General features: G+C 45.6%; 1 protein-coding gene across 1 annotated transcript; it reads right to left on the bottom strand.

Moving 5' to 3' along the window:
- Positions 1-21,516: 21,516 nt before the first annotated feature.
- On the bottom strand, positions 21,517-32,340 carry LOC137319149 (probable G-protein coupled receptor 139). The gene is made up of 2 exons (XM_067981495.1): positions 32,271-32,340; positions 21,517-22,418 (listed from the first exon to the last, which is right to left on the bottom strand). Exons 1-2 carry the CDS (start codon positions 32,338-32,340, stop codon positions 21,517-21,519), a joined length of 972 nt encoding a protein of 323 aa, XP_067837596.1.
- Between the last annotated feature and the right edge of the window lie 39,749 nt (positions 32,341-72,089).

Here is a 72,089-nt window from a genome sequence, read left to right as displayed (position 1 = left end):
TGTAACTGTACGCCAGATGGGGCTCTATATAACAGTAATCGAGATGGCGCTCGATATAACACTACTCCAGATGGGGCTCGATATAACAGTACACCAGATGGGGCTCTATATAACAGTACTCCAGATGGGGCTCCATATAACAGTACCCCAGATGGGGCTCTACATAACAATACCCGAGATGGGGCTCTATATAACAGTACTCCAAATGGGGCTCGATATAACTGTACCCCAGATGGGACTCTGTATAACAGTACTCCAGATGGAGCTCCAGAGAACAGTACTCCAGATGGGACTCGAAATAACAGTTCTCCAGATGGGACTCGACATAACAGTACTCCAGATGGGACTCTGTATAACAGTACTCCAGATGGGGCTCTGTATATCAGTTCCCCAGATGGTGCTCGATGTATCTGTACCCCAGATGGGGCTCGAAATAACAGTACTTCAGATGGCGCGCTATATAACAGTACTCCAGATGGGACTCGATATAACAGTATTCCAGATGAGACTCCATATAACAGTACTCCAGATGGGACTCTATATAACATTACTCCAGATGGGTCTCTGTTTAACAGTACACCAGATGGGACTCTAAATGACAGTACTCCAGATGGGACTCTGTATAACAGTACTCCAGATGGGACTCGATACAGCAGTACTCCAGATGGAGCTCCAGAGAACAGTACTCCAGATGGGACTCGATAGAACAGTACTCCAGATTGGTCTCTGTGCAACAGTGCTACAGATGGGTCTCTGCATAACAGAACTCCAGATGGGACTCTATATAAAAGTACTCCAGATGGGACTCTGTATAACAGTACTCCAGATGGAACTCCATATAACAGTATTCCAGATGGAGCTCTATATCACAGTACTCCAGGTGAGGCTCTATATAACAGTACTCCAGATGGGACTCTATATAACAGTACTCCAGATGGGGCTCTATATAACAGTACTCCAGATGGGACTAAACACAACAGTACTCCAGATTGGGCTCTATTTAACAGTACCCCAGATGGGGCTCCATATAACTATACCACAGATGGGGCTCGATATGACAGTACTCCAGATGGGGCTCTGTATAACAGTACTCCAGATGGGGCTCTGTATAACAGTACTCCAGCAGGGACTCTAGATAACAGTACTCCAGATGGGCCTCTGAAAACAGTACTCCAGATGGGATTCAACATAACAGTACTCCAGGTGGGGCTCTATATAACAGTACTGCAGATGGGGCTCAATATAACAGTACTCCAGATGGGGCTCAATATAACAATACCCCAGATGGGACTCTATATAACAGTACTCCAGATAGGGCTCTATATAACAGTACCCCAGATTTGACTCTATATAACAGTACTCCAGATGGGACACCATATAACAATACCCCAGATGAGGCTCTCTATAACAGTACTCCAGATGGGACTCTATTTGAACGTACTCCAGATGGGAATCTCTCTAACAGTACACCAGATGGTACTCTATAATCACAGTACTCCAGATGGAGCTCGATATAACAGTACTCCAGATGAGGCTCTATATAACAGTACTCCAGATGGGGCTCGATATAACTGTACCCCAGATGGGACTCTATATAACAGTACTCCAGATGGAGCTCTATATAACAGTACTCCAGATGAGGCTCTATATAACAGTACTCCAGATGGGGCTCGATATAACTGTACCCCAGATGGGACACTATATAAAAGTATTCCAGATGGGAATCTGTATAACAGTACTCCAGATGGGACTCCATATAACAGTACTCCAGATGGAGCTCTATATCACAGTACTCCAGGTGAGGCTCTATATAACAGTACTCCAGATGGGACTCTATATAACTGTACTCCAGATGAGACTCTCTCGAACAGTACTCCAGATGGGACTCAACACAACAGTACTCCAGATTGGGCTCTATTTAACAGTACCCCAGATGGGGCTCGATATAACTATACCACAGATGGGGCTCGATATGACAGTACTCCAGATGGGGCTCTATATAACACTACCACAGATGGGGCTCTATATGACAATACTCCAGATGACACTCTATATAACAGTACTCCAGATGGGAATCTGCACAACAGTACTCCAGATGGGGCTATTGATAACAGTAGTCCAGATCGGACTTTGTATAACAGTAGTCCAGATGGGGCTCTGTATATCAGTTCACCAGATGGGGCTCTATGTAACTGTACCCCAGATGGGGCTCTGTATCACAGTACTCCAGATGGCGCTCCATATAACACTACTCCAGATGGGGCTCGAAATAACAGTACTCCAGATGGGGCTCGATATAACTGTACCCCAGATGGGGCCCAATATACCAGGACTCCAGATGAGACTCAATACAACAGTACCACAGATGGGACTCTATATAACAATACTCCGGATGGGACTACATATAACAGTACTCCAGATGGGGCTCTATATTACAGTACCACAGATGGGGCTCTGTACAACAGTGCTCCAGATGGGGCTCTTTATTACAGTACCCCAGACGGGACTCTATATAACAGTACTCCAGATGGGGCTCTCTATAACAGTACTCCAGATGGGACTCCATATAACAGTACTCCAGATGGGGCTCTATTTAACAGCACCCCAGATGGGACTCCATATAACAGTACTCCAGATGGGACTCCATATAACAGTACTCCAGATGGGGCTCGATATAACAGTACTCCAGATGGGTCTCTATACAACAGTACCCCAGATGGGACTCGATATAACAGTCCTCCAGATGACACTCCATATAACAGTACTCCAGATGGGACTGTGCATAACAGTACTCTAGATGGGGCTATTTTTAACAGTAGTCCAGATCGGACTCTGAAAAAACAGTACTCCAGATGGCGCTCTATATAACAGAACTCCAGATGGGGCTCTGTATATCAGTTCCTCAGATGGGGCTCCATGTAACTGTACGCCAGATGTGGCTCTATATAACAGTAATACAGATGGCGCTCTATATAACAGTACTCCAGATGGGGCTCGAAAAACTGTACCCCAGATGGGACTCTGCATAACAGTACTCCAGATGGAGCTCCAGAGAACAGTACTCCAGATGGGACTCTGTATAACAGTACTCCAGATGGGACTCTGTATAACAGTACTCCAGATGGAGCTCCAGAGAACAGTACTCCAGATGGGACTCTGTATAACAGTACTCCAGATGGCGCTCTATATAACAGTACTCCAGATGGGACTCTGTTCAACAGTACACCAGATGGGACTCTAAATGACAGTACTCCAGATGGGACTCTGTATAACAGTACTCCAGATGGGACTCTATATAACAGTACTCCAGATGGGACTCGATATAACAGTACTCCAGATGGGACTCTATATAAAAGTACTCCAGATGGGACTCTGTATAACAGTACTCCAGATGGAGCTCTATATAACAGTACTCCAGATGAGGCTCTATATAACAGTACTCCAGATGGGGCTCGATATAACTGTACCCCAGATGGGACTCTGTATACAGTACTCCATATGGAGCTCCAGAGAACAGTACTCCAGATGGGACTCTAAATGACAGTACTCCAGATGGGACTCGATACAGCAGTACTCCAGATGGAGCTCCAGAGAACAGTAGTCCAGATGGGACTCTATATAACAGTACTCCAGATGGGACTCTATATAACTGTACTCCAGATGGGACTCTCTCTAACAGTACTCCAGATGGGACTCCATACAACAGTACTCCAGATTGGGCTCTATTTAACAGTACCCCAGATGGGGCTCTATATAACTAAAGCACAGATGGGGCTCTATATAACAGTACTCCAGATGGGGCTCGATATGACAGTACTCCAGATGGGGCTCTGTATAACAGTACTCCAGATGGGGCTCTGTATAACAGTACTCCAGTAGGGACTCTATATAACAGTACTCCAGATGGGCCTCTGAAAACAGTACTCCAGATGGGACTCAACATAACAGTACTCCAGATGGGGCTCTATATAACAGTACAGCAGATGGGGCTCTATGCAACAGTAATCCAGAAGGGTCTCTTTATAACAGTACTCCAGATGGGGCTCAATATAACAATACCCCAGATGGGACTCTATATAACAGTACTCCAGATAGGGCTTTATATAACAGTACCCCAGATGGGACTCTATTTGAACGTACTCCAGATGAGGCTCTATATAACAGTACTCCAGATGGGGCTCGATATAACTGTACCCCAGATGGGACTCTGTATAACAGTACTCCATATGGAGCTCCAGAGAACAGTACTCCAGATGGGACTCTATATAACAGTACTCCAGATGGGTCTCTGTATAACAGTACTCCAGATGGGTCTCTGTATAACAGTACTCCAGATGGGACTCGACATAACAGTTCTCCAGATGGAACTCGATATAACAGTACTCCAGATGGAACTCTGTATAACAGTACTCCAGATGGCGCTCTATATAACATTACTCCAGATAGGGCTCTGTTTATCAGTGCCCCAGATGGGGCACAATATAACAATACTCCAGATGGCGCTCTATATTACCGTACTCCAGATGGGACTCGATATAACAGTACTCCAGATGAGACTCCATATAACAGTACTCCAGATGGGACTCTGCATTACAGTACTTCAGATGGGACTCTATACAACAGTACTCCAGATGGAGATCCAGAGAACAGTACTCCAGATGGGACTCTATGTAACAGTACTCCACATTGGTCTCTGTATAACAGTACTCCAGATGGTGCTCTGTATAACAGTACTCCAGCAGGGACTCTATATAACAGTACTCCAGATGGGCCTCTGAAAACAGTACACCAGATGGGACTCAACATAACAGTACTCCAGATGGGGCTCGAGATAACAGTACTGCAGATGGGGCTCTATTTAACAGTAATCCAGAAGGGGCTCTTCATAACAGTACTCCAGATAGGGCTCTATATAACAGTACCCCAGATGGGACTCTATATAACTGTACTCCAGATGGGACTCCATACAACAATACCCCAGATGAGTCTCTCCATAACAGTACTCCAGATGGAGCTCGATATAACAGTACTCCAGATGAGGCTCTATATAGCAGTACTCCAGATGGGGCTCGATATAACTGTACCCCAGATGGGACTCTGTATAACATTACTCCATATGAAGCTCCAGAGAACAGTACTCCAGATGGGACTCTATATAACAGTACTCCAGATGGGACTCTGTATAACAGTACTCCAGATGGGACTCGACATAAAGGTACTCCAGATGGGACTCTGTATAACAGTACGCCAGATGGGACTCTAAATGACAGTACTCCAGATGGGACTCTATATAACATTACTCCAGATGGGACTCTGTTTAACAGTACACCAGATGGGACTCTAAATGACAGTACTCCAGATGGGACTCTGTATAACAGCACTCCAGATGGGACTCTATACAACAGTACTCCAGATGGAGATCTAGAGAACAGTACTCCAGATGGGACTCGATGTAACAGTACTCCAGATTGGTCTCTGCATAACAGTACTCCAGATGGGACTCGATATAACAGTACTCCAGATGGGACTCTATATAAAATTACTCCAGATGGGACTCTGTATAACAGTACTACAGATGGGACTCCTTATAACAGTACTACAGTTGGGACTCTCTCTAACAGTACTCCAGATGGGACTCTACACAACAGTACTCCAGATTGGGCTCTATTTAACAGTACTCCAGATGGGGCTCTATATAACTATACCACAGATGGGGCTCGATATGACAGTACTCCAGATGGGGCTCTATATAACAGGACTCCAGATGGGGCTCTATATAACAGTACCACAGATGGGGCTCTATATGACAGTACTCCAGATGGGGCTCTGTATAACAGTACTCCAGATGGGGCTCTGTATAACAGTACTCCAGATGGGACTCAATATAACAGTACTCCAGATGGGGCTCTATATAACAGTACTCCAGATGGGGCTCTATTTAACAGTAATCCGGAAGGGGCTCTTTATAACAGTACTCCAGATGGGGCTCAACATTACAATACCCCAGATGGGACTCTGTGCAACAGTACTCTAGATAGGGCTCGATATAACAGTACCCCAGATGGGACTCTATATAACAGTACTCCAGATGGGACTCTCTATAACAATACCCCAGATGGGGCTCTCTATAACAGTACTCCAGATGCTACTCTATATGACAGTACTCCAGATGGGGCTCTGAAAAGTAATACTCCAGATGGGACTATATATACCAGTACACCAGATGTTACTCTATATAACAGTACTCCAGATGGAGCTCCATATAACAGTACTCCAGATGAGGCTCTATATAACAGTACTCCAGATGGGGCTCGATATAACTGTACCCCAGATGGGACTCTGTACAACAGTACTCCAGATGGAGCTCCAGAGAACAGTTCTCCAGATGGGACTCGATATAACAGTACTCCAGATGGGACTCTGTTTTACAGTACTCCAGATGGCGCTCTATATAACAGAACTCCAGATGGGGCTCTGTATATCAGTTCCACAGATGGGGCTCGATGTAACTGTACCCCAGATGGGGCTCTATATAACAGTACTCCAGATGGCGCTCAAAATAACAGTACGCCAGATGGGACTCGATATAACAGTACTCCAGATGGGACTCTGTATTACAGTACTCTAGATGGGACTCTGTATAACAGTACTCCAGATGGGACTCTGTATAACAGTACTCCAGATGGGACTCTGTACAACAGTACTCCAGATGGAGCTCCAGAGAACAGTAATCCAGATGGGACTCTATATAACAGTACTCCAGATTGGTCTCTGTATAACAGTACTCCAGATGGGTCTCTGTACAACAGAACTCCAGATGGGACTCGACGTAACAGTACTCCAGATGGGACTCGATATAACAGTACTCCAGATGGAGCTCTATACAACAGTACTCCAGGTGAGGCTCTATATAACAGTACTCCAGATGGGACTCTATATAACTGTACTCCAGATGGGACTTCTCTAACAGTACTCCAGATTGGGCTCTATTTAACAGTATTGCAGATGGGGCTCTATAAAACTATACCACAGATGGGGCTCCATATGACAGTACTCCAGATGGGGCTCTATATAACAGTACACCAGATGGGGCTCCATATAACAGTACCACAGATGGGGCTCTATATGACAGTACTCCAGATGGGGCTCAATATAACAGTACTCCAGATGGGGCTCTATGTAACAGTAATCCAGAAGGGGCTCTTTGTCACACTACTCCAGTTGGGGCTCAATATAACAATACCCCAGATGGGACTCTATATAACAGTACTCCAGATAGGGCTCTATATAACAGTGCTCCAGATGAGGCTCTATATAACAGTACTCCAGATGGGAATCTATTTAACAGTCCTCCAGATGGGACACTGTCTAACAGTACGCCAGATGGGACACTATTTAAGAGTACTCCAGATGGGGCTCCATATTACAGTGCTCCAGATGGGGCTCCATATCACAGTACTCCAGATTTGGCTCTATGTAACAGTACTCCAGAAGGGGCTCTTAGTAACAGTACTCCAGATGGGGCTCAATATAACAATACCCCAGATGGGGCTCAATATAACAGTACTCCAAATGGGGCTCTATGTAACAGTACTGCAGAAGGGGCTTTTTATAACAGTACTCCAGATGGGACTCGATATAACAGTACTCCAGATGGGACTCTATTTAACAGTCCTCCAGATGGGACACTGTCGAACAGTACTCCAGATGGGACACTATTAACAGTACTCCAGATTGGGCTCTTTATAACAGTACTCTAGATGATTCTCTATATAACTGTACCCCAGATGGTGCTCGATATGATCGTACCCCAGATGGGACTCTATATAACAATATCCCAGATGGGGCTCTCTATAACAGTACTCCAGATGCTACTCTACATGACAGTACTCCAGATGGGGCTCTGTATAGTAGTACTCCAGATGGGACTCCATATAACAGTACTCCAGATGGGACTCTATATAAACGTACTCCAGATGGGAATCTCTGTAACAGTACACCAGATGGTACTCGATATAACAGTACTCCAGATGGAGCTCCATATAACAGTACTCCAGATGAGGCTCCATATAACAGTACTCCAGATGGGACTCTATTTAACAGTCCTCCAGATGGGACACTGTCTTACAGTACTCCAGATGGGACACTATTAACAGTACTCCAGATTGGGCTCTTTATAACAGTACTCTAGATGATTCTCTATATAACTGTACCCCAGATGGAGCTCTATATAACTGTACTCCAGATGGTATCTGTCTAACAGTACTCCAGATGGGAATCTATACAACAGTACTCCGGATTGGGCTCTATATGAGAGTACTCCAGATGGGGCTCTGTATAACAGTACTCCAGAAGGGACTCTATATAACAGTACTCCAGATGGGAATCTGTTTAGCAGTACTCCAGATGGGACTCTATATAACAGTACTCGAGATGGGACTCTCTGTAATAGTGCTCCAGATGGGGCTCTGTATAACAGTACTCCAGATGGGGCTCGATATAACAGTACTCCAGATGGGGCTCTATATAACAGTTCTCCAGATGGGGCTCCATGTAACAGTACTCCAGAAGGGGCTCTTTGTAACAGTACTCCAGATGGGGCTCAATATAACAATACCCCAGATGGGGCTTTGTATAACAGTACTCCAGATGGGGCTCTATTTAACAGTACTCCAGAAGGGGCTCTTTATAACAGTACTCCAGATGGGACTCTATATTACAGTACCCCAGATGGGGCTCTATATAACAGTACTCCAGATGGGACTCTATATAACAATACCCCAGATGGGGCTCTCGATAACAGTACTCCAGATGCGACTCGACATAACAGTACTCCAGATGGGGCTCTGTATAGTAGTACTCCAGATGGGACTCTATATAACAGTACTCCAGATGTGACTCTATCTAACAGTACTCCAGTTGAGGCTCTATATACCAGTACTCCAGATGGGACTCTATTGAACAGTCCTCCAGATGGGACACTGTCTAACATTACTCTGGATGGGACTCTATTTAACAGTACTCCAGATTGGGCTCTTTATAACAGTACCCCAGATGGGGCTCTAGATAACAGTACCCTAGATGGGGCTCTATATGACAGTACTCCAGATGGGGCTCTATATGACAGTACTCCAGATGGAGCTCTGCATAACAGTAGCCGAGATGGGGCTCAAAATAACAGTTCTCCAGATGGGGCTCTATATAACAGTAGCCCAGATGGGACTCTATATAACAGTACTCCAGATGGGACTCTATACAATGATACCCCAGATGGGGCTCTGTATAACAGTTCTCCAGATGGGGCTCTGTATAACATTACTCCAAATGGGACTCTATGCAACAGCACTCCAGATTGGACTCCATGGAACACTACCCCAGATGGGACTCTATAAAACAGTACTCCAGATGGGGCTCTGTATAACAGTACTCCAGATGGGACTCGATATAATAATACACCATATGGGGCTCTGTATAACAGTCTTTCAGATGGGGCTCTTTCTAACAGTGCTCCAGATGGGACTCTATATAACAGCACTCCAGATGAGTCCAAAAATTTATCTCTCTCAGCCTTGAATATACTCAATGACTCAGCATCCACAACCCTCTGGGGTAGAGAATTCCAATGATTCACAATCCTCTGATTGAACAAATTCCTCCTCATCTCAGTCCTAAGTGGCCGACCCCCTATCCTGGGACTATGCCCCTTACTTCTAGACTCTCCAGCCAGGGGAAACGGCCTCTCAGTATCTACCCTGTCAAGCCCCCTCAGAATCTTATATGTTTCAATGAGACCACCTCTCATTTTTCTATACTCCAGAGTGTATAGGTCCATTCTTCTCAATCTCTCCTCATAGGACAACCCTCTCATCTCAGGAATAAATCTAGTGAAACTTCGCTGCACCGCCTCTAAGGCAAGTATATCCTTCCTGAGGTAAGGAGACCAAAACTGTCTCCAGGTGAGGTCTCAGCAAAACCCTGTACAATTGTAGTAAGACTTCTTTACTCTCGTACTCCAATGAAGGCCGACATGCCATTTGCGTTCCCAATTACTGCTGTACCTGCATGCTAACTTTCTGTGTTTCGTGTACGAGGACACCCAAATCCCTCTGAACACCAACATTTAATAGTTTCTCACCATTTAAAAACTATTCTGTTTTTCTATTCTTCCTACCAAAGTGAATAATCTCAAATTTCCCCACATTATACTCAATCTGCCACCTTCTTGCCCACACACTTAACCTGTCTATATCCATTTGCAGAATCTTTGTGTCCTCCTCACAGCTTTGTATCGTCAGCAAACTTGGATACATTACACTCGGTCCCTTCATTCAAGTCATTGATATAGATTGTAAATAGCTGAGGCCCAAGCACTGATCCTTGTGGTACCCCACTCGTTACAGCCTGCAAACCTGAAATTGACCTGTTTATCCCTACTCTGTTTTCTGTCCGTTAACCAATCCTTTATCCATGCTAATATATTACCCCCAACCCCATGAGTCCTGATCTTGAGTAACAACCTTTTATGTGACACCTTATTGAATACCTTTTGAAAATTCAAATTACTGCATCCATTGGTTCCACTTTATCTGCTCAGCTAGTTACATCCTCAAAAAACTCTAATAAATTTGTGAAACATGATTTCCCTTTCATTATTATGATTTTCTAAGTGTCCTGATACCACTTCCTTAATAATGGATTTCAGCATTTTCCCGACGACTGATGTCATTCTATCTGGCCTGTAGTTCCCTGTTTTCTCTCTCCATCCTTTCTTGAATAGCGGGATTACATTTGCTTCCTTCCAATCCACTAGGACCATTCTAGAATCTAGGGAATTCTGGAAGATCACAACCAATGCATCCACTATCTCTGCAACCACCTCTTTTAGATGTGGAGATGCCGGTGATGGACTGGGGTTGACAATTGTAAACAATTTTACAACACCAAGTTATAGTCCAGCAATTTTATTTTAAATTCACAAGCTTTCGGAGGCTTCCTCCTTCCTCAGGTAAATGTTCAGGAGCTCCTCGAAGCCTACGCATTTATACATATAGAACAATACATGGTGTTTACAGAATGCCCCTGCAACTGCCCGTTGCCAAGGCAATCACCGTGTTCAGACAGAGAGGTGTCACCTGCAGAACCCCCGAATACACATTCAACAAAAAAACAAACAGGAAAAAAAACAGAGAGAGGCAGAAACATCCGGAAGGCAGAGAAAGCCAGCAAATGACCCATTATATTAAAAACAGATAACATTTGTTCGCTGGTGGGGTAACGTGTAGCGTGACATGAACCCAAGATCCCGGTTGAGGCCGTCCTCATGGGTGCGGAACTTGGTTATCAATTTCTGCTCGACGATTTTGCGTTGTCGTGTGTCTCGAAGGCCGCCTTGGAGAACGCTTACCCGAAGGTCGGTGGATGAATGTCCATGACTGCTGAAGTGTTCCCCGACTGGGAGGGAACCCTCCTGTTTGGCGATTGTTGCGCGGTGTCCGTTCATCCGTTGTCGCAGCGTCTGCATGGTCTCGCCAATGTACCATGCTCTGGGGCATCCTTTCCTGCAACGTATGAGGTAGACAATGTTGACCTCTTTTAGAACCCTCGGATGTCGGCCATCAGGTCCAGGGGATTTGTCAGCTTTTAGTCCCATTAATTTCTCCAGTACTTTTTCTTTACTGGTGTTAATTACTTTAAGTTCCTCACTCTCATTAGACTCTTGGTTCCCCACTATTTCCAGTATGTTTTTTGTGTCTTCTACTGTGAAGAGAGATATAAAATATTTGTTTAATGTCTCTGCCATTTCCTTATTCCCCATTATAATTTCTCCTGTCTCAGCCTCGAAGGGACCAACGTTTACTTTCACTACTCTCTTCCTTTTTACATACTTGTAGAAGCTCTTACAATCTGTTTTTATATTTCTTGCTAGTTTACTCTCATTCAATTTTCTCCCTCTTTATCAATTTTTTGGTCATGCTTTGCTGGTTTCGAAAATTCCCTAAAACTTCAGGCTTCCTACTCTTCTTGGCAACATTATAAGCCTCTTCTTTTAATCTAAAACTATCCTAAACTTCTTTAGTTAGCCACGGGTGGATCACTTTTCCCGTGGAGTTTTTATTCCTCAATGGAATGTATATTCGTTGAGGATTATGAATTATTTCTTTAAATGTTTGCCATTGCTTATCTACTATCATACTTTTTAATCTAATTCCGCAATCAACCTTATCCAACTCGCCTCTCATATCCATGTAATTGGCTTTATTTAAGTTTAAAACTCTAGTTTCGGACTTAAATACGTCGCTCTCGAACTCAATGTGAAATTCTATCATATTATGATCACTCTTCCCTATCTGCCATAGTTTTGCCCATTCATTTAATCTATTAATGTCCCCTTGCAACTTTCCGCTCCCATCTACGCTATTTACTGTGTCACCTTACTTGGCGTCGTCAGCGAAGTTGGATATATGACTCACTATTCCTTCATCTAAGTCATTTATTAATATAGTGAAAAGCTGAGGCCCCAGTTCAGATCCCTGGGGGACACCACTAGTCACATCCTGCCAATTTGAGTACATACTCAATATACCTACTCTCTGTCTCCTATCTCCTAACCAATGACATTACATTGCCTCTCATGCAATTTCACATGTTCTTTTTGTTAACAGACGCTTATGTGGAACCTAATCGAATGCCTTCTGGAAATTCACATAAATAGCATCCATAGACACTCCCTTATCTACCCCGTTAGTTACATCTTCAAATAATGCAGGAGGTTCGTTAAACCTGACTTAACCTTTACAAATCCATGATGGCCCTTTCTGATAGGTTCCATTTGTCCAATTACTCAGTCACTTTGTCCCTGATAAAAGAGTAAGTTACCTTCAGTAACTTTCCCACAACAGATTACACTGATAGGCCTATGATTTCCCAATATATTTCTCCAACCCTTCGTAAATAATGGCATGTTTATGTTGCACAATCGCTGCTCCATTTATCTGTATAACATGTGATGTCCAGTCATCTTTCCATTTATATCATGGGATGTCCAGTCATCTTTCATTTATAACATGGGATGTCCAGTCATCTTTCCATTTATAACATGGGATGTCCAGTCATCTTTCATTGATAACATGGGATGTCCAGTCATCTTTGCTTTTATAACATGGGATGTCCAGTCATCTTTCATTGATAACATGGGATGTCCAGTCATCTTTCATTTATAACATGTGATGTCCAGTCATCTTTGCTTTTATATCATGTGATGTCCAGTCATCTTTCCATTTATATCATGGGATGTCCAGTCATCTTTCCATTTATAACATGTGATGTCCAGTCATCTTTCATTGATAACATGGGATGTCCAGTCATCTTTCCATTTATAACATGTGATGTCCAGTCATCTTTCATTTATAACATGGGATGTCCGGTCATCTTTCATTTATAACATGGGATGTCCAGTCATCTTTCCATTGATAACATGGGATGTCCAGTCATCTTTGCTTTTATAACATGGGATGTCCAGTCATCTTTCCATTGATAACATGTGATGCCCAGTCATCTTTGCTTTTATAACATGGGATGTCCAGTCATCTTTGCTTTTATAACATGGGATGTCCAGTCATCTTTGCTTTTATAACATGGGATGTCCAGTCATCTTTCCATTGATAACATGTGATGCCCAGTCATCTTTGCTTTTATAACATGGGATGTCCAGTCATATTTGCTTTTATAACATGGGATGTCCAGTCATCTTTCCATTTATATCATGTGATGTCCAGTCATCTTTCCATTTATATCATGTGATGTCCAGTCATCTTTCCATTTATATCATGTGATGTCCAGTCATCTTTCCATTTATAACATGGGATGTCCAGTCATCTTTCCATTGGTAACATGGGATGTCCAGTCATCTTTCCATTCAAAAATTCCTCGTCGAAATTGTCTACGGATTTTCCATTGTTAATTTTGTCCAGACCTGGTGATCTCTCTCCTCTCACCTGTTATTGGTATTTCCAATAAATGTGACACTCTAGTTCCACGGAATGGTGTAGAGAATATCTGTCGAATTGTGAATAGTTTTCATTCGCTCCTTTTTGGCATTAACTAAAATTTCTTATTTCTAAAGTAAGGGTTTAAACCAATTAAGAATTGAGGAAAATACATAATTCACAATAACACGATTAAAATTTTGAGCTGAATTATCTCGTGTGCTTTTAACTTCCACTATTTTTTTTGCCCGTAGGTCCTTGCTCTGTCTTGAAGGTCTGGGCTTTGACTTGATAATTTTACCTCACATCAGTTGAGAGGGGGCGATAATATGTAGCTGCACGGCTTGCGCATGCGTAGTTTGCAATATTTCCCAGCATGCATTCTGCACTTCAATACAATCTTTCGAGATGAATGGTACATCTCCTCATCCAATCAGGATTTGAGAGTTGATTTGCTTGTTCCTAACGATTTTGAAAGATATTATAGAATTTTCTGCCGGTTTGGATGAATTAATTTCAATATATTACAAATCTGCTTTTCTATTATTACCTCACAGAAAAAAAAAACCGGAAGCAGCACGAGTGAATGGGAAAAGCTGTCATCATCTGAGATGCAACAGCGGAATTAACAAGAAATGGTCATGGTTTTTGATGATGTTGGATAAGAAAACGCAGATTGTTCGAGGAGATTTTTCAGTCAATCATCGCTGTTGAGCGATATTGAGCTGAATAGAAACTGCTGAGCAGGTTCTGACGCAGCGATTTTTATACAAATCTTGAAAACTGCATGAACCATAAATTTGAGCACTTTATGTGGTATTTTTTGTTTCTTTATGGAACTTTTTATTTATTACAAACTGTAGGAGGTAGATTTTCCCTCGTGTTGCTTTCAGGTGACGGGCGGGAGGCCCTGTCCAATACGTACATTATGGAACCCCGATTTGCATATTAAAAGTGCCCCCTCCTGATTCAGGCCGGTATTACATAAAGCTGCTCAATTCACATGATGCAAACGTTGTTGTATTGATATTGTACAAAACTGTTCAATTTATCTATATAATTTTTTAAAACGGTTTGTCCTGTAATCTTTCCATTTAAAAGTTCTATGTCAACAGTGTTGATGGGGTGCTGGTATTAATTGTATTCACACCTGTCCTGTGACGTCTTCCATCGGACTTTCCATTATTGCGACAGTCAGTGACTCCCGAAAACTTTAAGATGGGTTTCTGCTCTACGTGTAGTTACAGGGTCCGACCACTAGGTAACGCTGTGGAGCAGCAGCGTCCGCACCGGAGAGGTTTCCATTCCTCCTCTCTGCTCTGAATCGGCGCCATATTGGATTTTCACTGTGCCAGGAAAGAAAAGTAAACTCAGCAATCTTTCCTTTAATTTTTTCACGTACATACGTTTATTATCCTTTTATTTTTCCCATCCAGGTAATAAGTAATGTTTAAAAGGTCTCTTGGTCCAGTTGTTACGCAGCGGCAGTCAATTTGCACAGAACAAGTTCCCACAAATAGCAATGAGATAAATGACCAATGAATCTGTTTTTAATGATGTTGTTTGAACGATAAATATTGGTCTATAAACCAAGAGAACTCCCTCTCTCTTCCTGGAATAGTGCTATGGATCTATTATGTTTGGTTTAAAATCTCATTTGAAAGAGGGCACCTCTAACATTGCAGCCTTAGCATTGCACTGAAATGTCAGCCTTAGGTTGTGTGCTCAAGTCTCTGGAGTGAGGCTTGAACCTACAACCTTAGAGGCAAGAGTGCCACCATTGAGCCAAGACTGACACTCAATATGCTCATGTTTCCTTTGCACGGTTTCCTGGCTCTTCTGTCAAAGCTACAGAGGAAATCGGGAAAACGTGTGAGAAAACGCATTCACTCTCTCTTTAACCGTTTGGATTAATTCAGAGAAAAGTGACAAAGTTACGTGTGAATTTAGCGCAAAGGATAAGAAGTTGTGATTACCCAATTGGTGGAGAGTCGTGGCCGCTGGCCACTGCAAATTGCACATCACCATTCCACTCTTCACAAAGTGACCAACTGTACAGGGCTGGAATTCAGTGACCTGGAGACCAACTGTACAGGGCTAGAATTCAGTGACCTAAGAACATAAGAACATAAGAAATAGGAGCAGGAGTAGGCCAATCGGCCCCTCGAGCCTGCTCCACCATTCAATAAGATCATGGCTGATCTGGTCCTAACCTCAAATCTAAAATCATGTCCAATTTCCAGCCCGCTCCCCGTAATCCCTAATTCCCTTTACTTCTGGGAAACTGTCTATTTCTGTTTTAAATTTATTTAATGATGTAGCTTCCACAGATTCCTAGGGCAGCAAATTCCACAGACCTACCACCCTCTGAGTGAAGAAGTTTCTCCTCATCTGAGTTTTGAAAGAGCAGCCCCTTATTCTAAGATTATGCCCCCTCGTTCTAGTTTCACCCATCCTTGGGAACATCCTTAACGCATCCACCCGATCAAGCCCCTTCTCAATCTTATATGTTTCAATAAGATCGCCTCTCATTCTTCTGAACTCCAATGAGTAGAGTCCCAATCTACTCAACTTCTCCTCATATGTCCGCCCCCTCATCCCTGGGATTAACCGAGTGAACCTTCTTTGTACTGCCTCGAGAGCAAGTATGTATTTTCTTAAGTATGGAGACCAAAACTGTATGTAGTATTCCAGGTGCGGTCTCACCAATACCTTATATAACTGCAGCAATACCTCCTTGTTTTTATATTCTATCCCCCGAGCAATAAAAGCCAACATTCCGTTGGCCTTCTTGATCACCTGCTGCACCTGCATACTAACCTTTGGATTTTCTTGCACTAGGACCCCCAGATCCCTTTGTACTGCAGTTCTTTCCAGTTTCTCGCCATTGAGATAATAACTTGCTCTCCGATTTTTCCTGCCAAAGTGCATAACCTCACATTTTCCAACATTGTATTGCATCTGCCAAATTTCCGCCCACTCACCCAGCCTGTCTATATCCCCTTGTAGGTTTTTATGTCCTCCTCACTCTCTACTTTCCCTCCCATCTTTGTATCATCTGCAAACTTTGATATGTTACACTCGGTCCCCTCCTCCAAATCGTTAATATAGATTGTAAAGAGTTGGGGACCCAGCCCCGACCCCTGTGGAACACCACTGGCTACTGGTTGCCAGTCCGAGAATGTACCATTTATCCCAACTCTCTGCTTCCTGTTAGATAACCAATCCTCCACCCATGCCAGAATATTACCCCCAATCCAGTGATTCTTTATCTTGAGCAATAATCTTTTATGTGGCACCTTGTCGAATGCCTTCTGGAAGTCTAAATACACTACGTCCACTGGTTCCCCTTTACCCACCCTGTACGTTATATCCTCAAAGAACTCAAGCAAATTTGTCAGACATGACTTCCCCTTCGTAAAGCCATGCTGACTTTGTCCTATTAAATTATGTTTATCCAAATGTTCCGCTACTGTCTCCTTAATAATAGACTCAAAAATTTTACCCACCACAGATGTTAAGCTAACTGGTCTATAATTTCCAGCCTTCTGCCTACTACCCTTTTTAAATAACGGTGTTACATTAGCAGTTTTCCAATCTGCCGGGACCTTTGCCGAGTCCAGAGAATTTTGGAAAATTATTACCAAAGCATCCACAATCCCTACTGTCACTTCCCTCAAGACCCTCGGATGTAAGCCATCAGGTCCAGGGGATTTATCCGCCTTGAGTCCCATTAATTTACTGAGTACCAATTCCTTAGTGATTTTAATCGTATTTAGCTCCTCCCCCCCTAGAGCCCCCCGTTTGTCCACTGTTGGGATATTCTTAGTGTCCTCTACTGTAAAGACTGAAACAAAATATTTGTTCAGCATTTTTGCCATCTCCATGTTTCCCACCATTAATTTCCCGGTCTCATCCTCCAAGGGACCTACGTTTGCCTTAGCCACCCTTTTTCTTTTTATATATGGATCTGCAGACGGAGGCCCAATTGTACAAGGCTGGAAATCAGTGACCCGGAGACCAATTGTACAGGGATAGAATTCACTGACCTGGACACCAACTCGAAACGGCTAGAATTCAGTGACCTGGAGGCCATCTGTACACGGCTAGAATTCAGTGACCAGAGGACCAATTGTACAGGGTTGGAATTCAGTGACCTCAGGACCAAATGTACAGGGCTAGAATTCAGTGACCTGAGGCCCAATTGTCCAGGGCTAGAATTCAGTGACCTGAGGCCCAATTGTCCAGGGCTAGAATTCAGTGACCAGAGGACCAATTGTACAGAGCTAGAATTCACTGACCTGGGCACCAACTCTACATGGCTAGAATTAAGTGACCTTGACACCAACTCTACAGGGATAGAATATAGAGTCATAGAGTCATAGAGTTATACAGCACGGATAGAGGCCCTTCGGCCCATCGTGTCCGCGCCGGCCATCAAGCCCTGTCTACTCTAATCCCATATTCCAGCATTTGGTCCATAGCCTTGTATGCTATGGCATTTCAAGTGCTCATCCAAATGCTTCTTGAATGTTGTGAGGGTTCCTGCCTCCACAACCCTCCCAGGCAGTGAGTTCCAGACTCCAACCACCCTCTGGGTGAAAAAGTTCTTTCTCAAATCCCCTCTAAACCTCCCGCCTTTTACCTTGAATCTATGTCCCCTTGTTATAGAACCCTCAACGAAGGGAAAAAGCTCCTTAGTATCCATCCTATCTGTGCCCCTCATAATTTTGTACACCTCAATCATGTCCCCCCTCAGCCTGGACCTGGAGACCAATTGTACAGGGCTAGAATGCAGTGACCTGGAGACCATCTGTACAGGGCTAGAATTCAGTGACCTGGGCACCAACTCTACAGGGCTAGAATATAGTGACCTGGAGACCACCTGTACAGGGCTGGAATTCAGTGTCCTGGGGACGCTAGGAATTGACTTTCTCTGTCAGGTGACATCTGATTTCAGTGGCAACTCTCAGACCGGCCTGACAACGTTCTTGTCAAATGATTTGCGAAATCTGAATGTCTCCAACAGCTGAAACCCCGAAATAGCTTCTGTTCCACGGTCAATTGCAAGGGGAAGTTTGCGTCACTGGTGCAAAAGTTCTACAGATGTCTGATTCAACACCACGTGGCTTTTCAATTAATAGCCGCCTCAAAAAATTGTTCCTTGTATCTGTGAGATTGATGGTGGTAACTTTGCACACTCCACATTAACAGAGGGGCTGTAAATAATTGCAAGCATTCTCTTTATTAACTGAAATCTCGGAGCAGACTGGTGTAATTCTAATGTCGGTAATCACAGCGAGGGATGCGGTGAGATATCTTTGTTTACAAAATGATAACGGCCGGAGGCTGCGCATTCCTAACTGGACAAGAAGGTAAGTTCTAGGTAACCAGGCAAGGCTGTTAAAACTCGCAATAACTCCCAATGATAGGTTCAGGGATAACATTGGAAGAGATCTGGGAGGATGTACCCGGTTGCCCACTTTAGCAGGAAATATTTGACTACAGAGGGTTTCATGTAAACAGTTACCATCCTATCCAATCCCCACCATTAACGATATGATTCTGTTTGACACTGAACAAACCATTGAGGAAAACGACTCACCGAGTGCTGTCTGCAGATTCAGTCTCTGTCTGCAGATCCAGGCTTTGTCTGCAAATCCAGTCTCCGTCTGCAGATCCAGACTCTGTCTGCAAATCCAGTCTCCGTCTGCAGATCCATTCTCCGTCTGCAGATCCCGTCTCCGTCTGCAGATCCCGTCTCCGTCTGCAGATCCAGTCTCCATCTGCAGATCCCGTCTCCGTCTGCAGATCAATTCTCTGTCTGCAGATCCCGTCTCCGTCTGCAGATCCCGTCTCCGTCTGCAGATCCAGTCTCCGTCTGCAGATCCAGTCTCTGCAGATCCAGTCTCTGCAGATCCATTCTCCGTCTGCAGACCCAGTCTCTGTCTGCAGATCCAGCCTCCGATTACAGATCCAGGCTCCGTCTGCAGATCTAGTCTCCGTCTGCAGATCCAGTCTCCGTCTGCAGATCCAGCCTCCGATTACAGATCCAGTCTCCGTCTGCAGATCCAGTCTCCGTCTGCAGATCCCGTCTCCGTCTGCAGATCCAGTCTCCGTCTGCAGTTCCAGTCTCCGTCTGCAGATCCAGTCTCCGTCTGCAGATCCACTCTCCGTCTGCAGATCCAGTCTCCGTCTGCAGATCCAGCCACCGTCTGCAGATCCAGTCTCTGTCTGCAGATTCGGTCGCCGTCTGCAGATCCAGCCTCCGTCTGCAGATCCAGTCTCCGTCTGGTGAGGAATGGAATAAAGTGCAGTCCTGGAAGGTAGAGAGGAGGGGGATTCAATATCACTTGCAGCACTGCAGCCAATGTATGCGGGTCATTTTAACATTGTACGATAGTGTGAAATGGACGATATTGAATTTTCAGCCTATTATAGGCCCTACCCAAATTTGCCGCCTAGTATAGGCTCACCCGAATTTCGCTTCGATTGGCTTCAATGGAAAAGAGAATCCAGCAAGATAATGGGATAGCAGGCGGCCACTTCACACCATTGCCCAAAGTTACATTTATCGCCATATGTTTCCCCATTGGGAGAGTCACCCAACCACAGGGTGACTCAACTCTAGGCCTGGTGTAACCCACCCACAGTGGGGACTCAACTCCAGGCCTGATGTAACCCACCCACAGGGGGGGGGACTCAACTCCAGGCCTGATATAACCCACCCACAGGGGGACTCAACTCCAGGCCTGGTGTAACCCACCCACGGGGGGGACTCAACTCCAGGCCTGGTGTAACCCACCCACAGGGGGACTCAACTCCAGGCCTGATATAACCCACCCACAGGGGGACTCAACTCCAGGCCTGATATAACCCACCCACAGGGGGACTCAACTCCAGGCCTGATGTAACCCACCCACAGGGGGACTCAACTCCAGGCCTGATATAACCCACCCACAGGGGGACTCAACTCCAGGCCTGATATAACCCACCCACAGGGGGACTCAACTCCAGGCCTGGTGTAACCCACCCACGGGGGGGACTCAACTCCAGGCCTGATATAACCCACCTACAGGGGGACTCAACTCCAGACCTGATGTAACCCACCCACAGGGGGGGACTCAATTCCAGGCCTGGTGTAACCCACCCACGGGGGGGACTCAACTCCAGGCCTGGTGTAACCCACCCACGGTGGGGACTCAACTCCAGGCCTGGTGTAACCCACCCACGGGGGGGGGGGGGGACTCAACTCCAAGCCTGATATCCTTCGCAATAATGAAGAATTCTACTTAATATAACACAAGAAATCACAACTCTTGCCACCTTTTTGTTGGTGAACGTTAAGATACCCTAGTGTTCTGGGCCCACTGGAGTTGAATCATGTCTGAATGAGCAGCCACACTGCAGGATTTGAGATATTCCAATACGAATCAGATCTTTAAACGTGTTAAGGGAGTAGTGAGGGAATTACAGGATGGGTCATGAAATATAATTGGCTCTAATGCAGAAACGAATTCAGCTGTTTTCATTATTTAACTATTTTAATCATCAGATTCGCCGGAGATTTCATCATTTTCATGCATTGCTCTCTGAATTTACTCTGGGTCACTGCATAAATACATGTGTTGGTGCAGCAGCTCAGGAGCTGGAGCATATTTCCGCTTTCCTGCAGAATAAACTTTGGATCATTGAAACCTGAGATCTTATAATCGTTCGTAATTCGCACATAGAGGAAATTAACGAAATACGTCATCCACAAGAGGATGAAACTGCCCGAGATGGCGAAGAGTAAAACGATGGACTTTCTCCGGCTCTCCATCTCTGGGTCACTCTGATTCTCTGCATTGCTGTGGGCCCGGAGTCTCCTGCGGGCTCTATTGGCCACCAGAATGTTTCTGACGGTCAGAGCATTGAGCAGTAACATCAGGAGGAACGGGGCACAGGGGTTTAAAATGCGGTCAATCCAGTCAAACGCTGTCCATACAAGTTCAGAATAAAAGCTTAACTTAATGTTGCAGTACCACGGGACACCGTCAATTATATACAAAGGTTCATATACAAAGTACCAGGGGATGTTTTTCAAACAGCTCAGTACACAGACCGTCCCGATAACCACAGCCGCCGTTTTCTCGGTGCAATATTTTGTTTTCAGCTTCTGGCAACAAATGGCCACAAATCGATCAACGGTGAAAGCGACCGTTAACCAGACCGAGCTGTCTCTGGCAGCATAGATTAGAGCGATTTTGAGGCTACAGACTGGAGTGATGGACAGGAAGAGAACTGGAAAATAAATGACACTGATCCGGTTTAATATCACCGCTGTGATGATGACCAGGAGATCCGTCACCGCCATCCCCACCAGGTAACGAGTGATACATCGGGAGAGACCGCACCTTCCTCGGGACAGGATCACAATCGTCACCAAGTTACCTGTGGGGGAAAGAAACAGGTAACAGAATCTGAACAAAAACGCGTTTTACTCGGATGTTACAACCCGTTACCCATGGAGTCAATCTTTCACCTCAGATAAAATTAATCATCCAAAATAAGAGCTGGGGAGAATTTTTACTTTCAGCACCGGACGGAACACGGACGGAGCGGATCTCCCGCCCATTTTTCATTCAAAGGGTGGTGAGTGTCTGGAACGAGCTGCCAGAGGCAGTAGTAGAGGCGGGTACAATTTTGTCTTTTAAAAAGTATTTGGACAGTTACATGGGTAAGATGGGTATAGAGGGATATGGGCCAAGTGCAGGCAATTGGGACTAGCTTAGTGGTATAAACTGGGCGACATGGACATGTTGGGCCGAAGGGCCTGTTTCCATGTTGTAAACTTCTATGATTCTATATGATTTAATATACCGTCCTATTCTCCTTCCCATTGAAGTCCGGCCTGATCACTCTCTGAGAACACCGCGGATTTTGGCTCAGGAACGGAAACCGAATGGGACAGGGGTCATAAAATGAGCTGTTAGTGAGGAACGTGCCCGAACTGGTCGGTCCGTGTCCAGACCGGAAATAATCCTCATTAGAACCAGGACTCCAGGGAAGGATCCGGGCATTTGACGGGTGGAGTGAACTTCCAGAATCAAAGAGAGAGGAGGAGCCGGTGACATTGACTGGATTGAGCAGCGCTGGCCGGAGGGAGGTCTGGGGGATCCGAGTTGGAGGAGCAGAGTCGGAGCAAATCAGCGGGTGAAGATCCAGAGAACTGAAGCGGAAACAAGCAGTGACCGCCAAAGAGCAACAAGGGTTTAGGGCAATAGGCCCAATGCAAGGAGCCGGAGGAAAACAGCTCACTGACCAACTATTGGATCTACAATAATTGTCAACAGCTTATTGGTATACTGCGTGGCTTCAATAAATATATATTCATTAAATACAGTCAGTATTTCTTTCATTATTAAATCCAGTTCACACCATAAGAAATTGCTGAAATCAGTCCGCTCTGTAAGTATTTAGTGAACTCGCGGTATTACCACATCAGTACTGGAATGTAGCCAGCAATCAATTTAATCAATTTCCGAATCAATCAGCTATTTCATTATTAAACCGTCAGTATTATTAATATTGCTGAACATTAATTATTAATGAACTAGTTTCCAAAGTCCACGCATTGTGGCGCCTCTCAGCTTTACCGGGAATACACGGAATCACGCTCCGTTTATCCGCAGCGTCTCTCAGAAACATTTCAAAGTGGCGGTTTTTGAGTCAGCCGTGAATCTGCGAACAAATTCTCACAAACACAAAGGGAATAAACGATCGTTTGGTCTGATTTTCTTGATATTATTTGAGACGGAGAGTTTTCCCGGAACTCCAGGAACGCTCCTTGCTCTTCGAATAGTGCTGGGGGATTTAGACGGGAGAATCTGACCCACGAGGGTACGGCGGACACCAGGCTTCGGGTTAACAACTCATCTCAAGAATAGCAGCTCCGGCAATGCTGCTCTCCCTCAGTACTGCACAGGAGGGTCGGCCAAGACTGGGAACTCAAATCCCGGAGATCCAGGCTGAGGTTCTTCTCTCTCAACACACTGATTACAATGTATTCCACCATCACTCTATCGTTATGCTACAAATAACCTTTATAGCGAGAGTGGCTCTGGTACCCCGAGCTGTCGGCGCCCTTGTTGAGTCAGAAGGGAAGGGAAGAAAACTGGAAAAATATCATAATGATTTGAAAATACCGCGAATAATAGAAAACCAAGGGCAACATTCACAATCTAACCCGTTAGCTCAGGCTCCGCAGGGATATCATGCAACGTTTAAATGGTTTACCTTTACAATGTTCTGTGGTTACAACCAGATGGAATGATTTATGTGAAGAGACAAGGGGAAACGACAAAAGCTGAGCCCAGGATCAAAGTAAGAGACCGATCGCCTGAACTTTTAATGAATAGAAATCAATGGGTTCGGAAAGAAAAGTATAAAAGATGAAGAGATTTTACCCTCGATGGTCCGTATGATTCCCCTGGTCATCAGCCACGAGCAATGACCCTGCGGCCCAGTGGGTGATGAAGGAAACTGCTCCACTCATGGACCCATCGAATGCTCAGCGTGAGGTGTTTATTGTTGGGCATGGATGGGTAGGCGGTGTGTTCCACCCTCTTTACTTCTCACTCCACGTCTAATCAAATATTAATCCAGGAAGACATATTTAGAATCTCACCGCAGTACTAGGTCTAGGTACCAATACGCTGGAGAAAGATAATAATCCTATAATATTAAGTGTTGGGACATAAAGATTTCTTTATTTCTGTAAAACATCCCATTAAACAAGCAATGGGCAGTGAGCGAACAGTATCAATTGAATTGATAGCAGAGAAGAGGTGATTCATAGAATCATAGAAAGGTTACAGCTCGGAAGGAGGCCATTCGGCCCATCGAGTCTGTGCCGGCTCCATGCAAGAGCAATCCAGCGAGTCCCACTCCCCCGTAGCCTTGCAAATGTTTTCCTTTCAAGTACTTATCCAGTTCCCTTTTGAATGCCATGATTGAATCTGCCTCCACCACCCCCTCGGGCAGTGCATTCCAGATCCTAACCACTCGCTGTGTAAAAAGTTTCCTCATGTCACCTTTGGTTCTTTTGCCAATCACCTTAAATCTATGTCCTCTGGTCCTTCACCCTTCCGCCAATGGGAACAGTTTCTCTCTATCTACTCTGTCCAGACCCTTCATGATTTTGAACACCTCGATCAAATCTCCTCACAACCTTCTCTGTTCAAAGGAGAACAACCCCAGCTTCTCCAGTCTATCCAAGTAACTAAAGTCCCTCATCCCTGGAATCATTCCAGTAAATCTCTCTGCACCCTCTCTGAGGCCTTCACATCTTTCCTAAAGTGCAGTGCCCAGAACTGGACACAATACTCCAGTTGTGGCCAAACCAGTGTTTTATAAAAGGTTCATCATGACTTCCTTGCATTTACACTCTGCCTCTATTTATAAAGCCCAGGATCCCGTATGCTTTTTAACCGCTTTCTCAACCTGCCCTGCCACCTTCAACGATTTGTGCACATATACCGCCAGATCTCTCTCTCCGTGCACCCCCTTTAGAATTGTGCCCTCTAGTTTATATTACCTCTCCTCGTTCTTCCCACCGAAATGTGCCACTTCGCATTTTCTGCATTAAATTTCATCTGCCACGTGCCCGCCCATTCCACAAGCCTGTCTATATCCTCTTGAAATCTATCACTATCCTCCTCCAAGTTTTGTGTCACCTGCAAATTTTGAAATTGTGCCCTGTACACCCAAGTCCAAGTCATTAATATATATCAAGAAAAGCAGTGGTCCCAGCACGGATCCCTGGGGAACACCACTGTACACCTCCCTCCAGTTCGAAAAACAACCGTTCACCACTACTCTCTGTTTCTTGTCACTTAGCCAATTTCGTATCCATGTTGCTACTGCCCCCTTTGTTCCATGGGCTTCAATCTTGATGACAAGCCTATTGTGCGGCACTTTATCAAACACATTTTGAAAGTCCATATACACAACATCAACTGCATTGCCCTCATCAACCCTCTCTGTTACCTCATCAAAAAACTCTATCAAGTTAGTTAAACACGATTTGCCTTTAACAAATCCATGCTGGCTTTCCTTAATTAATCCACACTTGTCCAAGTGACTGTTAATTCTGTCCCGGATTATTGTTTCTAAAAGTTTCCCCACCACTGAGGTTAAACTGACTGGCCTGTAGTTGCTGGGTTTATCCTTACACCCTTTTTTGAACAAGGGTGTAAAATTTGCAATTCTCCAGTCCTCTGGCACCACCCCTGTATCTAGGGATGTTTGGAAGATTATGGCCAGTGACTCCGCAATTTCCACCCTTACTTCCTTCAGCAACCTAGGACAGCCAGCCTTTCAAGTACCTCCCCTATCAATTTTTAGCCCATCCAGTGTCTGAACTATATCCTCCTTTACTGTGGCTTTGGCAGTATCTTCTTCCTTGGTAAAGACAGATGCAAAGTATTCATTTAGTATCTCGGCCATGCCCTCTGCCTCCATGAGTAGATCTGCTTTTTGGTCCCTAATCGGCCCCACCCCTCCTCTTACTACCCGTTTACTGTTCACATGCCTGTAGAAGACTTTTGGATTCCCTTTTATGTTAGTTCCCAGTCTATTCTCATACTCTCTCTTTGCCTCTCTTATTTCCTTTTTCACTTCCCCTCTGAACTTTCTATATTCTGGTTCTCAATTGTATTATCAACCTGACATCTGGCAAAAGCCCCTTTGTTCTGCTTCATCTTATTCACTATCTCTTTTGTCATTCAGGGAGCTCTGACTTTACTTGCCCTACCTTTCCCCCTCGTGGGAAAGTACCTAGACTGTACCCGAGCCATCTCCTCCTTAAGGCCGCCCATTGTTCAATTACAGTTTTGCCTGCCAATCTTTGATTCACATTTATCTGGGCCAGATCTATTCTCATCTCACTGAAATTGGCCCTCCTCCAATTGAGTATTTTTACATTAGAGTGGTCCATGTCTTTTTCCATAACTATTCTAAACCTCATGATGCTATGATCGCTGTTCCCTAAATGCTCCCCCACTTGCTCCACTTGGCCCACCTCATTCCCCAGAACCTCCTTCCTCGTTGGACCAGAAACATGTCGTTGGTACCAACGACCTCAGGCTATACACCACCCCTCGCCCCCTCCAGAATGTTCTGCAGCCGCTCAGTGACGTCCTTGACCCTGGCACCAGCGAGGAAACACACCATCCTGGAATCACGTCAGCGGCTGCAGAAACGCCTGTCTGTTATCCTAACAATTGAAAGGCTCTCCTGACCTTTCTCCTCCGCCCTCCCCGTCCCGCCCCGCCCCGTACAGCTGAGCCACCCACGGTGCTCTGGTAGAACTGAACACTGGTTGGAGAGTGAGATGCCCCCAGGGGACTCCTGCTCTATCTGCCTGCTCCTCCTTGTCTGTCTGGCGGTCAGCAATCCACCTCTGCCTGCACTCTCTTAATCTGCAGGGTGACGACCTCCTGAAACGTGAATTTCCACGAAACTCTCAGCCTCGCCGATGCACCGCAGTGACGTCAGCTGTTGATCAAACTCCAGAGCTCCAGCTCGTCCAGCTGACGACACTTCCTGTACATGTGGATGCCCAGGACATGGGAAGCGTCCTGGAGTTCCCACATGGCGCAAGATTCGAAGGGTTTGAGGTTCCCGGCCCCGCCCTGCCTCGATTTATTGTATTATTAACTCAACTTAACAAAAAACACCTGAAAAACAAAAAAAACACTCACCAGCACTTCACCAATCAGCTCCTTCCCTAGTGCTGACGTCACTTTAGGTGTTTTTTTCACCTCTCCCTCTCTCCTCCTTTTATCGCCGATCATGCACTCCGCTCACTCTCCTCTCCCTCTCTCCTCCTTTTATCGCCGATCATGCACTCCGCTCACTCTCCTCTCCCTCTCTCCTCCTTTTATCGCCGATCATGCACTCCGCTCACTCTCCTCTCCCTCTCTCCTCCTTTTATCGCCGATCATGCACTCCGCTCACTCTCCTCTCCCTCTCTCCTCCTTTTATCGCCGATCATGCACTCCGCTCACTCTCCTCTCCCTCTCTCCTCCTTTTATCGCCGATCATGCACTCCGCTCACTCTCCTCTCCCTCTCTCCTCCTTTTATCGCCGATCATGCACTCCGCTCACTCTCCTCTCCCTCTCTCCTCCTTTTATCGCCGATCATGCACTCCGCTCACTCTCCTCTCCCTCTCTCCTCCTTTTATCGCCGATCATACACTCCGCTCACTCTCCTCTCCCTCTCTCCTCCTTTTATCGCCGATCATGCACTCCGCTCACTCTCCTCTCCCTCTCTCCTCCTTTTATCGCCGATCATGCACTCCGCTCACTCTCCTCTCCCTCTCTCCTCCTTTTATCGCCGATCATGCACTCCGCTCACTCTCCTCTCCCTCTCTCCTTTTATCGCCGATCATACACTCCGATCACTCTCCTCTCCCTCTCTCCTCCTTTTATCGCCGATCATGCACTCCGCTCACTCTCCTCTCCCTCTCTCCTCCTTTTATCGCCGATCATGCACTCCGCTCACTCTCCTCTCCCTCTCTCCTCCTTTTATCGCCGATCATGCACTCCGCTCACTCTCCTCTCCCTCTCTCCTCCTTTTATCGCCGATCATGCACTCCGCTCACTCTCCTCTCCCTCTCTCCTCCTTTTATCGCCGATCATACACTCCGCTCACTCTCCTCTCCCTCTCTCCTCCTTTTATCGCCGATCATGCACTCCGCTCACTCTCCTCTCCCCCTCTCCTCCTTTTATCGCCGATCATGCACTCCGCTCACTCTCCTCTCCCTCTCTCCTCCTTTTATCGCCGATCATGCACTCCGCTCACTCTCCTCTCCCTCTCTCCTTTTATCGCCGATCATACACTCCGCTCACTCTCCTCTCCCTCTCTCCTCCTTTTATCGCCGATCATGCACTCCGCTCACTCTCCTCTCCCTCTCTCCTCCTTTTATCGCCGATCATGCACTCCGCTCACTCTCCTCTCCCTCTCTCCTCCTTTTATCGCCGATCATGCACTCCGCTCACTCTCCTCTCCCTCTCTCCTCCTTTTATCGCCGATCATGCACTCCGCTCACTCTCCTCTCCCTCTCTCCTCCTTTTATCGCCGATCATACACTCCGCTCACTCTCCTCTCCCTCTCTCCTCCTTTTATCGCCGATCATGCACTCCGCTCACTCTCCTCTCCCTCTCTCCTCCTTTTATCGCCGATCATGCACTCCGCTCACTCTCCTCTCCCTCTCTCCTCCTTTTATCGCCGATCATGCACTCCGCTCACTCTCCTCTCCCTCTCTCCTTTTATCGCCGATCATACACTCCGCTCACTCTCCTCTCCCTCTCTCCTCCTTTTATCGCCGATCATGCACTCCGCTCACTCTCCTCTCCCTCTCTCCTCCTTTTATCGCCGATCATGCACTCCGCTCACTCTCCTCTCCCTCTCTCCTCCTTTTATCGCCGATCATGCACTCCGCTCACTCTCCTCTCCCTCTCTCCTCCTTTTATCGCTGATCATGCACTCCGCTCACTCTCCTCTCCCTCTCTCCTCCTTTTATCGCCGATCATGCACTCCGCTCACTCTCCTCTCCCTCTCTCCTCCTTTTATCGCCGATCATGCACTGCGCTCACTCTCCTCTCCCTCTCTCCTCCGTTTATCGCCGATCATGCACTCCGCTCACTCTCCTCTCCCTCTCTCCTCCTTTTATCGCCGATCATGCACTCCGCTCACTCTCCTCTCCCTCTCTCCTCCTTTTATCACTGATCCACTCTCCACTCTATCTCTTCCCTCTCTCTGCTCCTTTTATCACCGATCCTGCACTCCGCTCTCTCTCCTCTCCCTCTCTCTTCTTTTTATCGCTGATCCCATCCTCCGCTGTCTCTCTCTCCTCTCTCTCTCCTCCTTTTATCATTGATCCCACGCTGCTCTCTCTCTCCCCTCTCTCTCCTCCTTTCATCGCTGATCCTACGCTCCACTCTCTTTCTCTCCCCTCTCTCTCTCGTCCTTTTATCACTGATCCTATGCTCCACTCTCTTTCTCTCTCTCTCTCTCTCTCTCCTCCTTTTATCACTGATCCTACGCTCCACTCTCTTTCTCTCTCTCTCTCTCTCCTCCTTTCATCGCTGATCCCACGCTCCACTCTCTTTCTCTCTCTCTCTCTCTCCTCCTTTTATCACTGATCCTACGCTCCACTCTCTTTCTCTCTCTCTCTCTCTCTCCTCCTTTCATCGCTGATCCCACGCTCCACTCTCTTTCTCTCCCCTCTCTCTCCTTCTTTTATCACTGATCCTACGCTCCACTCTCTTTCTCTCCCCTCTCTCTCCTCCTTTTATCACTGATCCTACGCTCCACTTTCTTTCTCTCCCCTCTCTCTCCTCCCTTTATCACTGATCCTACGCTCCACCCTCTTTCTCTCCCCTCTCTCTCCTCCTTTTATCACTGATCCTACGCTCCACTCTCTTTCTCTCCCCTCTCTCTCCTCCTTTTATCACTGATCCTACGCTCCACTCTCTTTCTCTCCCCTCTCTCTCCTCCTTTTATCACTGATCCCACGCTCCACTCTCTTTCTCTCCCCTCTCTCTCCTTCTTTTATCACTGATCCCACGCTCCACTCTCTTTCTCTCCCCTCTCTCTCCTTCTTTTATCACTGATCCTACGCTCCACCCTCTTTCTCTCCCCTCTCTCTCCTTCTTTTATCACCGATCCCACGCTGCACCCTCTTTCTCTCCCCTCTCTCTCCTTCTTTTATCACTGATCCCACGCTCCACTCTCTTTCTCTCCCCTCTCTCTCCTTCTTTTATCACTGATCCCACGCTCCACTCTCTTTCTCTCTCCCCTCCCTCTCATCCTTTTATCACTGATCCCACGCTCCACCCTCTTTCTCTCCACTCTCCTTCTTTTATCACTGATCCCACGCTCCACTCTCTTTCTCTCTCCCCTCCCTCTCATCTTTTTATCACTGATCCTACGCTCCACTCCCTTTCTCTCCCCTCTCTCTCCTCCTTTTATCACTGATCCCACGCTCCACTCTCTTTCTCTCTCCCCTCCCTCTCATCCTTTTATCACTGATCCCACGCTCCACCCTCTTTCTCTCCCCTCTCTCTCCTCCTTTTATCACTGATCCTACGCTCCACTCTCTTTCTCTCCCCTCTCTCTCCTCCTTTTATCACTGATCCCACGCTCCACTCTCTTTCTCTCCCCTCTCTCTCCTCCTTTTATCACTGATCCTACGCTCCACTCTCTTTCTCTCCCCTCTCTCTCCTCTTTTCATCACTGATCCTACGCTCCACTCTCTTTCTCTCCCCTCTCTCTCCTCTTTTCATCACTGATCCTACGCTCCACTCTCTTTCTCTCTCCCCTCCCTCTCATCCTTTTATCACTGATCCCACGCTCCACCCTCTTTCTCTCCCCTCTCTCTCCTCCTTTTATCACTGATCCCACGCTCCACTCTCTTTCTCTCCCCTCTCTCTCCTTCTTTTATCACTGATCCCACGCTCCACTCTCTTTCTCTCCCCTCTCTCTCCTCTTTTCATCACTGATCCTACGCTCCACCCTCTTTCTCTCCCCTCTCTCTCCTTCTTTTATCACTGATCCCGTGCTCCACTCTCTTTCTCTCTCCTCTCCCTCTCATCCTTTTATCACTGATCCCGTGCTCCACTCTCTCTCTCTCCCCTCCCTCTCCTTCTTTTATCACTGATCCCGCGCTCCACTCTCTCTCTCTCCTCTCTCCCTCTTTCCTTTTATCACTGATCCTGCGCTCCAGTCTCTTTATCTCTCCACTCTGTCTCCTCCTTTTATCACTGATCCCATGCTCCCCTCTCTCTCCCCTCTCTCTTTCCTCCTGTTTTCGCTGATCCCGAGCTCTGCTCTCTCGCTCCACTTTCTCTCCTCCTTTTGTCGCTGATTCCATGCTCCGCTCTCTCTCTTCCCTCTCTCTGCTCCTTTTACCAGTGATCCCACACTCCGCTCTATCTTTCCTCTCTCGTCCTTTTATCACTGATCCCATGCTCCGCTCTCTCTCACACATCTCTTTCCTCCTTTTGTCGCTGATGCCACGCTCCGCTCTCTCTCTCCTCTCTCTCTCCTCCTCTTATCACTGATCCCGTGCTCCACTCTCTCTCTCCACACTCTCTCTCTCTCTCCTCTCTCTCTCCTTTTATCGCTGATTCCATGCTCTGTGCAAAGGAGGCACGTTCTATCACCAGTCACACAGCGACAGCACCGACACAGCGCAAACTGACCTCTACAATGAATCATTGACCACAGTGACTTACCTGGGACACCAAACGCTGCAAGAACAGGATAGTAAATGGCGTAAACTGGGCCCGTCACTTGTCCGTGCATTTTTACTGAGATTTTGTGGGAGTCTTTCAAGAGGAGACGGGGCTCTGACCTGCGCTGTGTGAAACATTCAAAGGTCCTTCATTTATACTGATTGCAAACCTCCACTGAGACAATTAGGTCGAGTCACCATTGATATTAATTACAGTTAGTTGAACAAACAGATTACATCACTCTGTTTCACTTCATTGTTTAAACAAAAACTGAATGGGCGTCACATAATTTAAAGGAAAAGACCCAAAGTGAACAATGTTTGTTCAAACAGGGACAAGAAAATGTTTCCAGTTCCTGCTGCTGATCGAGAGCTTTGGCGTCCGGCCAAGGACAGAATTGGGCTGAATTGTGTTGCGAGGACGATCTAACAATATTTGAGGCCAAATCTGACCAAATCTCTTCTAATCTCACCTATCTCAGTGTATCCTGAATTCTCTACCCTTTCTCTCCAATCTCAGTGCATCCTGAATTCTCTACCCTTTCTCTGCTATCTCAGTGTAACCTGAATTCTCTGCCGTTTATCTCCCATCTCAGTGTAACCTGAATTCTCTGCCCTTTCTCTCCAATCTCAGTGCATCCTGAATTCTCTACCCTTTCTCTCCTATCTCAGTGTAACCTGAATTCTCTGCCCTTTCTCTCCGATCTCAGTGTATAATGAATTCTCTCCCCTTTCTCTCCTATCTCAGTGTAACCTGAATTCTCTGCCCTTTCTCTCCTATCTCAGTGTAAACTGAATTGTCTGCCCTTTCTCTCCTATCCCAGTGTAACCTGAATTCACTGCCCTTTCTCTCCTACCTCAGTTTAACCTGAATTCTCTGCACTTTCTCTCCAATCTCAGTGTTACCTGAATTCTCGGCCCTTTCACTCCAATCTCAGTGTTACCTGAATTCTCGGCCCATTCTCTCCTATCTCAGTGCAACCTGAATTCTCTGCCCTTTCTCACAAATCCCACTGTAACCTGAATTCACAGCCCTTTCTCTCCCATCCCAGTGTAACCTGAATTCACCGCCCTTTCTCTCCTATCTCAGTGTAACCTGAATTCATTACCATTTCTCTCCTATCTCAGTTTATCCTGAATTCACTGCCCTTTCTCTCCGACCTCAGTGTAACCTGAATTCTCTGCACTTTCTCTCCAATCTCAGTGTTACCTGAATTCTCGGCCCTTTCTCTCCTATCTCAGTGTCACCTGAATTGTCTGCCCTTTCTCTCCTATCCCAGTGTAACCTGAATTCAATGCCCTTTCTCTCCTACCTCAGTGTAACCTGAATTCTCTGCACTTTCTCTCCAATCTCAGTGTTACCTGAATTCTCGGCCCTTTCACTCCAATCTCAGTGTTACCTGAATTCTCGGCCCATTCTCTCCGATCTCAGTGCAACCTGAATTCTCTGCACTTTCTCTCCGATCTCAGTGTAACCTGAATTCTCTGCCCTTTCTCTCCCATCTCAGTGTAACCTGAATTCTCTGCCCTTTCTCTCCTATCTCAGTGTATAATGAATTCTCTGCCCTTTCTCACAAATCCCACTGTAACCTGAATTCACCGCCCTTTCTCTCCTATCTCAGTGTAACCTGAATTCATTACCCTTTCTCTCCTATCTCAGTTTATCCTGAATTCACTGCCCTTTCTCTCCAATCTCAGTGTAACCTGAATTCAATGCCCTTTCTCTCCAATCTCAGTGTAACCTGAATTCACTGCCCTATCTCTCCATCTCAGTGTAACCTGAATTCACAGCCCTTTCACTCCCATCCCAGTGTAACCTGAATTCATCGCCCTTTCTCTCCATTCTCAGTGTAACCTGAATTCATTACCCTTTCTCTCCTATCTCAGTTTATCCTGAATTCACTGCCCTTTCTCTCCTATCTCAATGTAACCTGAATTCTCCGCCCTTTCTCTCCTGTCTCAGTGTAACCTAAATTCACTGCCCTTTCTCGCCCATCCCAGTGTAACCTGAATTCACAGCTCTTTCTCTCCCATCCAATTGAAACCTGAATTCTCTGCCCTTTCTCACAAATCCCACTGCAACCTGAATTCTCTGCCCTATCTCTCCCATCCCAATGTAACCTGAATTCCCTACCCTTTCTCCCCAATCTCAGTGTAACCTGAATTCTCTGCCCTTTCTCTCCTATCTCAGTGTAACCTGCATTCACTGCCCGTTCATTCCCAGCTCAGTGTAACCTGAATTATCTGCCTTTTCTCTCCCATCTCAGTGCAACCTGAAATCTGTGTCCTTTCTGTCGTGTCTCAGTGTAACCTCAATTCCCTGCACTTTACCTCCTATCTCAGTGTAACCTGAATTCTCTGCCCTTTCTCACATATCCCACTGTAACTTGAATTCACAGCCCTTTCTCTCCCATCCCAGTGTAATCTGTATTCTCTGCCCTTTCTCACATATCTCACTGTAACTTGAATTCACCGCCCTTTCTCACCTATCTCAATGTTACCTGAATTCAATACCCTTTCTCTCCTTTCTCAGTTTATCCTGAATTCACTGCCCTTTATCTCCTATCCCAGAGTAACCTGAATTCACTGCCCTTTCTCTCCGATCTCAGTGCAACATGAATTCTCTGCCCTTTCTCTCCCATCCCAGTGTAATGTGAATTCACAGCTCTTTCTCTCCCATCCCAGTGAAACCTGAATTCTCTGGCCTTTCTCACAAATCCCACTGCAACCTGAATTCACAGCCCGTTCTCTCCCATCCCAGCGTAACCTGAATTCTCTGCCCTTTCTCTCCTATCTCAGTTTATCCTGAATTCACTGCCCTTTCTCTCCTATCCCAGTGTAACCTGAATTCACTGCCCTTTCTCTCCTACCTCAGTTTAACCTGAATTCTCTGCACTTTCTCTCCAATCTCAGTGTTACCTGAATTCTCGGCCCTTTCACTCCAATCTCAGTGTTACCTGAATTCTCGGCCCATTCTCTCCTATCTCAGTGCAACCTGAATTCTCTGCCCTTTCTCACAAATCCCACTGTAACCTGAATTCACAGCCCTTTCTCTCCCATCCCAGTGTAACCTGAATTCACCGCCATTTCTCTCCTATCTCAGTGTAACCTGAATTCATTACCATTTCTCTCCTATCTCAGTTTATCCTGAATTCACTGCCCTTTCTCTCCGACCTCAGTGTAACCTGAATTCTCTGCACTTTCTCTCCTATCTCAGTGTTACCTGAATTCTCGGCCCTTTCTCTCCTATCTCAGTGTCACCTGAATTGTCTGCCCTTTCTCTCCTATCCCAGTGTAACCTGAATTCAATGCCCTTTCTCTCCTACCTCAGTGTAACCTGAATTCTCTGCACTTTCTCTCCAATCTCAGTGTTACCTGAATTCTCGGCCCTTTCACTCCAATCTCAGTGTTACCTGAATTCTCGGCCCATTCTCTCCGATCTCAGTGCAACCTGAATTCTCTGCACTTTCTCTCCGATCTCAGTGTAACCTGAATTCTCTGCCCTTTCTCTCCCATCTCAGTGTAACCTGAATTCTCTGCCCTTTCTCTCCTATCTCAGTGTATAATGAATTCTCTGCCCTTTCTCACAAATCCCACTGTAACCTGAATTCACAGCCCTTTCTCTCCCATCCCAGTGTAACCTGAATTCACCGCCCTTTCTCTCCTATCTCAGTGTGACCTGAATTCATTACCCTTTCTCTCCTATCTCAGTTTATCCTGAATTCACTGCCCTTTCTCTCCAATCTCAGTGTAACCTGAATTCAATGCCCTTTCTCTCCAATCTCAGTGTAACCTGAATTCACTGCCCTATCTCTCCATCTCAGTGTAACCTGAATTCTCTGCCCTTTCTCTCCTATCTCAGTGTATAATGAATTCTCTGCCCTTTCTCACAAATCCCACTGTAACCTGAATTCACAGCCCTTTCTCTCCCATCCCAGTGTAACCTGAATTCACCGCCCTTTCTCTCCTATCTCAGTGTGACCTGAATTCATTACCCTTTCTCTCCTATCTCAGTTTATCCTGAATTCACTGCCCTTTCTCTCCAATCTCAGTGTAACCTGAATTCAATGCCCTTTCTCTCCAATCTCAGTGTAACCTGAATTCACTGCCCTATCTCTCCATCTCAGTGTAACCTGAATTCACAGCCCTTTCTCTCCCATCCCAGTGTAACCTGAATTCACCGCCCTTTCTCTCCTATCTCAGTGTAACCTGAATTCATTACCATTTCTCTCCTATCTCAGTTTATCCTGAATTCACTGCCCTTTCTCTCCGACCTCAGTGTAACCTGAATTCTCTGCACTTTCTCTCTAATCTCAGTGTTACCTGAATTCTTGGCCCTTTCTCTCCTATCTCAGTGTCACCTGAATTGTCTGCCCTTTCTCTCCTATCCCAGTGTAACCTGAATTCAATGCCCTTTCTCTCCTACCTCAGTGTAACCTGAATTCTCGGCCCTTTCACTCCAATCTCAGTGTTACCTGAATTCTCGGCCCATTCTCTCCGATCTCAGTGCAACCTGAATTCTCTGCACTTTCTCTCCGATCTCAGTGTAACCTGAATTCTCTGCCCTTTCTCTCCCATCTCAGTGTAACCTGAATTCTCTGCCCTTTCTCTCCTATCTCAGTGTATAATGAATTATCTGCCCTTTCTCACAAATCCCACTGTAACCTGAATTCACAGCCCTTTCTCTCCCATCCCAGTGTAACCTGAATTCACCGCCCTTTCTCTCCTATCTCAGTGTGACCTGAATTCATTACCCTTTCTCTCCTATCTCAGTTTATCCTGAATTCACTGCCCTTTCTCTCCAATCTCAGTGTAACCTGAATTCAATGCCCTTTCTCTCCAATCTCAGTGTAACCTGAATTCACTGCCCTATCTCTCCATCTCAGTGTAACCTGAATTCACAGCCCTTTCACTCCCATCCCAGTGTAACCTGAATTCATCGCCCTTTCTCTCCATTCTCAGTGTAACCTGAATTCATTACCCTTTCTCTCCTATCTCAGTTTATCCTGAATTCACTGCCCTTTCTCTCCTATCTCAATGTAACCTGAATTCTCCGCCCTTTCTCTCCTGTCTCAGTGTAACCTGAATTCACTGCCCTTTCTCGCCCATCCCAGTGTAACCTGAATTCACAGCTCTTTCTCTCCCATCCAATTGAAACCTGAATTCTCTGCCCTTTCTCACAAATCCCACTGCAACCTGAATTCTCTGCCCTATCTCTCCCATCCCAATGTAACCTGAATTCCCGACCCTTTCTCCCCAATCTCAGTGTAACTTGAATTCTCTGCCCTTTCTCTCCTATCTCAGTGTAACCTGCATTCACTGCCCGTTCATTCCCAGCTCAGTGTAACCTGAATTATCTGCCTTTTCTCTCCCATCTCAGTGCAACCTGAAATCTGTGTCCTTTCTCTCGTGTCTCAGTGTAACCTCAATTCCCTGCACTTTACCTCCTATCTCAGTGTAACCTGAATTCTCTGCCCTTTCTCACATATCCCACTGTAACTTGAATTCACAGCCCTTTCTCTCCCATCCCAGTGTAATCTGTATTCTCTGCCCTTTCTCACATATCCCACTGTAACTTGAATTCACCGCCCTTTCTCTCCTATCTCAATGTTACCTGAATTCAATACCCTTTCTCTCCTTTCTCAGTTTATCCTGAATTCACTGCCCTTTATCTCCTATCCCAGTGTAACCTGAATTCACTGCCCATTCTCTCCGATCTCAGTGCAACATGAATTCTCTGCCCTTTCTCTCCCATCCCAGTGTAACGTGAATTCACAGCTCTTTCTCTCCCATCCCAGTGAAACCTGAATTCTCTGGCCTTTCTCACAAATCCCACTGCAACCTGAATTCACAGCCCGTTCTCTCCCATCCCAGCGTAACCTGAATTCTCTGCCCTTTCTCTCCTATCTCAGTTTATCCTGAATTCACTGCCCTTTCTCTCCTATCCCAGTGTAACCTGAATTCTTTACCCTTTCTCTCCAATCTCAGTTTATCCTAAATTCACTGCCCTTTCTCTCCTATCTCAGTGCAACCTGAACTCTATGCCCTTTCTCTCGTATCCCAGTGTCACCTGAATTCACTGCCCTTTCTCTCCGATCTCAGTGCAACCTGAATTCTCTGCACTTTCTCTCCCATCTCAGCGTATCCTCAATTTCCTGACCTTTCTCTCCTATCCCAGTGTAACCTGAATTCATTACCCTTTCTCTCCTATCTCAGTTTATCCTGAATTCTCTGCCCTTTCTCTCCTATCTCAGTGTAACCTGAATTCATCACACTTTCTCTCCTATCTCAGTTCATCCTGAATTCACTGCCCTTTCTCTCCTATCTCAGTGCAACCTGAATTCTCTGCCCTTTCTCTCCTATCTCAGTGTAACCTGAATTCTCTGCCCTTTCTCTCCTATCTCAGTGTAACCTGAATTCACTGCCCTTTCTCTCCCATCCCAATGTAAACTGAATTCACAGCTCTTTCTCTCCCATCCAATTGAAACCTGAATTCTCTGCCCTTTCTCACAAATCCCACTGCAACCTGAATTCTCTGCCCTATCTCTCCCATCCCAATGTAACCTGAATTCCCTGCCCTTTCTCCCCAATCTCAGTGTAACCTGAATTCTCTGCCCTTTCTCTCCGATCTCAGTGTAACCTGAATTCACTGCCCGTTCATTCACAGCTCAGTGTAACCTGAATTATCTGCCTTTTCTCTCCTATCTCAGTGTAACCTGAAATCTGTGCCCTTTCTCTCGTGTCTCAGTGTAACCTCAATTCTCTGCACTTTCCCTCCGATCTCAGTGTAACCTGAATTCTCTGCCCTTTCTCACATATCCCACTGGAACCTGAATTCACAACCCTTTCTCTCCCATCCCAGTGTCATCTGTATTCGCTGCCCTTTCTCTCCTATCTCAATGTTACCTGAATTGATTAACCTTTCTCTCCTTTCTCAGTTTATCGTGAATTCACTGCCCTTTATCTCCTATCCCAGTGTAACCTGAATTCACTGCCCTTTCTCTCCGATCTCAGTGCAACCTGAATTCTCTGCCCTTTCTCTCCCATTGCAGTGTAACGTGAATTCACAGCTCTTTCTCTCCCATCCCAGTGAAACCTGAATTCTCTGCCCTTTCTCACAAATCCCACTGCAACCTGAATTCACAGCCCGTTCTCTCCCATCCCAGCGTAACCTGAATTCTCTGCCCTTTCTCTCCAATCTCAGTGTAACCTGAATTCATTACCCTTTCTCTCCTATCTCAGTTCATCCTGAATTCACTGCTCTTTCTCTCCTATCTCAGTGCAACCTGAACTCTATGCCCTTTCTCTCGTATCCCAGTGTCACCTGAATTCACTGCCCTTTCTCTCCGATCTCAGTGCAACCTGAATTCTCTGCACTTTCTCTCCTATCTTAGTGTAACCTGAATTTCCTGACCTTTCTCTCCGATCTCAGTGTAACCTGAATTCATTACCCTTTCTCTCCTATCTCAGTGTAACCTGAATTCATTACCCTTTCTTTCCAATCTCAGTTTATCCTGAATTCACTGCCCTTTCTCTCCTATCTCAGTATCACCTGAATTCTCTGCCCTTTCTCTCCTATCTCAGTGTAACCTGAATTCATTACCCCTTCTCTCCGATCTCAGTTTATCTTGAATTCACTGCCCTTTCTCTCATATATCATTATAACCTGAATTCACTGCCCTTTCTCTCCAATCTCAGTGTAACCTGAATTCTCTGCCCTTTCTCTCCCATCTCAGTGTAACCTGAATTCACTGCACTTTCATTCCCAGCTCAGTGTAATCTGAATTCTCTGCCCTTTCTCTCCTATCTCAGTGTAACCTGAATTCTCTGCCCTTTCTGTCGTGTCTCAATGTAACCTGAATTCTCTGCCCTTTCTCTCCTATCCCAGTGTAACCTGAATTCACTGCCCTTTCTCACCCATCTCAGTGTATTCTGAATTCTCTGCCCTTTCTCACAAATCCCACTGCAAACTGAATTCACAGCGCTTTCTCTACCATCCCAGTGTAACCTGAATTCTCTGCCCTTTCTCTCCTATCTCAGTTTATCCTGAATTCACAGCCCTTTCTCTCCCATCTCAGTGCAACCTGAATTCACTGCCCTTTCGCTCCTGTCTCAGTGTAACCTGAATTCTCTGCCCTTTCTCTCCCATCCCAGTGTAACCTGAATTCTCTGCCCTTTCTCTCCTATCTCAGTGTAACCTGAATTCATTACACTTTCTCTCCTATCTCAGTACATCCTGAATTCACTGCCCTTCCTCTCCTATTTCAGTGCAAACTGAATTCTCTGCCCTTTCTCTCCTATCTCAGTGTAACCTGAATTCACTGCCCTTTCTCTCCCATCCCAATGTAAACTGAATTCACAGCTCATTCTCTCCCATCCAATTGAAACCTGAATTCTCTGCCCTTTCTCACAAATCCCACTGCAACCTGAATTCTCTGCCCTATCTCTCCCATCCCAATGCAACCTGAATTCTCTGCCCTTTCTCTCCAATCTCAGTGTAACCTGAATTCTCTGCCCTTTCTCTCCCATCTCAGTGTAACCTGAATTCACTGCACTTTCATTCCCAGCTCAGTGTCATCTGAATTCTCTGCCCTTTCTCTCCTATCTCAATGTAACCTCAATTCTCTGCACTTTCCCTCCTATCTCAGTTTATCCTGAATTCACAGCCCTTTCTCTCCCATCTCAGTGCAACGGGAATTCACTGCCCTTTCGCTCCTGTCTCAGTGTAACCTGAATTCTCTGCCCTTTCTCTCCCATCCCAGTGTAACCTGAATTCTCTGCCCTTTCTCTCCCATCCCAATGTAAACTGAATTCACAGCTCTTTCTCTCCCATCCAATTGAAACCTGAATTCTCTGCCCTTTCTCACAAATCCCACTGCAACCTGAATTCTCTGCCCTATCTCTCCCATCCCAATGTAACCTGAATTCCCTGCCCTTTCTCCCCAATCTCAGTGTAACCTGAATTCCCTGCCCTTTCTCCCCAATCTCAGTGTAACCTGAATTATCTGCCTTTTCTCTCCTATCTCAGTGTAACCTGAAATCTGTGCCCTTTCTGTCGTGTCTCAGTGTAACCTCAATTCTCTGCACTTTCCCTGCTATCTCAGTGTAACCTGAATTCTCTGCCCTTTCTCACATATCCCACTGTAACCTGAATTCACAGCCCTTTCTCTCCCATCCCAGTGTAATCTGTATTCGCTGCCCTTTCTCTCCCATCTCAGTGTAACCTGAATTCACTGCACTTTCATTCCCAGCTCAGTGTAATCTGAATTCTCTGCCCTTTCTCTCCTATCTCAGTGTAACCTGAATTCTCTGCCCTTTCTGTCGTGTCTCAATGTAACCTCAATTCTCTGCACTTTCCTTCCTATCTCAGTGCAACCTGAATTCTCTGCCCTTTCTCTCCTATCCCAGTGTAACCTGAATTCACTGCCCTTTCTCTCCCATCTCAGCGTATTCTGAATTCTCTGCCTTTTCTCACAAATCCCACTGCAACCTGAATTCACAGCCCTTTCTCTACCATCCCAGTGTAACCTGAATTCTCTGCCTTTTCTCTCCTATCTCAGTTTATCCTGAATTCACAGCCCTTTCTCTCCCATCTCAGTGCAACCTGAATTCACTGCCCTTTCGCTCCTGTCTCAGTGTAACCTGAATTCTCTGCCCTTTCTCTCCCATCCCAGTGTAACCTGAATTCTCTGCCCTTTCTCTCCTATCTCAGTGTAACCTGAATTCATTACACTTTCTCTCCTATCTCAGTTCATCCTGAATTCACTGCCCTTTCGCTCCTGTCTCAGTGTAACCTGAATTTTCTGCCCTTTCTCTCCTATCTCAGTGTAACCTGAATTCTCTGCCCTTTCTCTCCTATCTCAGTGTAACCTGAATTCACTGCCCTTTCTCTCCCATCCCAATGCAAACTGAATTCACAGCTCTTTCTCTCCCATCCAATTGAAACCTGAATTCTCTGCCCTTTCTCACAAATCCCACTGCAACCTGAATTCTCTGCCCTATCTCTCCCATCCCAATGTAACCTGAATTCCCTGCCCTTTCTCCCCAATCTCAGTGTAACCTGAATTCCCTGCCCTTTCTCCCCAATCTCAGTGTAACCTGAATTATCTGCCTTTTCTCTCCTATCTCAGTGTAACCTGAAATCTGTGCCCTTTCTCTCGTGTCTCAGTGTAACCTCAATTCTCTGCACTTTCCCTCCTATCGCAGTGTAACCTGAATTCCCTGCCCTTTCTCCCCAATCTCAGTGTAACCTGAATTATCTGCCTTTTCTCTCCTACCTCAGTGTAACCTGAAATCTGTGCCCTTTCTCTCGTGTCTCAGTGTAACCTCAATTCTCTGCACTTTCCCTCCTATCTCAGTGTAACCTGAATTCTCTGCCCTTTCTCACATATCCCACAGTAACCTGAATTCACAGCCCTTTCTCTCCCATCCCAGTGTAATCGGTATTCGCTGCCCTTTCTCTCCTTTCTCAGTGTAACCTGAATTCTCTGCCCTTTCTCTCCCATCTCAGTGTAACCTGAATTCACTGCACTTTCATTCCCAGCTCAGTGTAATCTGAATTCTCTGCCCTTTCGCTCCTATCTCAGTGTAACCTGAATTCTCTGCCCTTTCTGTCGTGTCTCAATGTAACCTCAATTCTCTGCACTTTCCCTCCTATCTCAGTGCAACCTGAATTCTCTGCCCTTTCTCTCCTATCCCAGTGTAACCTGAATTCACTGCCCTTTCTCTCCCATCTCAGCGCATTCTGAATTCTCTGCCCTTTCTCACAAATCCCACTGCAACCTGAATTCACAGCCCTTTCTCTACCATCCCAGTGTAACCTGAATTCTCTGCCCTTTCTCTCCTATCTCAGTTTATCCTGATTTCACAGCCCTTTCTCTCCCATCTCAGTGCAACCTGAATTCACTGCCCTTTCGCTCCTGTCTCAGTGTAACCTGAATTCTCTGCCCTTTCTCTCCCATCCCAGTGTAACCTGAATTCTCTGCCCTTTCTCTCCTATCTCAGTGTAACCTGAATTCATTACACTTTCTCTCCTATCTCAGTTCATCCTGAATTCACTGCCCTTTCGCTCCTGTCTCAGTGTAACCTTAATTCTCTGCCCTTTCTCTCCTATCTCAGTGTAACCTGAATTCTCTGCCCTTTCTCTCCTATCTCAGTGCAACCTGAATTCACTGCCCTTTCTCTCCCATCCCAATGTAAACTGAATTCACAGCTCTTTCTCTCCCATCCAATTGAAACCTGAATTCTCTGCCCTTTCTCACAAATCCCACTGCAAACTGAATTCTCTGCCCGATATCTCCCATCCCAATGTAACCTGAATTCCCTGCCCTTTCTCCCCAATCTCAGTGTAACCTGAATTCCCTGCCCTTTCTCCCCAATCTCAGTGTAACCTGAATTATCTGCCTTTTCTCTCCTATCTCAGTGTAACCTGAAATCTGTGCCCTTTCTCTCGTGTCTCAGTGTGACCTCAATTCTATGCACTTTCCCTCCTATCTCAGTGTAACCTGAATTCTCTGCCCTTTCTCACATATCCCACTGTAACCTGAATTCACAGCCCTTTCTCTCCCATCCCAGTGGAATCTGTATTCGCTGCCCTTTCTCTCCTTTCTCAGTTTATCCTGAATTCACTGCCCTTTATCTCCTATCCCAGTGTAACCTGATTTCACTGCCCTTTCTCTCCTATCTCAATGTAACCTGAATTCATTACCCTTTCTCTCCTTTCTCAGTTTATCCTGAATTCACCGCCCTTTCTCTCCGATCTCAGTGCAACCTGAATTCTCTGCCCTTTCTCTGCCATCCCAGTGTAACGTCAATTCATAGCTCTTTCTCTCCCATCCCAGTGAAACGTGAATTCTCTTCCCTTTCTCACAAATCCCACTGCAACCTGAATTCTCCGCCCTTTCTCTCCTATCTCAGTTTATCCTGAATTCACTGCCCTTTCTCTCCTATCCCAGTGTAACCTGAATTCTCTGCCCTTTCTCTCCAATCTCAGTGTAACCTGAATTCATTACCCTTTCTCTCCAATCTCAGTTTATCCTGAATTCACTGCCCATTCTCTCCTATCTCAGTGCAACCTGAACTCTATGCCCTTTCTCTCGTATCCCAGTGTCACCTGAATTCACTGCCCTTTCTCTCCGATCACAGTGCAACCTGAATTCTCTGCACTTTCTCTCCTATCTCAGTGTAACCTGAATTCCCTGACCTTTCTCTCCGATCTCATTGTAACCTGAATTCAATACCCTTTCTCTCCTATCTCAGTATCACCTGAATTCACTGCCCTTTCTCTCCAACCTCAGTGTAACCTGAATTCTCTGCCCTTTCTCTCCTATCTCAGTGTAACCTGAATTCATTACCCATTCTCTCCTATCTCAGTTTATCATGAATTCACTGCCCTTTCTCTCATATATCATTATAACCTGAATTCACTGCCCTTTCTCTCCAATCTCAGTGCAACCTGAATTCTCTGCCCTTTCTCGCCCATCTCAGTGTAACCTGAATTCACTGCACTTTCATTCCCAGCTCAGTGTAACCTGAATTCTCTGCACTTTCTCTCCTATCTCAGTGTAACCTGAATTCTCTGCCCTTTCTGTCGTGTCTCAATGTAACCTCAATTCTCTGCACTTTCCCAACTATCTCAGTGCAACCTGAATTCACAGCCCTTTCTATCCCATCCCAGTGTAACCTGAATTCTCTGCCCTTTCTCGCCTATCTCATTTTAACATGAATTCATTACACTTGCTCTCCTATCTCAGTTTATCCTGAATTCACTGCGCTTTCTCTCCTATCTCAGTGCAACCTGAATTCTCTGCGCTTTCTCCCCTATGTCAGTGTAACCTGAATTCTCTGCCCTTTCTCTCCCATCCCATTGTAACCTGAATTCTCTGCCCTTTCTCTCCCATCACAGTGTAACCTGAATTCACTGCCCTTTCTCTCCTATCCCAGTGTAACCTGAATTCACTGCCCTTTCTCTCCCATCTCAGTGTATTCTGAATTCTCTGCCCTTTCTCACAAATCCCACTGCAACCTGAATTCACAGCCCTTTCTCTACCATCCCAGTGTAACCTGAATTCTCTGCCCTTTCTCTCCTATCTCAGTTTATCCTGAATTCACAGCCCTTTCTCTCCCATCACAGTGCAACCTGAATTCACTGCCCTTTCGCTCTTGTCTCAGTGTAACCTGAATTCTCTGCCCTTTCTCTCCCATCCCAGTGTAACCTGAATTCTCTGCCCTTTCTCTCCTATCTCAGTGTAACCTGAATTTATTACACTTTCTCTCCTATCTTAGTTCATCCTGAATTCACTGCCCTTCCTCTCCTATCTCAGCGCAACCTGAATTCTCTGCCCTTTCTCTCCTATCTCAGTGTAACCTGAATTCTCTGCCCTTTCTCTCCTATCTCAGTGTAACCTGAATTAACTGCCCTTTCTCTCCCATCCCAATGTAAACTGAATTCACAGCTCTTTCTCTCCCATCCAATTGAAACCTGAATTCTCTGCCCTTTCTCACAAATCCCACTGCAACCTGAATTCTCTGCCCTATCTCTCCCATCCCAATGTAACCTGAATTCCCTGCACTTTCTCCCCAATCTCAGTGTAACCTGAATTCTCTGCCCTTTCTCTCCAATCTCAGTGTAACCTGAATTCTCTGCCCTTTCTCTCCCATCTCAGTGTAACCTGAATTCACTGCACTTTCATTCCCAGCTCAGTGTCATCTGAATTCTCTGCCCTTTCTCTCCCATCTCAGTGTAACCTGAATTCTCTGCCCTTTCTGTCGTGTCTCAATGTAACCTCAATTCTCTGCCCTTTCTCTCCTATCCCAGTGTAACCTGAATTCACTGCCCTTTCTCTCCCATCTCAGTGTATTCTGAATTCTCTGCCCTTTCTCGCAAATCCCACTGCAACCTGAATTCACAGCCCTTTCTCTACCATCCCAGTGTAACCTGAATTCTCTGCCCTTTCTCTCCTATCTCAGTTTATCCTGAATTCACAGCCCTTTCTCTCCCATCTCAGTGCAACCTGAATTCACTGCCCTTTCGCTCCTTTCTCAGTGTAACCTGAATTCTCTGCCCTTTCTCTCCCATCCCAGTGTCACCTGAATTCTCTGCCCTTTCTCTCCTATCTCATTGTAACCTGAATTCATTACACTTTCTCTCCTATCTCAGTTCATCCTGAATTCACTGCCCTTCCTCTCCTATCTCAGTGCAACCTGAATTCTCTGCCCTTTCTCTCCTATCTCAGTGTAACCTGAATTCTCTGCCCTTTCTCTCATATCTCAGTGTAACCTGAAATCACTGCCTTTTCTCTCCCATCCCAACGTAAACTGAATGCACAGCTCTTTCTCTCCCATCCAATTGAAACCTGAATTCTCTGCCCTTTCTCACAAATCCCACTGCAACCTGAATTCTCTGCCCTATCTCTCCCATCCCAATGTAACCTGAATTCCCTGCCCTTTCTCCCCAATCTCAGTGTAACCTGAATTCCCTGCCCTTTCTCCCCAATCTCAGTGTAACCTGAATTATCTGCCTTTTCTCTCCTATCTCAGTGTAACCTGAAATCTGTGCCCTTTCTCTCGTGTCTCAGTGTAACCTCAATTCTCTGCACTTTCCCTGCTATCTCAGTGTAACCTGAATTCTCTGCCCTTTCTCACATATCCCACTGTAACCTGAATTCACAGCCCTTTCTCTCCCATCCCAGTGTAATCTGTATTCGCTGCCCTTTCTCTCCCATCTCAGTGTAACCTGAATTCACTGCACTTTCATTCCCAGCTCAGTGTAATCTGAATTCTCTGCCCTTTCTCTCCTATCTCAGTGTAACCTGAATTCTCTGCCCTTTCTGTCGTGTCTCAATGTAACCTCAATTCTCTGCACTTTCCTTCCTATCTCAGTGCAACCTGAATTCTCTGCCCTTTCTCTCCTATCCCAGTGTAACCTGAATTCACTGCCCTTTCTCTCCCATCTCAGCGTATTCTGAATTCTCTGCCTTTTCTCACAAATCCCACTGCAACCTGAATTCACAGCCCCTTCTCTACCATCCCAGTGTAACCTGAATTCTCTGCCTTTTCTCTCCTATCTCAGTTTATCCTGAATTCACAGCCCTTGCTCTCCCATCTCAGTGCAACCTGAATTCACTGCCCTTTCGCTCCTGTCTCAGTGTAACCTGAATTCTCTGCCCTTTCTCTCCCATCCCAGTGTAACCTGAATTCTCTGCCCTTTCTCTCCTATCTCAGTGTAACCTGAATTCATTACACTTTCTCTCCTATCTCAGTTCATCCTGAATTCACTGCCCTTTCGCTCCTGTCTCAGTGTAACCTGAATTTTCCTCCCTTTCTCTCCTATCTCAGTGTAACCTGAATTCTCTGCCCTTTCTCTCCTATCTCAGTGTCACCTGAATTCACTGCCCTTTCTCTCCCATCCCAATGTAAACTGAATTCACAGCTCTTTCTCTCCCATCCAATTGAAACCTGAATTCTCTGCCCTTTCTCACAAATCCCACTGCAACCTGAATTCTCTGCCCTATCTCTCCCATCCCAATGTAACCTGAATTCCCTGCCCTTTCTCCCCAATCTCAGTGTAACCTGAATTCCCTGCCCTTTCTCCCCAATCTCAGTGTAACCTGAATTATCTGCCTTTTCTCTCCTATCTCAGTGTAACCTGAAATCTGTGCCCTTTCTCTCGTGTCTCAGTGTAACCTCAATTCTCTGCACTTTCCCTCCTATCTCAGTGTAACCTGAATTCCCTGCCCTTTCTCCCCAATCTCAGTGTAACCTGAATTATCTGCCTTTTCTCTCCTACCTCAGTGTAACCTGAAATCTGTGCCCTTTCTCTCGTGTCTCAGTGTAACCTCAATTCTCTGCACTTTCCCTCCTATCTCAGTGTAACCTGAATTCTCTGCCCTTTCTCACATATCCCACAGTAACCTGAATTCACAGCCCTTTCTCTCCCATCCCAGTGTAATCTGTATTCGCTGCCCTTTCTCTCCTTTCTCAGTGTAACCTGAATTCTCTGCCCTTTCTCTCCCATCTCAGTGTAACCTGAATTCACTGCACTTTCATTCCCAGCTCAGTGTAATCTGAATTCTCTGCCCTTTCGCTCCTATCTCAGTGTAACCTGAATTCTCTGCCCTTTCTGTCGTGTCTCAATGTAACCTCAATTCTCTGCACTTTCCCTCCTATCTCAGTGCAACCTGAATTCTCTGCCCTTTCTCTCCTATCCCAGTGTAACCTGAATTCACAGCCCTTTCTCTCGGATCCCAGTGTAATCTGTATTCGCTGCCCTTTCTGTCCTTTCTCAGTTTATCCTGATTTCACTGCCCTTTCTCTCCTATCTCAATGTAACCTGAATTCATTACCCTTTCTCTCCTTTCTCAGTTTATCCTGAATTCACCGCCCTTTCTCTCCGATCTCAGTGCAACCTGAATTCTCTGTCCTTTCTCTGCCATCCCACTGTAACGTCAATTCATAGCTCTTTCTCTCCCATCCCAGTGAAACCTGAATTCTCTTCCCTTTATCACAAATCCCACTGCAACCTGAATTCTCCGCCCTTTCTCTCCTATCTCAGTTTATCCTGAATTCACTGCCCTTTCTCTCCTATCCCAGTGAAACCTGAATTCTCTGCCCTTTCTCTCCAATCTCAGTGTCACCTGAATTCATTACCCTTTCTCTCCTATCTCAGTTTATCCTGAATTCACTGCCCATTCTCTCCGATCTCAGTGCAACCTGAACTCTATGCCCTTTCTCTCGTATCCCAGTGTCACCTGAATTCACTGCCCTTTCTCTCCGATCTCAGTGCAACCTGAATTCTCTGCACTTTCTCTCCTATCTCAGTGTAACCTGAATTCTCTGCCCTTTCTCTCCGATCTCATTGTAACCTGAATTCATTACTCTTTCTCTCCTATCTCAGTATCACCTGAATTCACTGCCCTTTCTCTCCAATCTCAGTGTAACCTGAATTCTCTGCCCTTTCTCTCCTATCTCAGTGTAACCTGAATTCATTATCCCTTCTCTCCTATCTCAGTTTATCTTGAATTCACTGCCCTTTCTCTCATATATCATTATAACCTGAATTCACTGCCCTTTCTCTCCAATCTCAGTGTAACCTGAATTCTCTGCCCTTTCTCTCCCATCTCAATGTAACGTGAATTCACTGCACTTTCATTCCCAGCTCAGTGTAACCTGAATTCTCTGCACTTTCTCTCCAATCTCAGTGTAACCTGAATTCTCTGCCCTTTCTGTCGTGTCTCAATGTAACCTCAATTCTCTGCACTTTCCCAACTATCTCAGTGTAACCTGAATTCACAGCCCTTTCTATCCCATCCCAGTGTAACCTGAATTCTCTGCCCTTTCTCGCCTATCTCATTTTAACATGAATTCATTGCACTTGCTCTCCTATCTCAGTTTATCCTGAATTCACTGCGCTTTCTCTCCTATCTCAGTGCAACCTGAATTCTCTACCCTTTCTCTCCCATCCCATTGTAACCTGAATTCTCTGCCCTTTCTCTCCCATCACAGTGTAACCTGAATTCACTGCCCTTTCTCTCCTATCTCAGTGTAACCTGAATTCACTGCCCTTTCTCTCCTATCTCAGTGGAACCTGAATTCACAGCTCTTTCTCTCCCATCCCAGTGAAAACTGAATTCTCTGCACTTTCTCACAAATCCCACTGCAACCTGAATTCACTGCCCTTTCTCACCTCTCTCAGTGTAACCTGAATTCTGTGCCCTTTCTCTCCAATCCCAGTATAACCTGAATTCACAGCCTTTCTCTCCCATCTCAGTGTATCCTGAATTCACTGCCTTTCTCACATATCCCACTGTAACCTGAATTCGCAGCCCTTTCACTCCCATCCCAGTGTAACCTGAATTCACTGCACTTTCTCTCCTATCTCGGTGTAAACTGAATTCCCAGCCCTTTATCTACTATCTCAGTGTAACCTGAATTCACTGCCCTTTCTCTCCCATCTCAGTGTAACCTGAATTATCTGCCCTTTCTCTCCTATCTCAGTGTAACCTGAATTCTGTGCCCTTTCTCTCCCATCTCAGTGCAACCTGAATTCTCTGCCCTTTCTCTCCTATCTCAGTGTAACCTGAATTCTCTGCCCTTTCTCTCCGATCTCAGTGTAACCTGAATTCTCTGCCCTTTCTCTCGTATCTCAGTGTAACCTGAATACTCTGCCCTTTCTCTCCGATCTCAGTGTAACCTGAATTCTCTGCCCTTTCTCTCCCATCTCAGTGTAACCAGAATTCACAGCGCTTTCTCTCCTATCTCAGTGTAACCTGAATTCGCTGCCCTTTCTCTCCTGTCCCAGTGTAACTTGAATTCACTGCCCTTTCTCTCCGATCTCAGTGCACCCTGAATTCTCTGAACTTTCTCTCCTATCTCAGTGTAACCTGAATTCACTGCCCTTTCACTCCTCTCTCAGTTTATCCTGAATTCACTGCATTTTCTCTCCTACCTCAGTGCAACCCGAATTCTCTTTCCGTTCTCTCCCATCAGTGTCACCTGAATTCTCTGCCCTTTCTCTCGCATCTCAGACTATCCTGAATTCACTGCCCTTTCTCTCCCATCCCAGTGTAACCTGAATTCACTGCCATTTCTCTCCAATCTCAGTGTGAACTGAATTCTCTGCCCTTTCTCTCCTATCTTAGTGCAACCTGATTTCTCTGCCTTTTATCTCCCAACGCAGTGGAACCTGAAGTCAGTGCCCGTTCTCTCCTATCCCAGTGCAAACGGAATTCACTGCCCTTTCTCTCCGATCTCAGAGTGAACTGAATTCTCTGCCCTATTTCTCCTATCTCAGTGTAACCTGATTTCTCTGCCTTTTATCTCCCAACCCAGCATAACCTGAATTCACTGCCCTTTCTCTCCTATCTCAGAGTAACCTGAATTTCCTGCCCTTTCTCTCCTCTCTCAGTTTATGCTGAATTCACTGCCTTTTATCTCCAACCACAGTGCAACCGGAATTCACTACCCTTTCTCTCCGATCTCAGTGTAACCTGAATTCACCGCCCTTTCTCTCCGATCTCAGTGTAACCTGAATTCTCTGCCCTTTATCTCCGACCCATTGTAACCTGAATTCACTGCCCTTTCTCTCCTATCTCTGTGTAACCTGAATTTTCTGCCCTTTCTCTTCTAACTCAGTGTAACCTGAATTCTCTGCCCTTTCTCTCCCATCTCAGTGTCACCTGAATGCACTGCCCGTTCTCTCCGATCTCAGTGTAACCGGAATGCACCGCCCTTTCTCTCCGATCTCAGTGTAACCTGAATTTTCTGCCCTTTCTCTCCTAACTCAGTGTAACCTGAATTCTCTGCCCTTTCTCTGCGATCTCAGTGTCACCTGAATTCTCTGCCCTTTCTCTCCCATCTCAGTGTAACCTGAATTCTCTGCCCTTATTCTCCTATCTCAGTGTAACCTGAATTCTCTGCCCTTTCTCTCCTGTCTCAATGTAATATGAATTCATTACCCTTTCTCGACTATCGTGGTTTATCCTGAATTCCCTGCCCTTTCTCTCCCATCCAAGTGTAACCTGAATTCTCTGCCCTTTCTCTCCTCTCTCAGTGTAACCTGAATTCTCTGCCCTTTCTCTCCTATCTCAGTCTATCCTGAATTCTCTGCCCTTTCTCTCTTATCTCAGTCTGTCCTGAATTCTCTGCCCTTTCTCTCCTATCTCAGTCTATCCTGAATTCTCTGCCCTTTCTCTCCAATCTCAGTGCAACCTGAATTCACTGCCCTTTCATTCCCAGCTCAGTGTAACCTGAATTCTCTGCCCTTTCTCTCCGATGTCAGTGTAACCTGAATTCACTGCCCTTTCTCTCCCATCTCAGTGTATCCTGAATTCTCTGCCCTTTCTCTCCTATCTCAGTGTAACCTGAATTCATTCCCCTTTCTCTCCTATCTCAGTGTAACCTGAATTCATTACCCTTTCTCTCCTCTCTCAGATTATCCTCAATTCTCTGCCCTTTCTCTCCTATCTCAGTGTAACCTGAATTCATTACACTTTCTCTCCTATCTCAGTTTATCCTGAATTCTCTGCCCTTTCTCTCCTATCTCAGTGTAACCTGAATTCATTCCCCTTTCTCTCCTATCTCAGTTTATCCTGAATTCACTGCCCTTTCTCTCCTATCTCAGTGTCACCTGAATTCACTGCCCTTTCTCTCCAATCTCAGTGTAACCTGAATTCTCTGCCCTTTCTCTCCCATCTCAGTGTAATCTGAATTCACTGCACTTTCATTCCCAGCTCAGTGTAACCTGAATTCTCTGCCCTTTCTCTCCTATCTCAGTGTAACCTGAATTCTCTGCCCTTTCTGTCGTGTCTCAATGTAACCTCAATTCTCTGCACTTTACCTCCTATGTCAGTGCAACCTGAATTCTCTGCCCTTTCTCTCCTATCCCAGTGTAACCTGAATTCACTGCCCTTTCTCTCCCATCTCAGTGTATTCTGAATTCTCTGCACTTTCTCACAAATCCCACTGCAACCTGAATTCACAGCCCTTTCTCTACCATCTCAGTGTAACCTGAATTCATTACACTTTCTCTCCTATCTCAGTTCATCCTGAATTCACTGCCCTTTCTCTCCTATCTCAGTGTAACCTGAATTCACTGCCCCTTCTCTCCTATCTCAGTGTAACCTGAATTCTCTGCCCTATCTCTCCCATCCCAATGTAACCTGAATTCCCTGCCCTTTCTCCCCAATCTCAGTGTAACCTGAATTCTCTGTCCTTTCTCTCCTATCTCAGTGTAACCTGAATTCACTGCCCGTTCATTCCCAGCTCAGTGTAACCTGAATTATCTGCCTTTTCTCTCCTATCTCAGTGTAACCTGAAATCTGTGCCCTTTCTCTCGTGTCTCAGTGTAACCTCAATTCTCTGCACTTTCCCTCCTATCTCAGTGTAACCTGAATTCATTACCCTTTCTCTCCTATCTCAGTTTATCCTGAATTCACTGCCCATTCTCTCCTATCTCAGTGCAACCTTAACTCTATGCCCTTTCTCTCGTATCCCAGTGCCACCTGAATTCACTGCCCTTTCTCTCCGATCTCAGTCCAACCTGAATTCTCTGCACTTTCTCTCCTATCTCAGTGTAACCTGAATTCATTACCCTTTCTCTCCTATTTCAGTGTAACCTGAATTCGTTACCCTTTCTCTCCTATCTCAGTTTATCCTGAATTCACTGCCCTTTCTCTCCTATCTCAGTATCACCTGAATTCACTGCCCTTTCTCTCCAATCTCAGTGTAACCTGAATTCTCTGCCCTTTCTCTCCTATCTCAGTGTAACCTGAATTCATTACCCCTTCTCTCCTATCTCAGTTTATCTTGAATTCACTGCCCTTTCTCTCATATATCATTATAACCTGAATTCTCTGCACTTTCTCTCCAATCTCAGTGTAACCTGAATTCTCTGCCCTTTCTCTCCCATCTCAGTGTAACCTGAATTCTCTGCCCTTTCTCTCCCATCTCAGTGTAACCTGAATTCACTGCACTTTCATTCCCAGCTCAGTGTAACCTGAATTCTCTGCCCTTTCTCTCCTATCTCAGTGTAACCTGAATTCTCTGCCCTTTCTGTCGTGTCTCAATGTAACCTCAATTCTCTGCACTATCCCTCCTATGTCAGTGCAACCTGAATTCTCTGCCCTTTCTCGCCTATCCCAGTGTCACCTGAATTCACTGCCCTTTCTCTCCCATCTCAGTGTATTCAGAATTCTCTGCCCTTTCTCACAAATCCCACTGCAACCTGAATTCACAGCCCTTTCTCTACCATCCCAGTGTAACCTGAATTCTCTGCACTTTCTCTCCTATCTCAGTTTATCCTGAATTCACTGCCCTTTCGCTCCTGTCTCAGTGTAACCTGAATTCGCTGCCCTTTATAGAATCATAGAATCATAGAATCATAGAAGTTTACAACATGGAAACAGGCCCTTCGGCCCAACATGTCCATGTCGCCCAGTTTATACCACTAAGCTAGTCCCAATTGCCTGCACTTGGCCCATATCCCTCGATACCCATCTTACCCATGTAACTGTCCAAATGCTTTTTAAAAGACAAAATTGTACCCGCCTCTACTACTGCCTCTGGCAGCTCGTTCCAGACACTCACCACCCTTTGAGTGAAAAAATTGCCCCTCTGGACCCTTTTGTATCTCTCCCCTCTCACCTTAAATCTATGCCCCCTCGTTATAGACTCCCCTACCTTTGGGAAAAGATTTTGACTATCGACCTCATCTATGCCCCTCATTATTTTATAGACTTCGATAAGATCACCCCTTAACCTCCTACTCTCCAGGGAAAAAAGTCCCAGTCTGTCTAACCTCTCCCTGTAAGTCAAACCATCAAGTCCCGGTAGCATCCTAGTAAATCTTTTCTGCACTCTTTCTAGTTTAATAATATCCTTTCTATAATAGGGTGACCAGAACTGTACACAGTACTCCAAGTGTGGCCTCACCAATGCCCTGTACAACTTCAACAAGACATCCCAACTCCTGCATTCAATGTTCTGACCAATGAAACCAAGCATGCCGAATGCCTTCTTCACTACCCTATCCACCTGTGACTCCACTTTCAAGGAGCTATGAATCTGTACTCCCAGATCTCTTTGTTCTATAACTCTCCCCAACGCCCTACCATTAACGGAGTAGGTCCTGGCCCGATTCGATCTACCAAAATGCATCACCTCACATTTATCTAAATTAAAGTCCATCTGCCATTCATCGGCCCACTGGCCCAATTTATCAAGATCCCGTTGCAATCCCAGATAACCTTCTTCACTGTCCACAATGCCACCAATCTTGGTGTCATCTGCAAACTTACTAACCATGCCTCCTAAATTCTCATCCAAATCATTAATATAAATAACAAATAACAGCGGACCCAGCACCGATCCCTGAGGCACACCGCTGGACACAGGCATCCAGTTTGAAAAACAACCCTCTACAACCACCCTCTGTCTTCTGTCGTCAAGCCAATTTTGTATCCAATTGGCTACCTCACCTTGGATCCCATGAGATTTAACCTTATGTAACAACCTACCATGCGGTACCTTGTCAAATGCTTTGCTGAAGTCCATGTAGACCACGTCTACTGCACAGCCCTCATCTATCTTCTTGGTTTCCCCTTCAAAAAACTCAATCAAATTCGTGAGACATGATTTTCCTCTCACAAAACCATGCTGACTGTTCCTAATTAGTCCCTGCCTCTCCAAATGCCTGTAGATCCTGTCCCTCAGAATACCCTCTAACAACTCACCCACTACAGATGTCAGGCTCACTGGTCTGTAGTTCCCAGGCTTTTCCCTGCCGCCCTTCTTAAACAAAGGCACAACATTTGCTACCCTCCAATCTTCAGGCACCTCACCTGTAGCGGTGGATGATTCAAATATCTTTGCTAGGGGACCCGCAATTTCCTCCCTAACCTCCCATAACGTCCTGGGATACATTTCATCAGGTCCCGGAGATTTATCTACCTTGATGCGCGTTAAGACTTCCAGCACCCCCCTCTCTGTAATATGTACACTCCTCAAGACATCACTATTTATTTCCCCAAGTTCCCTAACATCCATGCCTTTCTCAACCGTAAATACCGATGTGAAATATTCATTCAGGATCTCTCCCATCCCAGTGTAACCTGAATTCTCGGCCCTTTCTCTCCTATCTCAGTGTAACCTGAATTCATTGCACTTTCTCTCCTATCTCAGTTCATCCTGAATTCACTGCCCTTTCTCTCCTATCTCAGTGTAACCTGAATTCTCTGCCCTTTCTCTCCTATCTCAGTGTAACCTGAATTCACTGCCCTTTCTCTCCCATCCCAATGTAACCTGAATTCGTTGCCCATTCTCTCCCATCCCAGTGTAACCTGAATTCTCTGCCCTATCTCTCCCATCCCAATGTAACCTGAATTCCCTGCCCTTTCTCCCCAATCTCAGTGTAACCTGAATTCTCTGCCCTTTCTCTCCTATCTCAGTGTAACCTGAATTCACTGCCCGTTCATTCCCAGCTCAGTGTAACCTGAATTATCTGCCTTTTCTCTCCTATCTCAGTGTAACGTGAAATCTGTGCCCTTTCTCTCGTGTCTCAGTGGAACCTCAATTCTCTGCACTTTCCCTCCTATCTCAGTGTAACCTGAATTCATTACCCTTTCTCTCCTATCTCAGTTTATCCTGAATTCACTGCCCATTCTCTCCTATCTCAGTGCAACCTGAACTCTATGCCCTTTTTCTCGTATCGCAGTGCCACCTGAATTCACTCCCCTTTCTCTCCGATCTCAGTGCAACCTGAATTCTCTGCTCTTTCTCTCCTATCTCAGTGTAACCTGAATTCATTACCCTTTCTCTCCTATTTCAGTGTAACCTGAATTCGTTACCCTTTCTCTCCTATCTCAGTTTATCCTGATTTCACTGCCCTTTCTCTCCTATCTCAGTATCACCTGAATTCACTGCCCTTTCTCTCCAATCTCAGTGTAACCTGAATTCTCTGCCCTTTCTCTCCTATCTCAGTGTAACCTGAATTCATTACCCCTTCTCTCCTATCTCAGTTCATCGTGAATTCACTGCCCTTTCTCTCATATATCATTATAACCTGAATTCTCTGCACTTTCTCTCCCATCTCAGTGTAACCTGAATTCTCTGCCCTTTCTCTCCCATCTCAGTGTAACCTGAATTCACTGCACTTTCATTCCCAGCTCAGTGTAACCTGAATTCTCTGCACTTTCTCTCCGATCTCAGTGTAACCTGAATTATCTGCTCTTTCTGTCGTGTCTCAATGTAACCTCAATTCTCTGCACTTTCCCAACTATCTCAGTGCAACCTGAATTCACAGCCCTTTCTATCCCATCCCAGTGTAACCTGAATTCTCTGCCCTTTCTCGCCTATCTCATTTTAACATGAATTCATTACACTTGCTCTCCTATCTCAGTTTATCCTGAATTCACTGCGCTTTCTCTCCTATCTCAGTGCAACCTGAATTCTCTGCGCTTTCTCTCCTATCTCAGTGTAACCTGAATTCCCTGCCCTTTCTCCCCAATCTCAGTGTAACCTGAATTCTCTGCCCTTTCTCTCCCATCTCAGTGTAACCTGAATTCACTGCCCGTTCATTCCCAGCTCAGTGTAACCTGAATTATCTGCCTTTTCTCTCCTATCTCAGTGTAACGTGAAATCTGTGCCCTTTCTCTCGTGTCTCAGTGGAACCTCAATTCTCTGCACTTTCCCTCCTATCTCAGTGTAACCTGAATTCATTACCCTTTCTCTCCTATCTCAGTTTATCCTGAATTCACTGCCCATTCTCTCCTATCTCAGTGCAACCTGAACTCTATGCCCTTTTTCTCGTATCGCAGTGCCACCTGAATTCACTCCCCTTTCTCTCCGATCTCAGTGCAACCTGAATTCTCTGCTCTTTCTCTCCTATCTCAGTGTAACCTGAATTCATTACCCTTTCTCTCCTATTTCAGTGTAACCTGAATTCGTTACCCTTTCTCTCCTATCTCAGTTTATCCTGATTTCACTGCCCTTTCTCTCCTATCTCAGTATCACCTGAATTCACTGCCCTTTCTCTCCAATCTCAGTGTAACCTGAATTCTCTGCCCTTTCTCTCCTATCTCAGTGTAACCTGAATTCATTACCCCTTCTCTCCTATCTCAGTTCATCGTGAATTCACTGCCCTTTCTCTCATATATCATTATAACCTGAATTCTCTGCACTTTCTCTCCCATCTCAGTGTAACCTGAATTCTCTGCCCTTTCTCTCCCATCTCAGTGTAACCTGAATTCACTGCACTTTCATTCCCAGCTCAGTGTAACCTGAATTCTCTGCACTTTCTCTCCGATCTCAGTGTAACCTGAATTATCTGCTCTTTCTGTCGTGTCTCAATGTAACCTCAATTCTCTGCACTTTCCCAACTATCTCAGTGCAACCTGAATTCACAGCCCTTTCTATCCCATCCCAGTGTAACCTGAATTCTCTGCCCTTTCTCGCCTATCTCATTTTAACATGAATTCATTACACTTGCTCTCCTATCTCAGTTTATCCTGAATTCACTGCGCTTTCTCTCCTATCTCAGTGCAACCTGAATTCTCTGCGCTTTCTCCCCTATCTCAGTGTAACCTGAATTCTCTGCCCTTTCTCTCCCATCCCATTGTAACCTGAATTCTCTGCCCTTTCTCTCCCATCACAGTGTAACCTGAATTCAATGCCCTTTCTCTCCTATCTCAGTGTAACCTGAATTCACTGCCCTTTCTCTCCTATCTCAGTGTAACCTGAATTCTCTGCCCTTTCTCTCCTATCTCAGTGTAACCTGAATTCACAGCTCTTTCTCTCCCATCCCAGTGAAAACTGAATTCTCTGCCCTTTCTCACAAATCCCACTACAACCTGAATTCACTGCCCTTTCTCACCTATCTCAGTGTAACCAGAATTCTGTGCCCTTTCTCTCGTGTCTTAGTGTAAAATCAATTCTGTTCACTTTCCCTCCTATCTCAGTGTAACCTGAATTCTCATCCCTTTCTCTCCAATCCCAGTGTAACCTGAATTCACAGCCATTCTCTCCCATCTCAGTGTATCCTGAATTCACTGCCTTTCTCACATATCCCACTGTAACCTGAATTCGCAGCCCTTTCACTCCCATCCCAGTGTAACCTGAATTCACTGCCCTTTCTCTCCTATCTCGGTGTAAACTGAATTCCCAGCCCTTTATCTACCATCTCAGTGTAACCTGAATTCACTGCCCTTTCATTCCCAGCTCAGTGTCACCTGAATTCTCTGCCCTTTCTCTCCGATGTCAGTGTAACCTGAATTCACTGCCCTTTCTCTCCCATCTCAGTGTATCCTGAATTCTCTGCCCTTTCTCTCCTATCTCAGTGTAACCTGCATTCATTCCCCTTTCTCTCCTATCTCAGTGTAACCTGAATTCATTACGCTTTCTCTCCTCTCTCAGATTATCCTCAATTCTCTGCCCTTTCTCTCCTATCTCAGTGTAACCTGAATTCATTACACTTTCTCTCCTATCTCAGTTCATCCTGAATTCTCTGCCCTTTCTCTCCTATCTCAGTGTAACCTGAATTCATTCCCCTTTCTCTCCTATCTCAGTTTATCCTGAATTCACTGCCCTTTCTCTCCTATCTCAGTGTCACCTGAATTAACTGCCCTTTCTCTCCAATCTCAGTGTAACCTGAATTCTCTGCCCTTTCTCTCCCATCTCAGTGTAACCTGAATTCACTGCACTTTCATGACCAGCTCAGTGTAACCTGAATTCTCTGCCCTTTCTCTCCTATCTCAGTGTAACCTGAATTCTCTGCCCTTTCTGTCGTGTCTCAATGTAACCTCAATTCTCTGCACTTTCCCTCCTATGTCAGTGCAACCTGAATTCTCTGCCCTTTCTCTCCTATCCCAGTGTCACCTGAATTCACTGCCCTTTCTCTCCCATCTCAGTGCATTCAGAATTCTCTGCCCTTTCTCACAAATCCCACTGCAACCTGAATTCACAGCCCTTTCTCTCCCATCCCAGTGTAACCTGAATTCTCTGCCCTTTCTCTCCTATCTCAGTTTATCCTGAATTCACTGCCCTTTCGCTCCTGTCTCAGTGTAACCTGAATTCGCTGCCCTTTCTCTCCCATCCCAGTGTAACCTGAATTCTCTGCACTTTCTCTCCTATCTCAGTGTAACCTGAATTCATTACACTTTCTCTCCTATCTCAGTTCATCCTGAATTCACTGCCCTTTCTCTCCTATCTCAGTGTAACCTGAATTCTCTGCCCTTTCTCTCCTATCTCAGTGTAACCTGAATTCATTGCCCTTTCTCTCCCATCCCAATGTCACCTGAATTCGCTGCTCTTTCTCTCCCATCCCAATGTAACCTGAATTCTCTGCCCTATCTCTCCCATCCCAATGTAACCTGAATTCCCTGCCCTTTCTCCCCAATCTCAGTCTAACCTGAATTCTCTGCCCTTTCTCTCCTATCTCAGTGTAACCTGAATTCATTACACTTTCTCTCCTATCTCAGTTCATCCTGAATTCACTGCCCTTTCTCTCCTATCTCAGTGTAACCTGAATTCTCTGCCCTTTCTCTCCTATCTCAGTGTAACCTGAATTCACTGCCCTTTCTCTCCCATCCCAATGTAAACTGAATTCACAGCTCTTTCTCTCCCATCCAAATGTAACCTGAATTCCCTGCCCTTTCTCCCCAATCTCAGTGTAACCTGAATTCTCTGCCCTTTCTCTCCCATCTCAGTGTAACCTGAATTCACTGCCCGTTCATTCCCAGCTCAGTGTAACCTGAATTATCTGCCTTTTCTCTCCTATCTCAGTGTAACCTGAAATCTGTGCCCTTTCTCTCGTGTCTCTGTGTAACCTCAATTCTCTGCACTTTCCCTCCTATCTCAGTGTAACCTGAATTCATTACCCTTTCTCTCCTTTCTCAGTTTATCCTGAATTCACTGCCCATTCTCTCCTATCTCAGTGCAACCTGAACTCTATGCCCTTTCTCTCGTATCCCAGTGTCACCTGAATTCACTGCCCTTTCTCTCCGATCTCAGTGCAACCTGAATTCTCTGCACTTTCTCTCCTATCTCAGTGTAACCTGAATTCCCTGACCTTTCTCTCCGATCTCATTGTAACCTGAATTCATTACCCTTTCTCTCCTATCTCAGTGTAACCTGAATTCATTACCCTTTCTCTCCTATCTCAGTTTATCCTGAATTCTCTGCCCTTTCTCTCCTATCTCAGTATCACCTGAATTCACTGCCCTTTCTCTCCAATCTCAGTGTAACCTGAATTCTCTGCCCTTTCTCTCCTATCTCAGTGTAACCTGAATTCATTACCCCTTCTCTCCTATCTCAGTTTATCTTGAATTCACTGCCCTTTCTCTCATATATCATTATAACCTGAATTCACTGCCCTTTCTCTCCAATCTCAGTGTAACCTGAATTCTCTGCGCTTTCTCTCCCATCTCAGTGTAACCTGAATTCACTGCACTTTCATTCCCAGCTCAGTGTAACCTGAATTCTCTGCACTTTATCTCCTATCTCAGTGTAACCTGAATTCTCTGCCCTTTCTGTCGTGTCTCAATGTAACCTCAATTCTCTGCACTTTCCCAACTATCTCAGTGCAACCTGAATTCACAGCCCTTTCTATCCCATCCCAGTGTAACCTGAATTCTCTGCCCTTTCTCGCCGATCTCATTTTAACATGAATTCATTACACTTGCTCTCCTATCTCAGTTTATCCTGAATTCACTGCGCTTTCTCTCCTATCTCAGTGCAACCTGAATTCTCTGCGCTTTCTCCCCTATCGCAGTGTAACCTGAATTCTCTGCCCTTTCTCTCCCATCCCATTGTAACCTGAATTCTCTGCCCTTTCTCTCCCATCATAGTGTAACCTGAATTCACTGCCCTTTCTCTCCTATCTCAGTGTAACCTGAATTCACTGCCCTTTCTCTCCTATCTGAGTGTAACCTGAATTCTCTGCCCTTTCTCTCCTATCTCTGTGTAACCTGAATTCACAGCTCTTTCTTTCCCATCCCAGTGAAAACTGAATTCTCTGCCCTTTCTCACAAATCCCACTGCAACCTGAATTCGCAGCCCTTTCACTCCCATCCCAGTGTAACCTGAATTCACTGCCCTTTCTCTCCTATCTCGGTGTAAACTGAATTACCAGCCCTTTATCCACTATCTCAGTGTAACCTGAATTCACTGCCCTTTCATTCCCAGCTCAGTGTAACCTGAATTCTCTGCCCTTTCTCTCCGATGTCAGTGTAACCTGAATTCACTGCCCTTTCTCTCCCATCTCAGTGTATCCTGAATTCTCTGCCCTTTCTCTCCTATCTCAGTGTAACCTGAATTCATTCCCCTCTCTCTCCTATCTCAGTGTAACCTGAATTCATTACCCTTTCTCTCCTCTCTCAGATTATCCTCAATTCTCTGCCCTTTCTCTCCTATCTCAGTGTAACCTGAATTCATTACCCTTTCTCTCCTATCTCAGTTTATCAAGAATTCTCAGCCCTTTCTCTCCTATCTCAGTGTAACCTGAATTCATTCCCCTTTCTCTCCAATCTCAGTTTATCCTGAATTCACTGCCCTTTCTCTCCTATCTCAGTGTCACCTGAATTCACTGCCCTTTCTCTCCAATCTCAGTGTAACCTGAATTCTCTGCCCTTTCTCTCCCATCTCAGTGTAACCTGAATTCACTGCACTTTCATTCCCAGCTCAGTGTAACCTGAATTCTCTGCCCTTTCTCTCCTATCTCAGTGTAACCTGAATTCTCTGCCCTTTCTGTCGTGTCTCAATGCAACCTCAATTCTCTGCACTTTCCCTCCTATGTCAGTGCAACCTGAATTCTCTGCCCTTTCTCTCCTATCCCAGTGTAACCTGAATTCACTGCCCTTTCTCTCCCATCTCAGTGTATTCTGAATTCTCTGCCCTTTCTCACAAATCCCACTGCAACCTGAATTCACAGCCCTTTCTCTACCATCCCAGTGTAACCTGAATTCTATGCCCTTTCTCTCCTATCTCAGTTTATCCTGAATTCACTGCCCTTTCGCTCCTGTCTCAGTGTAACCTGAATTCGCTGCCCTATCTCTCCCATCCCAGTGTAACCTGAATTCTCTGCCCTTTCTCTCCTATCTCAGTGTAACCTGAATTCATTACACTTTCTCTCCTATCTCAGTTCATCCTGAATTCACTGCCCTTTCTCTCCTATCTCAGTGTAACCTGAATTCTCTGCCCTTTCTCTCCTATCTCAGTGTAACCTGAATTCACTGCCCGTTCATTCCCAGCTCAGTGTAACCTGAATTATCTGCCTTTTCTCTCCTATCTCAGTGTAACCTGAAATCTGTGCCCTTTCTCTCGTGTCTCTGTGTAACCTCAATTCTCTGCACTTTCCTTCCTATCTCAGTGTAACCTGAATTCATTACCCTTTCTCTCCTTTCTCAGTTTATCCTGAATTCACTGCCCATTCTCTCCTATCTCAGTGCAACCTGAACTCTATGCCCTTTCTCTCGTATCCCAGTGTCACCTGAATTCACTGCCCTTTCTCTCCGATCTCAGTGCAACCTGAATTCTCTGCACTTTCTCTCCTATCTCAGTGTAACCTGAATTCCCTGACCTTTCTCTCCGATCTCATTGTAACCTGAATTCATTACCCTTTCTCTCCTATCTCAGTTTATCCTGAATTCTCTGCCCTTTCTCTCCTATCTCAGTATCACCTGAATTCACTGCCCTTTCTCTCCAATCTCAGTGTAACCTGAATTCTCTGCCCTTTCTCTCCTATCTCAGTGTAACCTGAATTCATTACCCCTTCTCTCCTATCTCAGTTTATCTTGAATTCACTGCCCTTTCTCTCATATGTCATTATAACCTGAATTCACTGCCCTTTCTCTCCAATCTCAGTGTAACCTGAATTCTCTGCCCTTTCTCTCCCATCTCAGTGCAACCTGAATTCACTGCACTTTCATTCCCAGCTCAGTGTAACCTGAATTCTCATCACTTTCTCTCCAATCCCAGTATAACCTGAATTCACAGCCTTTCTCTCCCATCTCAGTGTATCCTGAATTCACTGCCCATTCTCTCCTATCTCAGTGCAACCTGAACTCTATGCCCTTTCTCTCGTATCCCAGTGTCACCTGAATTCACTGCCCTTTCTCTCCGATCTCAGTGCAACCTGAATTCTCTGCACTTTCTCTCCGATCTCATTGTAACCTGAATTCATTACCCTTTCTCTCCTATCTCAGTTTATCCTGAATTCTCTGCCCTTTCTCTCCTATCTCAGTATCACCTGAATTCACTGCCCTTTCTCTCCAATCTCAGTGTAACCTGAATTCTCTACACTTTCTCTCCTATCTCAGTGTAACCTGAATTCATTACCCCTTCTCTCCTATCTCAGTTTATCTTGAATTCACTGCCCTTTCTCTCATATATCATTATAACCTGAATTCACTGCCCTTTCTCTCCAATCTCAGTGTAACCTGAATTCTCTGCCCTTTCTCTCCCATCTCAGTGTAACCTGAATTCACTGCACTTTCATTCCCAGCTCAGTGTAACCTGAATTCTCTGCACTTTCTCTCCTATCTCGGTGTAACCTGAATTCTCTGCCCTTTCTGTCGTGTCTCAATGTAACCTCAATTCTCTGCACTTTCCCAACTATCTCAGTGCAACCTGAATTCACAGCCCTTTCTATCCCATCCCAGTGTAACCTGAATTCACTGCCCTTTCTCGCCTATCTCATTTTAACATGAATTCATTACACTTGCTCTCCTATCTCAGTTTATCCTGAATTCACTGCGCTTTCTCTCCTATCTCAGTGCAACCTGAATTCTCTGCGCTTTCTCCCCTATCTCAGTGTAACCTGAATTCTCTGCCCTTTCTCTCCCATCCCATTGTAACCTGAATTCTCTGCCCTTTCTCTCCCATCACAGTGTAACCTGAATTCACTGCCCTTTCTCTCCATTCTCAGTGTAACCTGAATTCACTGCCCTTTCTCTCCTATCTCAGTGTAACCTGAATTCTCTGCCCTTTCTCTCCTATCTCAGTGTAACCTGAATTCACAGCTCTTTCTCTCCCATCCCAGTGAAAACTGAATTATCTGCCCTTTCTCACAAATCCCACTGCAACCTGAATTCACTGCCCTTTCTCACCTATCTCAGTGTAACCTGAATTCTGTGCCCTTTCTCTCGTGTCTTAGTGTAAAATCAATTCTGTTCATTTTCCCTCCTATCTCAGTGTAACCTGAATTCTCATCACTTTCTCTCCAATCCCAGTATAACCTGAATTCACAGCCTTTCTCTCCCATCTCAGTGTATCCTGAATTCACTGCCTTTCTCACATATCCCACTGTAACCTGAATTCGCAGCCCTTTCACTCCCATCCCAGTGTAACCTGAATTCACTGCCCTTTCTCTCCTATCTCGGTGTAAACTGAATTCCCAGCCCTTTATCTACTATCTCAGTGTAACCTGAATTCACTGCCCTTTCTCTCCTATCTCAGTGTAACCTGAATTCTGTGCCCTTTCTCTCCCATCTCAGTGCAACCTGAATTCTCTGCCCTTTCTCTCCTATCTCAGTGTAACCTGAATTCTCTGCCCTTTCTCTCCGATCTCAGTGTAACCTGAATTCTCTGCCCTTTCTCTCGTATCTCAGTGTAACCTGAATTCATTGCCCTTTCTCTCCAATCTCAGTGTAACCTGAATTCTCTGCCCTTTCTCTCCATTCTCAGTGTAACATGAATTCACTGCCCTTTCTCTCCATTCTCAGTGTAACCTGAATTCGCTGCCGTTTCTATCCTATCCCAGTGTAACTTGAATTCTCTGGCCTTTCTCTCCGATCTCAGTGTAACCTGAACTCGCTGCCCTTTCTCTGCGATCTCAGTGCAACCTGAATTCTCTGAACTTTCTCTCCTATCTCAGTGTAACCTGAATTCACTGCCCTTTCACTCCTCTCTCAGTTTATCCTGAATTCACTGCATTTTCTCTCCGACCTCACTGCAACCCGAATTCTCTGTCCGTTCTCTCCAATCAGTGTCACCTGAATTCTCTGCCCTTTCTCTCCCATCTCAGTCTATCCTGAATTCACTGCCCTTTCTCTCCCATCCCAGTGTAACCTGAATTCACTGCCATTTCTCTCCAATCTCAGTGTGAACTGAATTCACTGCCCTTTCTCTCCTATCTCAGTGCAACCTGATTTCTCTGCCTTTTATCTCCCAACGCAGTGTAACCTGAATTCAGTGCCCGTTCTCTCCTATCCCAGTGCAAACGGAATTCACTGCCCTTTCTCTCCGATCTCAGAGTGAACTGAATTCTCTGCCCTATCTCTCCTATCTCAGTGTAACCTGAATTCTGTGCCCTTTCTCTCGTGTCTTAGTGTAAAATCAATTCTGTTCATTTTCCCTCCTATCTCAGTGTAACCTGAATTCTCATCACTTTCTCTCCAATCCCAGTATAACCTGAATTCACAGCCTTTCTCTCCCATCTCAGTGTATCCTGAATTCACTGCCTTTCTCACATATCCCACTGTAACCTGAATTCGCAGCCCTTTCACTCCCATCCCAGTGTAACCTGAATTCACTGCCCTTTCTCTCCTATCTCGGTGTAAACTGAATTCCCAGCCCTTTATCTACTATCTCAGTGTAACCTGAATTCACTGCCCTTTCTCTCCTATCTCAGTGTAACCTGAATTCTGTGCCCTTTCTCTCCCATCTCAGTGCAACCTGAATTCTCTGCCCTTTCTCTCCTATCTCAGTGTAACCTGAATTCTCTGCCCTTTCTCTCCGATCTCAGTGTAACCTGAATTCTCTGCCCTTTCTCTCGTATCTCAGTGTAACCTGAATTCATTGCCCTTTCTCTCCAATCTCAGTGTAACCTGAATTCTCTGCCCTTTCTCTCCATTCTCAGTGTAACCTGAATTCACTGCCCTTTCTCTCCATTCTCAGTGCAACCTGATTTATCTGCCTTTTATCTCCCAACGCAGTGTAACCTGAATTCAGTGCCCGTTCTCTCCTATCCCAGTGCAAACGGAATTCACTGCCCTTTCTCTCCGATCTCAGAGTGAACTGAGTTCTCTGCCCTATCTCTCCTATCTCAGTGTAACCTGAATTCTGTGCCCTTTCTCTCGTGTCTTAGTGTAAAATCAATTCTGTTCATTTTCCCTCCTATCTCAGTGTAACCTGAATTCTCATCACTTTCTCTCCAATCCCAGTATAACCTGAATTCACAGCCTTTCTCTCCCATCTCAGTGTATCCTGAATTCACTGCCTTTCTCACATATCCCACTGTAACCTGAATTCGCAGCCCTTTCACTCCCATCCCAGTGTAACCTGAATTCACTGCCCTTTCTCTCCTATCTCGGTGTAAACTGAATTCCCAGCCCTTTATCTACTATCTCAGTGTAACCTGAATTCACTGCCCTTTCTCTCCTATCTCAGTGTAACCTGAATTCTGTGCCCTTTCTCTCCGATCTCAGTGTAACCTGAATTCTCTGCCCTTTCTCTCCGATCTCAGTGTAACCTGAATTCTCTGCCCTTTCTCTCGTATCTCAGTGTAACCTGAATTCATTGCCCTTTCTCTCCAATCTCAGTGTAACCTGAATTCTCTGCCCTTTCTCTCCATTCTCAGTGTAACCTGAATTCACTGCCCTTTCTCTCCATTCTCAGTGTAACCTGAATTCGCTGCCGTTTCTATCCTGTCCCAGTGTAACTTGAATTCTCTGCCCTTTCTCTCCGATCTCAGTGTAACCTGAATTCGCTGCCCTTTCTCTCCGATCTCAGTGCAACCTGAATTCTCTGAACTTTCTCTCCTATCTCAGTGTAACCTGAATTCACTGCCCTTTCACTCCTCTCTCAGTTTATCCTGAATTCACTGCATTTTCTCTCCTACCTCAGTGCAACCCGAATTCTCTGTCCGTTCTCTCCCATCAGTGTCACCTGAATTCTCTGCCCTTTCTCTCCCATCTCAGTCTATCCTGAATTCACTGCCCATTCTCTCCCATCCCAGTGTAACCTGAATTCACTGCCATTTCTCTCCAATCTCAGTGTGAACTGAATTCTCTGCCCTTTCTCTCCTATCTCAGTGCAGCCTTTTATCTCCCAACGCAGTGTAACCTGAATTCAGTGCCCGTTCTCTCCTATCCCAGTGCAAACGGAATTCATTGCCCATTCTCTCCGATCTCAGAGTGAACTGAATTATCTGCCCTATCTCTCCTATCTCAGTGCAACCTGATTTCTCTGCCTTTTATCTCCCAACCCAGCGTAACCTGAATTCACTGCCCTTTCTCTCCTCTCTCAGTGTAACCTGAATTTACTGCCCTTTCTCTCGTCTCTCAGTTTATCCTGAATTCACGGCCTTTTATCTCCAACCACAGTGCAACCGGAATTCACGACCCTTTCTCTCCGATCTCAGTGTAACCTGAATTCACCGCCCTTTCTCTCCGATCTCAGTGTAACCTGAATTCTCTGCCCTTTATCTCCGACCCATTGTAACCTGAATTCACTGCCCTTTCTCTCTAATCTCTGTGTAACCTGAATTTTCTGCCCTTTCTCTTCTAACTCAGTGTAACCTGAATTCACTGCCCTTTCTCTCCGATCGCAGTGTAACCGGAATTCACCGCCCTTTCTCTCCGATCTCAGTGCAACCTGAATTCTCTGCCCTTTATCTCCGACCCATTGTAACCTGAATTCACTGCCCTTTCTCTCCGATCTCTGTGTAACCTGAATTCTCTGCCCTTTATCTCCGACCCATTGTAACCTGAATTCACTGCCCTTTCTCTCCTAACTCAGTGTAACCTGAATTCTCTGCCCTTTCTCTGCGATCTCAGTGTCACCTGAATTCTCTGCCCTTTCGCACATATCTCAGTGTAACCTGAATTCTCTGCCCTTTCTCTCCGATGTCAGTGTAACCTGAATTCACTGCCCTTTCTCTCCCATCTCAGTGTATCCTGAATTCACTGCCCTTTTTCTCCCATCTCAGTGTGCCCTTTCTCTCCTATCTCAGTGCAACCTTAATTCTCTGCCCTTTCTCTCCGATCTCGGTGTAACCTGAATTTTCTGCCCTTTCTCTCCTCTCTCAGTGTAAACTGAATTCTCTGCCCTTTCTCTCCCATCCCAGTGTAACCTGAATTCACTGCCCTTTCACTCCTCTCTCAGTTTATCCTGAATTCACTGCATTTTATCTCCAACCTCAGTGCAACCCGAATTCTCTTTCCTTTCTCTCCCATTACAGTCAAACCTGAATTCACTGCCCTTTCTCTCCGATCTCAGTGTAACCTGAATTCACTGCCCTTTCTCTCCGATCTCAGTGTAACCTTAATTCTCTGCCCTTTCTCTCCGACCCATTGTAACCTGAATTCACAGCCCTTTCTCTCCTATCTCTGTGTAACCTGAATTATCTGCCCTTTCTCTCCCAACTCAGTATAACCTGAATTCTCTGCCCTTTCTCTCCGATCTCAGTGTAACCTGAATTCTCTGACCTTTCTCTCCTATCTCAGTGTAACCTGAATTTTCTGTCCTTTCTCTCCCATCTCAGTGTAACCTGAATTCTCTGCCCTTTCGCACATATCTCAGTGCAACCGGAATTAATGCCCTTTCTATCCTATCTCAGTGTAACCTGAATTCACTGCCCTTTCTCACAAATCCCACTGTAACTTGAATTCACAGCTCTTTCTCTCCCATCCCAGTGTAACCTGAATTCTCTGCCCTTTCTCTCCTATCTCAGTGTAACCTGAATTCTCTGCCCTTTCTCTCCCATCTCAGTCTATCCTGAATTCACTGCCCTTTCTCTCCCATCCCAGTGTAACCTGAATTCACTGCCCTTGGTCAAGAAGGTACGAGCCCATGGAATCCAGGGTGCCTTGGCACTTTGGATACAAAACTGGCTTCGTGGCAGAAGGCAGAGGGTGATGGCCGAAGGTTGTTTTTGTGACTGGAAGCCTGTGGCCTGTGGGGTACCACAGGGATCGGTGCTGGGTCCCTTGCTGTTTGTGGTCCACATTAATGACTTGGATATGAATGTAAAAGGTATGATCAGTAAGTTCGCTGATGATACAAAGATTGGTAGGGTGGTAAATAGCGAGGAGGATAGCCTCAGTCTGCAGGACGATATAGATGGGTTGGTCAGATGGGCGGAACAGTGGCAAATGGAATTTAACCCGGAAAAGTGCGAGGTGATGCACTTTGGAGGGACTAACAAGGCAAGGGAATGCACAATGAATGGGAGGACCCTAGGCAAGACAGAGGGTCAGAGGGATCTTGGTGTGCAAGTTCACAGATCCCTGAAGGCGGCGGAACAGGTAGATAAGGTGGTAAAGAAGGCATATGGGATACTTGCCTTTATTAGCCGAGGCATAGAATATAAAAGCAAGGAGGTTCTGATGGAGCTGTATAAAACACTGGTTAGGCCACAGCTGGAGTACTGTGTGCAGGTCTGGTCGCCACACTACAGGAAGGATGTGATCGCTTTGGAGAGGGTGCAGAGGAGATTCACCAGGATGTTACCAGGGCTGGAGCGCTTCAGCTATGAAGAGAGACTGGGAAGATTGGGTTTGTTTTCCTTGGCGCAGAGGAGGCTGAGGGGGGACATGATTGAGGTGTACAAAATTATGAGGGGCACAGATAGGATGGATACTAAGGAGCTTTTTCCCTTCATTGAGGGTTCTATAACAAGGGGACATAGATTCAAGGTAAAAGGCGGGAGGTTTAGAGGGGATTTGAGAAAGAACTTTTTCACCCAGAGGGTGGTTGGAGTCTGGAACTCACTGTCTGAAAGGGTTGTGGAGGCAGGAACCCTCACAACATTCAAGAAGCATTTGGATGAGCACTTGAAATGCCATAGCATACAAGGCTACGGACCAAATGCTGGAATATGGGATTAGAGTAGACAGGGCTGATGGCCGGCGCGGACACGATGGGCCGAAGGGCCTCTATCCGTGCTGTATAACTCTATGACTATCTCAGTGCAACCTGAATTCATTCCCCTTTCTCGACTATCGCGGTTTATCCTGAATTCCCTGCCCTTTCTCTCCCATCCAAGTGTAACCTGAATTCTCTGCCCTTTCTCTCCTCTCTCAGTTTAACCTGAATTCTCTGCCCTTTCTCTCCTATCTCAGTGCAACATGAATTTTCTGCCCTTTCTCTCCTGTCTCAGTGTAACCTGAATTCGCTGCCGTTTCTCTCCCATCTCAGTGTGACCTGAATTCTCTGCCCTTTTTCTCCTATCTCAGTGTAACCAGAATTTTCTGTCCTTTCTCCCCATCCCAGTGTAACCTGAGTTCTGTGCCCTTTCTCTCCTATCTCAGTGCAACCTTAATTCTCTGCCCTTTCTCTCCGATCTCGGTGTAACCTGAATTTTCTGCCCTTTCTCTCCTCTCTCAGTGCAAACTGAATTCTCTGCCCTTTCTCTCCTATCTCAGTGTAACCTGAATTCTCTGCCCTTTATCTCCTATCTCAGTGTAACCTGAATTCTCTGCCCTTTCTCTCCCATCTCAGTCTATCCTGAATTCACTGCCCTTTCTCTCCCATCCCAGTGTAACCTGAATTCACTGCCCTTTCACTCCTCTCTCAGTTTATCCTGAATTCACTGCATTTGATCTCCAACCTCAGTGCAACCCGAATTCTCTTTCCTTTCTCGCCCATTGCAGTCAAACCTGAATTCACAGCCCTTTCTCTCCGATCTCAGTGCAACCTGAATTCACTGCCCTTTCTCTCCTAACTCAGTGTAACCTGAATTCTCTGCCCTTTCTCTCCGATCTCAGTGTAACCTGAATTCTCTGACCTTTCTCTCCTATCTCAGTGTAACCTGAATTGCTGTCCTTTCTCTCCCATCTCAGTGTAACCTGAATTCTCTGCCCTTTCGCACATATCTCAGTGTAACCGGAATTAATGCCCTTTCTCTCCTATCTCAGTGTAACCTGAATTCACTGCCCTTTCTCACAAATCCCACTGTAACTTGAATTCACAGCTCTTTCTCTCCCATCCCAGTGTAACCTGAATTCACTGCCCTTTCATTCCCAGCTCAGTGTAACCTGAATTCTCTGCCCTTTCTCTCCGATTTCAGTGTAACCTGAATTCACTGCCCTTTCTCTCCCATCTCAGTGTATCCTGAATTCACTGCCCTTTTTCTCCCATCTCAGTGTGCCCTTTCTCTCGTGTCTCAGTGTAACCTCAATTGTCTGCACTTTCTCTCCTATCTCCGTGTGATCTGAATTCGCTGCCCGTTCTCTCCTATCTCAGTGTAACCTGAATTCACTGCCCATTCTCTCCTATCTCATTGTAACCTGAATTCACTGCCCTTTCTCTCCGATCTCTGTGCAACCTGAATTTTCTGCCCTTTCACTCCCATCTCAGTGTAACCTGAATTCTCTGCCCTTTCTCTGCGATC

This window comes from Heptranchias perlo, unplaced genomic scaffold (assembly GCF_035084215.1).
Source record: "Heptranchias perlo isolate sHepPer1 unplaced genomic scaffold, sHepPer1.hap1 HAP1_SCAFFOLD_74, whole genome shotgun sequence".
Lineage (NCBI taxonomy): Eukaryota > Metazoa > Chordata > Chondrichthyes > Hexanchiformes > Hexanchidae > Heptranchias > Heptranchias perlo.
Note: the sequence above shows the minus strand (reverse complement) of the source record. Positions and strands in the feature narration are given on the sequence as shown.

Excerpts from the sequence above, each read along its gene's own strand:
- LOC137319149 (XM_067981495.1), bottom strand. The coding sequence starts at position 32,340 with ATGCACGGACAAGTGACGGGCCCAGTTTACGCCATTTACTATCCTGTT. Across the intron at positions 22,419-32,270 it reads TGCAGCGTTTGGTGTCCCAG|GTAACTTGGTGACGATTGTG; the intron begins GTAAGTCACTGT and ends TTTCCCCCACAG.